This window comes from Carassius gibelio, chromosome B9 (genome assembly GCF_023724105.1).
Source record: "Carassius gibelio isolate Cgi1373 ecotype wild population from Czech Republic chromosome B9, carGib1.2-hapl.c, whole genome shotgun sequence".
NCBI lineage: Eukaryota > Metazoa > Chordata > Actinopteri > Cypriniformes > Cyprinidae > Carassius > Carassius gibelio.
The window spans coordinates 3,907,459-3,979,547 of NC_068404.1; positions in this window are offsets into that span (position 1 = coordinate 3,907,459).

Genomic DNA, 72,089 nt, shown 5'->3' on the forward strand with positions numbered 1-72,089 from the left:
GTGACAAAATCCAAGGAGATGTGAGACCATAGATGTCTCTGGAGAGGCAATGGGTGCAGGAAACCATGAGGGTTGGTTCTTTGTTCCTTGTGCTGGGCAAACACTGGACAGGCAGAGACTAAGGCCCGAACGTCTCTCTGTAACTTGGGCCATGAAAACTTCCTCTGAACCAGCTTGCAGGAACATACAATTAAGGATGAAGATAAACTCTACAGGGCCATTACCTGGACCAGGCTGTTGCTGTTGGGCTCTCATGACAGCTGTCTCAATATCCCCCTGGATGGGGGTGTAAGGGAAACAGGTCAATTTAGTTCAAAGGGAATCATTTAAGATTTTAAATGGAATTTGAACAGAATCACTGTTTCGCGGCTGATCACTGGGACGCCCTGCGATTCGCTGAACGAGCCGTTTAACATCAAATCTGTGCTGGATATTAATATCCAAAGTATAGGGAAAACACTATCAATTAGCACAGTAACATGATCGCCAGTTTAAGACATTAACTTGTAAGCACAAAACACAAGATACTTCTCTTTTCAATATGAATAAGGCTTTATTAGATAAATCTAACACATATAAACTAATCTAACACATAAACGCACGCACTCACACATTCACACAAGTTGCAGGTTCGAAAGTTAGGGACAGATGAAAAGTTAGGAAAAGATGAGTTTAAGAGAATGGAAATATGGAATCCCAATACGTTAAATTGCATAGACATGAACAGCCATCAATCACTTAATTAACCCCCACATTGAGTTCCTCAATGAGGTTAAAATTATATTCGATACACCAGTACAAATGTCTGAAGGTACATTGCCTGTGTGAAGGTGTCCCTTTGTTGTCGTTGACAGGGGGTTTACAATGTCGCTGATTGGTTGGAAGTTCAGTAGTCACTGAAGTGACGTCTTGGGAAGCCCGTGGTTGGGTGTTGGCTGAAGATGGAGAGTTGTGTGGCTGGTTGAAGTTGAACTCGGTTACAAAACTTACAGAACACGAAACTCTCAAATGGAAAAGAAAAGAAGTAAAGTTTGACGAGACTAGGTGGTGTTTCTTCTCATCAGTAGTAGCGAGCTGATTTGCACTCAAACAGATGGTAAGCATGCAGATCCAGGCCCATTCAACATAAAACACACTCACAAATATATAAAATGTAGAAAAATAAAGAAAGAAAAAGGTGGTCGCTAAGTTCGCATCCTTCGAATGACAGGTGCGTCAGAGCGCGCGTCATGAGCCATGAAGAGAGAGCGCTAGAATTCAAGTTAACAATATTTCACTTTTTTTATGGATCGTCTCCTTCTGTATGTGACACAGTATGCTACAAAACCATGAATTTTTTTTTACTACCAAGACACAGTTCCTGACCGTGAGTTACTCCATAACGGACACAAACAATTATGTCACTGAAGAATTGAAACATAAACAAAGGAATTATCATCCATATTACAACGTTACTGCTTCGTTGGACTAAACATGCTTCATGAGATGTTATTCAGTGGACCCTTACCTTTCTAACTAAACCAGGATTTATGACAAATCTGGTATGTACTGCATTTTCATTCTTCATGTTTTGATGTGTACTGCTTACACAAATTTAGCAAATAGTTTTTTTATAAGCTTTCCATTGAAAAACAGTTATATGTTGTCGATGCTTGAGGCTTAGATCTTTATTATGATATATAGTTTGTCAAGATTAAATTTGTCCTGTTTCATTTAATCTATTCAAAAATATTGACAAGTGCAAACAAGGGGAGTTGAGGACGCCGGCATTGGGGTGCAGGTTAATAGGTTAAACTGCATCTGGCTTGAGATTTTTAGAACCTGGGCGATAAGAGAGAATACTCTTTAACGGGTTAAAAAATAGGGCCCAATGGGCTTGTCGTGAGTTTAACCTCTTGGTATCCCAAATGTAGGTGAGCTTTGGATGGTCTGTCCAAATGAGGAACGGGTTTTTGGCGCCCTCAAGCCAGTGCCTCCACTCCTTCAACACTATCTTAATGGCCAACAACTCTCGGTTCCCAGTGTCATAATTTCTCTTGGTTGGGGTAAGAAGGTGAGAGAAAAATGCACATGGATGAAGCTTGTAATCACTCTTGCACTTTTGTGACAAATCTGCTCCTACCCCCACATCTGAGACACCCACCTTTTTGTGAGTGAGGAGAGAGGCTCTGCAACAAAACTAAAATCTCTTATGAATCTCTTGTATAAATTAGATAACCCCAGAAAGCGCTGTACCTGCTTGACTGAAGTGGGTCGGGGCCAGTCCAAGACTGCTCGGATCTTGCCAGGATCCATCTGGAGGCTGTCCTTGGACACATAGAACCTGAGAAATTAGACAGCTCTTCTCCTGCTTAACAGAGCTTGCGCTTCAACAGCTGGACCAGGACCTGTCTGACATGCTGAATGTGCTTTTGGAGGTTGCAGCAGAATATCGGAATATCATCCAAGTAAACAAACACAAATATATTAAGCATCTCTCTTAAAACAGCATTAACCAGGCCGAATGGCATTACATGGTTCCTCGTAGTGGCCTGTTGGCCTATTAAATGCAGTCTTCCATTTGTTCCCCTCCCAAACATGACAAAATGGTATCCATTTTGAAGGTTAGTTTGGTAAGGAAGATGGCCCCCTGCAGGATTTCAAAAGCTGTGGTCATAAGTGGAAGGGGTAATGATTCTTGATTGTGATGTCATTTAAGCTTCGTTAATCAATACAAGGTCTGAGACTACCATCCTTCTTTTCAACAAAGAGGAGACTGGCTCCTGCCAGTGATGTGGAAGGATGGATGAATCCATTATCCAGAGCTTACTCCAGATAGTTGTCCATAGCTAATCTCTCAGGGCCAGAGATTGTCTGAAAATGATTCTTGGAAAGGCTTCAGCTCAGGGGAATGGTAGAAAACATTATTTGAGAGTTGTCAGTGTGCCTCTAGTCCAGCTAATATTGGGGTTATGAACAGTCAACCATGGGAAACCAATCAAAACTGAATCAAATCCTGGTGGTTCCCCACATTTAGGTGAAGAGGTGTAGTGCACTGACTGACCTGACCCAATCCTAGTGGACTGTGTCAACTGCAGTAATGTTAGGGCGTTCTTGGAGAGTCACAGGGTGAATTGCAAGACATTGGGTCATCTTAAAAGTCCATTGAACTCCCTGCGGCCCCTGAGTATATAAAGGTGCATACTTGATGGTGTTGCTGGCCCATGGTGATTGTGGCCTGGATCGTCAAGCCTGAGGTCACCGAACAGGGCATTGTTCCTATTCTCACCCAGGTCCTCCTACTCCAGGACGAGACTTGGCTTTTTCCGAAAGCTCAGGACAGTTGGCATGACCTGGCTTGCCACAGTAGAGGCAGCATCTCTCTCTCATCCTCCTATTACATTTGGCATGGGATATCCGAGTTCCCCCCAACTGCATGGGTTCATCACAAGGGGAGGAGGAGGAGGTCATTTAACAGGACTGGTGGCTTCAAGTAAGCTGGTCTCCTGCTGCCACTCTTGCTGGCATTCTCTGAGACTATGGTCAACCCAGATATCTACATCAATGAGGGACTCGAGATCAGGGGCAGGATCTCGGATGCTAACTCATCTTTGAGCTCTGATGACAAAGCATGGTAGAAAGTCACTCGTAGGGCTCTTTGATCCCATTTACTCTCAGTAGCCAGAGGACAAATCTTTTTGGCGAACTCAGCTGCACTCCCGGTACTTTGAGAGAGATTCAACAGGCGACGATCGACATCACCCCCACTGGCTGGATGTTGGGACACTTTCTTAATCTCCATGATGAACTGTTGACTGTTTGTGGTAAATGGAGACTTCTGGTCCCACAAAGCTGAGGCCCATTGAGAACCTTACCGGTGAGGAGAGTAATGATGTAGGCCACCTTACTGCACTCAGTGGAAAAACTACTGGGTTGTAGTTGAAAGGCCAGAGTACACTGGGTAATACATCCTCTGCATCTCTCTGGTCTCAGAAGGAAGTGTCACCATGGATCTAGGTTTAGGATCAAGAGACTGTTGGGGTTTTTGGGGTGAAGAGGCCTGGGATTGAAGGCTCTAATTATTCTTTTTTTATACATTAATAAAAGTCTGTTTGTTTCCCCCAGAGAGGAATCCTATTTCTGTTTGTTCACCAGCATTAATACATTAAAAGATTAGCTGCAAAACTGTTTAGAAAAGTATTACTTAAAGTTGATAAAAATGTCTGGTGAAATGTGAAAGTTTGACGAAATCATTAGAATTAAGCTAGAAAAGCCGCACGGACCATTTATTGGATGGGACCAGTGAAAGAAGCTGCTCGAGCGACTCGCGAGCTGAGCTGACACACATTAGTCATGCAACAGACAACAGACGAAACAAAAGCGTGCAGTCGTGAGGCAATCCACTCTTATTTATACCAGTGCCCCAAATTTACATAACTTTTTTTTATGGTTTATTCACATTGAATATTGTTATGCATCTATCAAAATACCCTATAATTACAGCAATTTCTCTTATGAAGCTAGATTGATTGACATGTTTTTTTTTTTTTTTTTTTTAAGTGTGTAGTACTAAATGTGTTTATAGACAATGGACTTTTTCGTGAAGGAAAAATTGCAACAATAGAATTTCTGCCATTTCAAGGTAAGCCAACTATTTAAATTAATGTTACATAAGTTTTCAATTTTACGAAGACCTATGACTTCCAAAAATTATGAAAAAAAGACAAATGAGGTTAAATAAGTGTATTGTTGCATTCCGTCCAACAAACCTTCCTTTCATTTACAGTGAACGTTTGTTTCTCCCTACAAGTCCAAATCAGTCAAAGGGTAAAGGGTGGTAAAATTTACTCACATTAGCTGCAAATATTGCCACAATTTCTGGAGGGAGTGAAAACTGGTTTAGTCTGTCTCTTAGTGCAAATGATAGTAGATCCCCACTAAGACTGTAAAAATTTAATCTGTAAGCTCAGTTTTTTTTTTTTTTTTTTTTTTTTTTTACTTGTGCTTTCTCTGTACTTGTCATTTAAATGCCTTTATGCAGTTATTGTCTTTATTGTCCATCTGCACCATACTACACAAATGGAAAAATGGTGTGCACATCATACACAGAAATGAAGCGGTCCTCATTGACATTCTTCCTGAAAGTAAAAGCAACACTTAAAATTACAGTGCCCTGTGTAATCAAGTCACCTTTATTTATTTTGTATAAGACACACGTTGTACAATACAAATCCTTCCAAGAAGATATTTTGAAAAAATGATGACAGATTTTTAGTTTATGAGTGAATTATCACTTTTAACCAATTGAAATTCGCTATAGCTTTTAACTCATTTAAATTCACTAATTTGTAAAGTGATCGTATCAATGAAATATCATCACAATGCATGTTAACTGAACTTTTTTTTATTATTATTTTAAGGTTGGCACTAATTAGTGCTGTACTTGAATCATGAGACAAGCCAGAATCCACATGTCCTGGTGCTTGGTGACAAGGAGAACTCCTCCCAAGTTGTTATTATTTTAAACGCGGGGAGGCGATGGAAGAGAAGACGATACTACAAGCAGTCAATCTGTGTTTCAAACTTTTCTTTGTATATGACATCTACTACTAAAGGCCTCTGCTCATATTTGAGAGTTTTTGTAACACACAGGCTTTAATAGTTTCTTCTGCATACTGTCTCCTCCTTAAAAACTTTGTATTTTGTAATCAGTAAAAAAAAAAACATTTTTATTTTATTGATCATCAGTAGGTCCAGCAGCTGGTATATTTGTTATTATAATTACTTGATTTTATGATTATTTTTTGTTTTATTATTATATGTTAGGTTCATTTTATTTGAAAGTCGTAATATTTGCCAAGCATGATAACCCATCTTCGGAATTGGTGCTCTGCATTTAACCCATCCAAGTGCACACACACAGCAGTGAGAAGAGAACACACACCCGGAGCACTGAGCAGACATATCCAGCGCCCAGGGAGCAACTGGGGGTTCAGTGCCTTGCTCAAGTGCTCTTCAGCCATGAGTATTGAGGGTGGAAGAGAGCGCTGTTCATTCACTCCCTCCACCTACAACTCCTGCCAGCACAGAGACTCAAACCGGGACTGAGACTCAACTCTCTAATTGGCCACAGCTGTGAACTGTATTTGCACGTTTGTGTGTTTTGATATGAATATGAATTGACACATTTGTACATCTTGAAAATGTCAGTTGTATTTTTACACATTCTTGTACATTTAAATAAAATATTTTAAAATATATTTGTAAATGTGTTATTTGCATATTAAAATAAAATCTGTAATTTACAACAAAGTAGTTTCAAAATACGTTGTATTAAGTCATTTTTAATAAAAATACTGATATTAATTAATATAAATAATCAACTCAACTGTTGGGTTTTTTTCAACTCAACTTTTAACCCAACAGGATTTTAACCCATTGTGTTGTGTTGAAATAACCCATAGATGGGAAGGTGCTATACCAACCCATATTTGGGTTACAGGTTGGGTTATTTTTAACCCAACAATTTTTAGTGTGCATGTGTGAAAGCTGTTCTGTGATATGTGCAATTCATTGCTGTATCTTCCATGCATGTAAGCCCTAATTAGCCAGTAACTGAAAACTGATGGTAAAAGGATGCAGAATGCATCGATTGAGTTAAGAGCTTGTGCCAGCGGGAAGCATTTGGGGCCCCACGCATTTGCATGGTTTTTGTCACAGTTACTACCTACTTTTTCTGACCTCACCAATCATTATGCCCACAGTGTGCTTTAGTGTGAGGGCAAAATTGCTCCAGAACTGGGAGTCAGACCTACCAGAGTCTCCTTTAGTCATTCAGTGAAATTTTTGTATTTTACTAGAAATTTCTCAAAACATTACCTGACACACACTGAAGCTGATGGCTTTGTGCTGTATATGATAGAGAGATACAACAGCTCAGTAATATTTTGTCATACTTTTTTTTTTTTTCTCTGAGAATAATCTTTTCTGTTTTTGTTTTCTGTCATCTATATTTGAGAGTTGTGTGTATGGGTTAGTGTTTGACAGTCCACTAGATGTCAGTCTCGTATAGAAATCATGTGAGAGTCGGCCTACAAAATTGGAGTTGGCACAAGAAACACCAAAATCTACACAATTCTGGACTTTGTATAGTCATGTATTATATTGCTAGCTGTTATCCAACGATAGTATTGTATTATTATAGATAGAGTGAGATTGTTATAAATACAGTTATTACATTGTGAGTTGCTACAAAAGACTTTCAAGGCATTTAGTACATAAATCGTTACCTTATCTTGAACATGCAATGTGATTTTGAAATTATGCATCTGTGAATTATTATTTACCAGTCCATGGTTCAAGTACTTAGTTCATATCAGCTGGAATGAAAAATATAAAAGTGTAAATCTCCTTCCGTCCACCGGATGGCAGTCTGTTCATATGTTTATTTACCAAAATTAACGTTCAGAAATTGCTTTTACTGTTTCTTACGCCCGTAGAGAAAGAGGGATGGTCAGATATACCGTATGGCCAAAAATGTTATACATTAAATAAATTAATAATAGTAATACAAGAGTTTTTTCATATATATTCTGATCTCACTGAAGCACACAAGGTCGTTCCTATTTTAGATAGCCTACTGTACAAGCTTAGAAAGAAAGAAATAAGTTTTAGTTTATTTTTTATTTTTTTTATAATAGCGTTTATTTATGAGCTTTTAAATAGCAGTAAGGAGCTACTAACTAATAGAGTCTGTAGTATATAATCTGAACATTGCAGCAGCAAAAACAGCAACAACAAAAACAACAACAAAAAGAGGAAACATATCTACAGTTACGTAAAAAAAAAAAAAATAAACAACAAAAAATAGCACAACATAATTGCAAATAATAGCATAGTTAAGTAATTTACGTATTTAAATAAATTTATGTTGCCCTTCCCTTTTCCCCCATTGCATTGTTCAAGGTGCTACAAGCTGTTTATTTGTGTATCAAACAGATTCTCTTTTGTTTCTTCTTCTTTTTTTATTTTATTTATTTTTTCACTGCAGGTAAATGAACTGACCAGTGATCAGGCATTTTTTACTGAATTCCATGTGATGTGTTAGGTGTGTGTATGAGATGAGAATGCGGGTGTGTGTGACCGTGTGTGTGCATGTGCATGTGCGCCCTGAGCATCTCTGTACCCCTGCTGGCCCCCTCTCTCAACACTCACCTAATTCTGTCACACAGATTTGACACTGTGTCATTCTCTCTGTGCGTCCAAATGACATGAATATAATGTGCAATGCTGTGCACTAGCCTTTTCCCCCTTTATTATCTCTCTCTTTCAGTTCTGCACATGTACTTAAGAGGATGGATATGTCTCTGTGATATAAATAAATGTAAAAGTAAATAATTATGAAATTATATAACATATTTATGCATTAATAAAAGTGCCAACATTTGATGTAACATTGTTCATGCAATATCAAGTTTCAGTTAAGCATTTTGGAATCCAATAAACTTACTAAGAGATGAGTGAACAGTTGTTTTGGATTAAGAAGTTGATCAGTGTAATCGTGACTAAACTCTCAGTAAACAGCCGTATGATTTTACACCAGCTCTGACAAATACTCTCTGTGATTTGGTGTTTCAGATTTCATCAGTGGCTTGCCAAAATAATCTCTTCCAAACAGTTCTGTTCTGCCAATGATTTAACATTTAATACCTACATGTGTCACATCACATGAAAAATATATTTTTTTCTTGTTCTTTTTTTTCATTCTAAAATTACTGTTTATATAAAAACTAGTTTTATCTCAATCAATATATATATATATATATATATATATATATATATATATATATATATATATATATATATATATTATTAATAATAATAAAGCTACACATTTGGGGCTGCAGTCACAACGACAAGAACCACAAAATAGTCATTGTTGTTCTAAATTTCATTGTTGTTATTATCATTATTTTATAGTTTTCTCAATTAAATATCAATAAAACAAAACGTAATGCACAATTCAAATTGTGACACTTAATTTAACCCTTCTAGACTTGAAGTGCTAGCATTACGGGTAACAAATTTATTGATTTTCTTATTATTTGACAGTGGCCATCTCTATATGTCAGCACATAACTGCCTGCTGTTATGCATTGACAGTTAAATTACTCCAAAACAGATTTACAGTAATGATTTGTTAATATCTTTCCAATAAATGGAGACGTGTATCTGTTCTGTGAGTGACTGATTAATGAAGTAAAGAAAAAAGAAAGAAAAGCCAATCTGTCTCAAATCCTCAAGTCTTATTTTCTTTATTCCACCACTACATTTATGATTGGCTTTGTGTTTTAAGGTGATATAAGTATTTTATTTCTTTCTTATTTTTATTTTTATTAAATACCACAGCTAAAATTACAGATATCGCAGAAAGTGAACGGGAACTGCTTGCACTATTTTTGCATCTCAATCATTGTTTGTGCATGTTCAGGTTTTCTGACGTTGGGAAGGCTGATATGTCTTTAGAGGGAATTACCAAACACTTAAAAGCACTTACAGCATCTTTATTTCAGTCACACTTTTATACTTTAGTATACTTTATAGAAATTTTCCTTTACAAAAGTAAAGTGAACTAACAAAATGTTTCAAACGAAACCCTATGTTTATACATTACATATGAATTCATTTGGTCGGACTACTTTCTACACTCAGATATTTAGTTTGGAATCAATGGCTTTTACTTACTGAAGTGTTGATGTTGACTGACTGGGTGTGGAATGCATATGACTTGTATCCAGAAATGTGTTATTCACAGGTGCTCTATGTTATCTGTAATGTGTAATCCGGAGTAGAATGCAGCTAAAGCCTGTCCCACTGTGAGAGGAGAGACGTTTTTAGACAGGCCAATTTGAGCAGTCAAATCTCGCCCACTTTCAGAATATTTTCACAGCTGCTGCTGCTTTAATTTGAGTTCGCTGTTTACTGTATTGGCTCTTAGTGAATGCTGTAATTAATGTCATGTGATAATGTGATTAATCTGTGATTAATCTAATTAATTCTGTAATATATTAATTCCACATATCTACAATGTCACCTATATACTGTATGAAGGCTAATGAATGAAGTAAAGTGTGTGGCAAGATAAAAGCTTTTGGAAATTATTAATATCAATGTAAACTATTTATTGACCATTGGTAAAAAAATAATAATAATAACAATAATAATAATAATAATTTATATTTTCCCCACTGCTGCTTTGTAAACTTGTTCTATTTGCTGTAATGACTTCTGAAAAATAAATAAATAAACTAGTTATAAGTACAGTAGTACAAATAACATTTTCATAGACATGATTTTTTAAATCACATTTTCTTTGCTACTTGTAATATAAAAAAAATAAATAAAAAAAAAATAACCACTTGTCTTTAAATCTTACTAAATCCCTGGCTAGAATGTCATTTTATTTGTTGAGATTGGGTTGGATCCTTTACAATAGAATATAACTCAAGAGACAAACACCGTGAGGCCTTTAGTACATCCAACCCACTGAAGAATATGTGTGTGTCTGTAGACTATGGGGTTTGATGGGTGTGTGCTGTTCAGTTTACTGGAGCAAACAGGGATGTGAATGTCATCGTGTTCTTTGTTGTTTAATTTATCTTGTGTTCAAAGCCAGAGGAGGTGGCCCAGTGTTGGGTGCCACTTTTGATGTGACTATAGCAAGTCCATCTCCTGTTGGGCACTGTCTGCTGAAGAGCTCTCGCTCTCTCATTTTCTCTCTTCGGCTTTTCTTCTCATTCTTTGAGACCTGTCTGAAGGTTCTCTTGGACTTCCATGGGCCTCATGACATACACTTCAGGTCAATATATATGAACACAGATCCATAACATTCATGATCTTTAATTAAGTAATTATTTTTCCTAGTTTTTTAGACACTAAGGTCTTGTCCATATCACAATTTAACAGGCTGCATTTATGTGTTTATTTATGCATGTGTGTTAGGGATTATGTACATAACATGTAGATCAGTGTGAACTATCACGGATAGTTCGCCCATCTTTTTATTTTATTTTTTTTATGAAAGTTGTGGAAAAATTACATCCGTTGCTCACTGACTCTGAAACCACATACTGACAAATCATGGGTCAAAGTAGGAGATGCTAGGAAGTTTCCGATAGCACAAGACAGCAGAGAAATGCTCTCGTCAGCACAGTGGAGTATAGATTTTATAACTTTGTGGTTTATTATTTTGAGTCGAATGGGACACGGTAACACACAGCCCTCTCACTATATATTGTTTTACACATCTATCACTTTTGCTGATCAGAAATATTAATGCAATGAGTTTGAGCACTAACCGCGCTCACACGCACTGATCTATAACTGAACCGCGCTCTGGCCCACCTTTTCCAACCGAGTCAAGGACTGCTGAACGGATTGATCACACTAGTCAAACGAACCAGGCTTTGGGGGTTGAGATTGCCTGGTGAGATCATACCCTAATTATTCTCCCACATCCCACACACACAAGTCTCTTCCCACACATCAAATGTTGTCACGTGCCGCACTCTGCAGCAATGGGTCCCACGATCGTACGGGTCTCTACTCTAAAGATGCCTGTTATAATGTTATAACAGCTCTAATCGAAGCTCTGCACCCCTTTACCTAAATTCATTACTTCAAACTTATGTGCCCTCTAAAAGCTTGCGTTCTGCAAGTGAACGTTGCTTGATGGTGCCATCCCAAAGAAGCACAAAGTCACTTTTACGGACTTTTAAATTAAATGTTCCCTCCTGGTGGAATGACCTCCCCAACTCAATCCGAGCAGCTGAGTCCTTAGCCATCTTCAAGAATCGGCTTAAAACACATCTCTTCGATATTTATTTGACCCTCTAACTTTAGCACTCACTATTTCAATTTTATTCTTAAAAATAAATAAATAAATAAATAAAACAACCTTTCTAATCTTTTTGTATTCTATTTTCTTTTTATTTATTATACAATTATTAAAAAAAAAACACTTCTAAGACTAGCTTGCTCTATCTTTTTTCTATTCTATCTGTTTTCTTTTTATTTATTATAATATTTAAAAGCCCTTGCTACGTTTACTGTGTTAACCTAACTGAGACTTGTTATAGCACTTATATATCATTGCTCTTTTTGTTGTTTTTGATTGCTTCCATTGTCCTCATTTGTAAGTAGCTTTGAATAAAAGCTTATATAAATATATATATGGTATTTATGGTATTTATGGTTTGCATTCTGTGAGGTATTTTAATAATTATGTTTCCAGGCCATTTACTTTTATGTACTGCCTAAAAGTGAAAACATTAAGAAGAATACGAGAAGACTGTAACACAATTAAATAGCATGCATAGTGATAATTTGTTCTTGAGGAGAAAATTTAGAGCTCAGTGAAATTCTTGAATCAGAATAGAACAAAAACAAAAGTTTGAACAAAAGCACTTGATCTGTATTACAGTTGCCAGAATCTGGCTGCGACTAAATCTGGCAGTAGAGGGCAACATTTTCTCTCTTTCTTCCTTCACTACCTGCTTTGTAGTCTAGATGAAGAAAGAAATCATAATCTTCAAATACACCCAAATTCCTCCAGAAAGTCTGTTGATCCTCAAACTACTCATTTTCCTCAGATGGCTTTCCTCAACAGCAGTGTGATCTATCGAGTAGCTGCCGTTTATGTGCCTCGGCCACCCGGCCTTTCTGCAGAACCTGGAAAGATGGAGACACTTATTAAAAGTTAAACTTCTTCCAGGAGGAACTGACATGTCAGTCACCAAAGATATTTTTTGTTGTGCTTTGACTCTGAGTGTGTGTGTGTGTGTGTGTTTCTCTGCCTGTTGGGGGCTGTTATCATGCTCAGATTCAGCTCGGTTCCCCTGTTTGTTTAAGACTTAAGAGTCACCCACACAAAGAGCGAGCATATCTGAATATCTGCTTCTATTTAAGTGAATGGATTGTTAACACCAAACACCAAAACCATGACTGGATATTGCCACTGATCTCGGCTCATATCCTCAGGAGTATATTAAAAATGCTTTAAGAATATTGACTGTAACACAGTTTATTGGAATGCATATTTTTCTATCTTTTGCATGCTCATCTTAATCTGATGAGGTAAATATTATTCCATTTCCTAATTTTAGAAGTAATAAGATACATTTAAGGTGTTTTTTTTTTTTGTTCTGTTTTTCCCACTTTTATTTCTGTTTCTAATAAAAAGAATAATAAAAAATATATATATGCTCAAAGTTTATAAGAATGCTCATTGGGTTTCAGTGCACAAATACATTGCAAACACACACAAACCATCATGAGCATTATGATTAAGAGCAATCTGAGTGTCTCTGCCGTGTGGAGTGTGTGTGGCATGTGTGGGGTTGGATTACACAGGCAGCTGTGAAAGCTGGTCTCCGTGTTCACCCGGAGCGTCTGCCGTGGCGCTTCCTGCCTCCGAGTCCCACAAGAACAGTTGACTGAAAGTGACGGTCAGATCGGTGGACTCGCCCCGGCTCTCTGTGGGGAAGCAGCCAGGCTCAGAGGGGTGTCAGCAGACACAGAGTGGGAAGAGCTTTGGTGAAAATAGATTGTGAAGTGTTTGCCGAGGACCCCATCCCTTTCTGTGTCTCTTCTAGTTAGCATTGAAACCGCAGGAGGCTGACACAGACTAATTGAAAATCTAAATAGATAGATAGATAGATAAGATAGATAAGATAGATAGATAGATAGATAGATAGATAGATAGATAGATAGATAGATAGATAGATAGATAGATAGATAGATAGATAGATTAGCATACATGAACAATCAACATGTCATCAATTTTGACTGTTTTTTAATCATCTATTTGTGTATCATAATTGTATTTGTCTATGCATTGAGGCAAAACAAATGCAATGTGTAGCTCAACGTATTGTTTAAACATCTGCGAAAAGGCAGCATGGAAAATTCAACATTATGCCGTGTTTTCACTGACTTATCCCAGAATAAATTCAGAATTATCCATGAATTAGGTTTGGTTCTTTAATCTGACTGGACAGATAGTGTTCCACGAGTGCTAATAAAGCAATAAGCTGCAAGAAGTCATGGTTTATAGGGATTTTAGAACAACTAAGGGGCATTGTTAGGTACAACACAGAGTGGAATAAATCATTGATTAGCTAAAGAATGTTTAATGAACGATTGTATAACTACATATTATAGTATAACACTATGCTTCACTGTGTGCATCACTCCGATTTCCTGTGTTCATATCATCCCATACCAGAGTATATTAGCAGTGTTCATTCATTCATTCATTAATTCATTCATTCCTTCCTTCATTAGTTTGTCTATTTATTTAAATTCTGGAATTCGTGGAACAAATAAAAAATGTTTTGCATAAGGAGGGAAAATTGTTGCAGCTTTAGTCCACTTACATACTATTTCAATCTGTGGTGCATGAAGACATGCAAAGTTGAATATTTCTTTTTCAGTTAGAAAATTAATTTCTCTATACAGTACTGCTGATCCCTATACATGGAGTACATAGTCAATATAAGACACCAACTACAAAGCGGCACCAATTTTTTTTTTTGTGAGGAGGACTTGCCCCCATTCCCTCCCTTACCCCAATAACAGCCATTTCTTACAACCACCGTACAGTGTTTACTTCAACAAGGCTGTGTTTCAATTAGAAAAGGGAGTTTTAGTTTTTAGCAATGCTATGCTATGCCTGTACAGTATGTGTAAACAGGAGCAGTTGTACAGTATGTCTCTGTTCTCAGTTATTTTGGTTAAAAGCTGCTGAATTTATTTGATGCCATGTTGGGCTTCTAATGGGACAAATCTTTGTGTGTGCACCCATGGAAAACTGACAGAGGTGAAAGAGAAAGTAGAAGAGGGCAAGAGAGAGAGAGAGAGAGAGAGAGTTAGCTGCAGAGCACTCATATCCACAACTCCATCAGTAATGTCATAACAGAACAGAGCGCATAAATCTTGTGGCTCCCCTGGTGCTGGTATTGAACTCCTGTATTCTTGTTGTTGTGTGAAGCATGTGTGTGTCATGGGATCTCTCCTGGAGGTTCAGTGTTTTATGTCTCAGATTAGTTTGAACTGAGGGCTGCAGTCTCAGATAGACCTGACTGCTCGACTGAGTTTTTGAAGCAAGTGGCTCAAGTGACTTTGATAGACTCTATGATACATTTGTTTAAAGGAAATGGATGAATGTTATTCTTCAGACCCTTAATGTCACTAGAGTATGACTACTAATTATTGAGAACTGGTTCTAAGGAAGAACAAGTTGCACTTTCTAAAAACATTGATTAACATTGTGAATCTGAATTGATTACAGATTGATTTTGATGTTTAACATCATTCAGTTCTGTTGAACAGTTCTTCAATGTTTTGATGCGAGTGGCTCTATAATAAAGTACTAGGACTTCCTAATCACACATTCTTATTGTATGCAATTATATTATGAATACCCCATATGTAAAATGTGAAAAGAAAAGAAAAGAAAAGAAAAGAAAAGAAAAAATAGTTGAATGGATTACAGACAGTTATTGTTAAGCTTTAAGTAAAATAATAATAATAATAATAATAATAATAATAATAATAATAATAATAATAATAATAATAATAATAATAATAATAATAATATATTCAGGTTATATATATATACAGGTCTACTTAAAAAATAAGTTAAAATAACACTAAAATAACAACTAAAATGCTTTTAATTTTAATTAAAAATAAAAAAAATGCATATGCTTAATAAAATAGTTGTTAGATTGTAATTGTTTATAAAATAACTAAAATACAGAATATGTAGCACAGCACACACAGACTCACACACACTTGTCTGGGAACACTTTTGAGTGGTGATGGATGCAAATTACTTAATCATTATTTAACCCGATTCACTGTTGGAAAGAATTCATTTGGTAAAATGGATCAGACTTCCCAGCCCTAATAGGATGAAACTTCTTGTCTTTGGCTGCATTAAACTGCCTCAGCAGTTTGGTGGTCCGACTGCACAGACATCTGCATTCTTGGCATATAGTTATCTGCTCTGAGCAGCAGGCCCTATGAGACTAAATATATCACACAGTCTATTCACTAACACTCAAACACACACACACACACACACACACACACATACACTCCACAAGAGCGCTATTCAATCTGTTTAAACTCTTAAAGTTTTGGATAAATCCCGGAAACGGTCTCCTTCTTTTGAAATTTTTCTTCTTCTTCTTCTTCTTCTTCTTCTTCTTCTTCTTCTTCTTCTTCTTCTTCTTCTTCTTCTTCTTATTATTATTGTTATTAGTAGTAGTAGTAGTAGTAGTAGTATATCTAGCTGTTTGTGGAACTCTGTGGTCTTTTTATTCATATTGCTGTTGCTGCCTTCCCTCTTGAAAATAAACACTATTTTCCTGTTTAACAGTGTCAAGTGTTATGTAAAGTACTACATAAATAAAGGCGACTTGCATTGCCTTGCCTTGTCTTGATTTGCCTTGACTTGACTATTGTCATCTGTGGTTAATATCTATTGCACAAGGCTTACAAAAAAAAATAAAAATAAAATAAAATAAAAATATCTCTGAAATGTTCTCTTGGGAAGCAGCAGTGGTTCTTTTATGGCATTGCTTCAAAACAGCCTATTTAGGAATTTAATTTTTAAGAGTGTTATACGAGAAGAGAATGCCACTCATCTTTGCTTTGTGGCTGTAACACTGGGCACCACATGGATCATTGCTTTAATGTAATGTTTAAGTGTGGGTAGGGAACAGTGAGTTTGATCACTTGACTCTTGTCTGACTGTCATGGGCTTGAACAGAGTGAAAACACCTGAACGATCTTCCCCTGAGATTACTTGTACTGCTGTACACCAGTGCTAGAGACTGTCAGGTCCAATCTCTAGTTAAACTGCGGAGAGGAAACACTAACCCATTTACTGTGTCAATCCCAGTCACTCTAATGTGACACTTACACAGAGATGAATTGATTTTCCTTCATCATCATGCAGTGTGTGTGTGCATGCATGCTTGGGCGTAAACCCTGTGTGTATGCCATTAGCTCAAAGCAGTTAAGGCCTTGCCTTGGTCAGACATGCTAAAACATTCAATAGGTTTTTGGATTATTACTTCTGAGTTTTAGCTAAAATAATGCAAATGCCTATGATAAAAGTTAATTGTTCTACTTTTATCTCATCCACTGTCACAAGCCCAGTGTCCTTTCACATCGTTACACAAATTACAATAACCACCTGAATCTTGAAACTTTGGAAATTTACTAAATGTGGCTCAGATTACTCTTTTAAGAATGTCAGCAAAGAATGCATTCAGAATATGGTTAGCAATTTATTTTAGGACCAATTCTCACTAGTTGCTAATTAGCATATTAGCTTATTATTAGTACTTATAAAGCACATTTTAATGCCTTAATCAGCTCAACCATGTTTTAAGTCCTACCCCTAATATACAGCTATCAACAACGGTCTTACTAACTTGTAATAAGCAGCAAATTAGCAGTTCATAGCAGTCTATCTTTTTACTGAACTAACCTAATTGTTTCTATTGCAAAAACAAAACAAAAAAATTGTATGTGATCCCCTTCAGTCAGTATATGCTATTTCTGTTTTTTTTTGCTGACAGTGGTCCACTATATCAAGTCTGTGTATGTGTATATAATAGTGTATTATAGAATGTTTGCAATGGTATGTTTGTAAAGGTATTAAATTTTGACATCTACAAATTATCTATATATCCTATATATATATATATATATATATATATATATATATATATATATATATATATATATATATATATATATATATATATATATATATATATACACAGTTTGTTGTTATTTATTTTTCTGTAGTTTAAAAACTGTTGAATGATATGCATAGAAATTACTTGTACATTTATGCATGTTGTGTTAGGAATTTAATGTGTTAGGGTATTGTTCAAATCGAACCATTATGAGCAAACACGACTTTATTATTTGTCACATCCAGAGCTCTATTCAGTGTACTCTTCATTTCCTTAATAATTAGCAGCCTGCTTCATTTTATTATTATGATATCAGTAGATATTAGAGGAGTCAGTGTTTAGACATGTGGCACTCATGCCTACGTTTCTTCTTCTTTTCATGGTGTCTGATCCCAGCACAGTGAGTACAGCATGTGTCATTTTAGTGTTTATTAAAAGAAGAGAAAGGCCCTGGAATTACAGAGATCTTTTAAATGAAAGTAAAGCTGAAAGCTGAAAGTTGAAAGTTGAAAGCTGAACTTTCTTTCTTTCTTTCTTTCTTTCTTTCTTTCTTTCTTTCTTTCTTTCTTTCTTTCTTTCTTTCTTTCACTTTTTTTTGTTCTTTCTCTTTGTGAGGGGCTAACCCTGCATTTAAAGCAGAATGACAGTCAAAAGCCCATTGAATGACTCAAGAGAAGCATCAGCCAGTGAGAGATAATGTGAGAGCTCACTAATGGGCACCCGACAGCACGCAGGCTCATTTTTCACATTGTGTCATATGTAAGGTTGGATTACAAGTAATGGCGGCCGCCAGCCCAGATCTCCCATGCCATTATAGCTCTGGAATGTCTGCATTTATTTGTGTTGACTGGTCCAGTCAGCGAGTTGACAGTCTCACAGGCCTCAGATCAGTCAAGGCAATGATGTTACTGTGGGTTTGACAGGTCCCACGTACTTCTCTATTCTCCCTGGCACGTTAGTCTGCAGAGCTAACGCGGCGTCATATCAAACGCAGCCATCTGACACGATTACAGATCTAGCACCTTGCGGATGTGGCCCAGTCTGTCTTTTGTAATCGCCTGACAGACATAAGCTGGGAAATAAGAGGGTTTTGGGGGTTTCATGAATTAGAAATTAGTGTCAGTCAAAGCTAAGTGGCTGCTTTTTGTGGCAGTGTGGGGTGTTGTAGACTCAGACAGCTTAAAACGTAAAGACACATTTATGAGAAGAAATAATGTTTTAATTTTGTCCCAAGGAGGCATATTAATATTACAGATTCACTCTCTCAGACAGACATTACATATGAGGAGAGACGCTACATGCTCTTGGTCTGGTTGGTTATGGATTAGTCTCATTTAATCATATGTTCCTGCTTTATACTCATCATAATTCAGAATTGTTTTGGATGGTTTACTGTGGAACTGGAGTTTAACAAGTTCCCAATTTAAAGTCCCTCAGTCTTGGATATAGTAAACAGTAAATCTATATGCTATTTACAACAAATAAACCTTAAAACCTCATATAACTAAATACTATAATTTTGATATAAAGTGATGATTTAAAACTGGTGTGATATCAAAACTAACCCTGTTTAATTTATTAAATGCATGCTTACAATGAAGGTTTTTTTTTTTTTTTTTTTCTTTTTCTTTTTCGGTTGAAAATAATAAGCATAATTTGCCAATGTTGTATATGTGCGTGTGCATGTTTAAAAGTGTGTGTGTGGTGGGACTTTAAAAGCAGGAGGTAGGATAGGGAAACACACACATTTCCTTATTAGGTGTTAAAGTCAAAGCCGACATCCAGGACCCCTTGGGAGGCAGAGCTCCTTAGATTAAGACATATATTGGATCCATGATAGAGGGCAGAAAGTTCATTTTTGAAAATAAAACAGAATATTATTCATATTCCTTTTAAAATTCAGATTGCCAGCTGACCTCTGTCTTGACAGCAGTGTATTACATTTGCAGAGCTGCACGATCCCCTCCAGCAGGCATGCTCTCTCTCTCTCTCTCTCTCTCTATCTATCTCTCTCTCTCTCTCTCTCTCTCTCTCTCTCTCTCTCTCTCTCTCTCTCTCTCTCTCTCTCTCTCTCTCTCCTATCCTTTCTATTTGTAATAATAAATAATTGATTTTATAATCAAGTTATTTAAATAAGATACATAATTCCAAAAGTTTGTGTTTCCCATCGTTTTATAACAGACTGTATGAATACTTTTCCAGTCTCTTTTACATTTTTATACATTTCACAAGTAAATACACTCTTAAGATAAACACGTCCCACTCGCCGTGTTCCGGAGTCTTCTCTTGTTTCTATGAAAATTTGTGCTGTTCAGTTCCCTATGGTGCATACTATATAGATGATTTTCATATATATTAAAACGGCTGCCCTCTGTGGCATGTGGAGTTGAGCGAACGTATGAGGCCTTGGCTTTACCAGAACTTATGTTTCTCTTACGTCTTATTGCACTTCTGGTTTTTCAAACCCTTGACACATCCACACACACACACGCACGCACACACACACACACACACACACACCAATAACCTCACTTTTTCCTGACTTTTACCTTACTTATACAGCATTTCAATAACTTAGTAACACAAGCTAAGCAATGGGCTGAAATCATAAAAAACAAACAAAAAAAACACATCAAACATGTTAATGAAGGAGAAATGATTGACAGGTTCCTCTGTTTAATTAACTGTCACCGTCCGACCTGCTTGGCGCTCTTTTTTGTTGTTGTCCTTTTTCTCTATTAAATCTATTAGTCATTTTCATAAATTACATATTGTTTGAAAGGCTAGAAAAATTCATCCTGTTATTTTCTGTCACAGTGTCTGGTCTGTGTAACCCTGGGTGTCCAGATCCAGCGGTGTGGGATTTCGTATCCATTCCCCAGACACAATAGAGGAGCGGATGGGAAGACTTTCGAAACTAACCACCCTCCGTCAAAAGGGGAGTGAGTTGTGTGGTTTGGCTCAAATCTTTTGGACGATGGCAGTAGGACTGGGGTATAATAATGAGGCACTGAAAGACCTATTTAACCCCTGCCTAGATGACCCTGTGCCTGAGTGGGAGATGAAGGGGCTGGAGATCCTGGACTTTTGGGGTTTCGCCAGGTACCTACACCATTGTTCTCAATGGGATACCCCAGCCACACCTGTCTCTCCAGATATGATGGCCAACCCTAGGCTTGTGTCTCCACAAAGGATGGCCGTCAGGCCAGAGCCACTGCCCAAGATGGCCACCGGTCCAGCACCACTACACCAGGTGGCCGCCAGCACAATGCCACTGCACTAGATGGCAGCCATGGCAGACTTCCCAGAGTCGAGTCAGGTCCTCGTTGACCCTCCAGAGTCAGGTCAAGTCACCATTAACACCCATGAGTCAAGCAAAACCATAGTTAGACCTCATGAATTAAGTCAAGTCACTCTTTGATCTTCATGGGCAAAGTCAAGTCACTCTTGATCTTCATGGGCAAAGTCAAGTCACTCTTGATCTTCATGGGCAAAGTCAAGTCACCAAGGATCTTCATGAGCAAAGTCAAGTCACCAAGGATCTTCATGAGCAAAGTCAAGTCACCAATGATCTTCATGAGCAAAGTCAAGTCACCAGTGATCTTCATGAGCAAAGTCAAGTCACCAATAATCTTCATAAGTCAAATCAAGTCACCAATGATCTTCATGAGTCAAGTCAAGACGCAGTGGATCTTCCTGAACAAGGTCAGGTTACCATTAACCTTCATGAGTCAAGTCAAGCCACAGTTGATCTTCCTGAAAAAAGTCAAGCCGGAGTTGATATTCCTGAACCCAGTCAAATCACCACGTATCTACCAGAGCCTCGTTACATCTCAGCTGAACTTCCAGAGCCTTGTCACATCTCAGCTGAACATCCAGAGCCTCGTCATGTCTCAGCCGATCTTCCAGAGTGCTCGTCCTATCCTGTTATTTCCATGGAGGCCATCCATTTAATCACCGCCTGCCCTGTCATGACCGTGGAGGCTATCTACCATCTCACCACGGCCACGGAGGCCACCCTTAACCTGTTCATGTTCTCTATTTCAGCCTTACTTGACCAGACTTGCTCTCCTGTGCCATCGTTCCCACTGTAGTGGTCCTCTGCTCCATCCTGGGGGGCTTCTGTCTCGACCGCACGGCTGTGGTGGTCCTCTGCACCGCCCTGGTGGGCTTCTGTATCCTCCACACGGCTGTGGTGGTCATCTGCTCCACCTTGTGGGGCTTTTGTCTTGTCTGCTCGGCTGTGGTGGTCCTCTGCACCGCCCTGGTGGGCTTCTGTCTCGAACCGCATGGCTGTGGTGGTCCTGGTGTGCTTCGGTCCCATCTGCTCTACTGGGGTGGGCCTGTGCTGCCCAGTGGGCTCCAGTCCCTCCTGCTTCCACCCTGGATTCCTGCTCTGTCGGCACTGCCCTGGGTCCCTGAACTCTCCAAAACGCCCTGGTCTCTTTGTTTTTTTTTTTTTTTTCACTTCCTGTTCTGTACCCCTCTATGGACCTGGCCCTCCATCCCTCTCCCTGATCCTCCACCAGTCCACCTCCCTCCTGGTCTCCTTGTTTTGTTGTTGTTGCTGTTTTTCCACTTCCTGTCCCTGTTCCCTTCAATGGACCCGGCCCTACATCCCTCCCCTGATCCTCCACCAGTCTACCTCCCTCCTGGTCTCCTTGTTCTTTGTTTTGTTTTTGTGTATCCCTGGATGTCCACTAGTGGTCTCACTTCCCCATAGTCACCCCATGGCAGGCACTACATTTCCCACAAGCCTTTGTCCAATTCATCACTGTTAATTGCACCCCTGTTAATTGCACTACTTTCATAATTTTCACCTGTCCATATATACCCGGTCTGTTTCTATCTGTTTCATGGAGTCCTTGGTTTATGTCACCCTGCTTCCCCGTGCTCCCTAGTGTTTTGCGTGTTTTTCTTGTTTTTGGACTGCTTTTGTTATTATTGACCTCTTGCCTGTCTGGACTACGATTTTTGGATTCTCCCTATTAAACACTGCTATTGGATCTCTCTGTCTCTGTGTATGTTCGTGACATTTTGAAATTGGAGACAGCATTACCATGGAAATGTTACTTTAAAATCATCTTTTCACCCTTAGCGGGTGGTGTCAAGTGTCATATTACAAAATGCATCTTGGTCTTTTAGAATCAAAGCTTTTTAACATTATAAAAAAAAAAAAAAAAAAAAAAAAAAAGGTCTGAGTCTCGGGATCATTCTGTGATATTGGCAGAGAAATCGAAACATTTCTGACATAAAAATGCATTTGAAAAAATGCAGTTGTATTTGGATGGCACCCAGTGACTGTTAGTGGTATAACGCTCTAAATACAAACAGTAACCTCACTTTTTACTTTGTATTTTTTTTCATGTCAACTTCAAATTTGGAACATAACTTATTTAGACATAAGGCTTTAATTTTATTGAAATTTTAGAGTAAAACCTGTTATGTAAAATATTTCTTATTTATACAATTTAATTAAATTAGTGCAGGGTATTTTTACAGTTAATTTTAACTTCTATAACTTTTTTAATACTTAAAAAAAATATTGATTGCAAAAATATTGCAACAATCTGCAGATTTCTTCTTTAAAAAGAGACCTACCTTAGGTCTGTATTCCAAAGTGTTCAGGAATTACAACTATTTATGTTTGGATAGTATAGATATAACTCATGGTTGGAAACTGTGTCTTGGTAGTAAAAAAAACGTCATGGTTTTTGCAGCATACAGTGTCACAAACAGAATGAGGCGATCCACCGGAAATGAATGAAAGAAAGATAGAAACAGTTTAGTTTTGCTGCTCCCTTGTGACGCGCACTGACGCACCTGTCAGCTGATGGAGGCGGAACTTATAGCGATCGCCTTTTTATTTGTTTCTTTTATTTTTCGACAGTTTTTATATATGTGAGAGTGTGTTTTATGTTGAATGTGAATGTATCTGCATGATTACCATCTGTTTGAATGCAAATCACCCAAAATCAGCTCGCTATTACTGTATGATCACGGCTATCGAAGTGAGCGCGTCTATATGAATAGAGAGAGTAAATTATTGCATTTGTGTTATTACCATCTGTATAAGTGGCCATCAGTACATCAGCACTTATTTGCATCATAATTCATTGTAAATGCTGCACTTCTAGCAATCTCATGATTTATATCAAATTTAAAAATATTTAAAGCTGCAGTAGGGAACTTTTGACGCTCTAGCGGTTAATAAACAGAACTGCTTGCGTCTTGCGGAAGAACATCGTAGCCGGAACTACTTCTCTCTGTTTATGTCTATGAAGAATCACAAAGGTACTGGGTTACTCCGCCGCGGTACCCCCGAAGCAATCTAAAATAGTCCGAATATAAACACTTATTATAGATGCACCCTAGTGATTAAGGACAAGCCAAAAACACGGTTTGGAAAATGGATTTATGGTGTACTCGCTTATTATATACATTTTTCTACATTTTGAACACAAACAAAGTTACGGACCGCAGCTCTGATTGGTTATTTTTTACCGGGAGCGATGGAGTTTCTGCAAATGGCAATAGGACCACTGGGAGGAGCCAGAGGAGCTTGATTTTTTCACAGATTATCTGTCTCATATTCTACTATCAGGACATAATGACAGGTTTAATAAATATGTAAAAAATATTTTTTTTTTTTACAAAAGTTCCCTACAGCACCTTTAAGTGTGGTAAAAAAAAAATCAAGGCACTTCAGTGTCTACAAATTTTAATATTTTTTGTGCAAAAAGTAAAGCCCAAAGGGTCTTCTTTCCAAAGACACCAAAATTATGTTTGTAACACACTGAAGTAGGAAACTGTTAAGTTAGGTGGAGCACTTTCAGCTGTGAGTCCCATAATGGGGGGTGCTGGCTAGCAGGTTAGATGAATAAATACAGTAATACCCAAGCTTTTCTCTATAAATGTAAAGAATACTGCTGAGAATTGGACAGTGTGTAGGCTTACATTTGCCACAATTGTGAGCAAAACACATACGTGCACATTTAAATTGATTAAACTATATAGTCAAGTCAAGTCACCTTTATTTTATATAGCGCTTTAAACAAAAAAGATTGTGTCAAAGCAAGTGAACAATATTAATTGGGAAAACAGTTTCAATAATGCAAAATGACAGTTAAAGTCAGTTAATCATTGAATTCAGTGATGTCATTCATCTCAGTTCAGTTTAAAGAGTATCTATGCAATAATTTTGCAATAATTTGCAATCAAATCAACGATATCGCTGTAAATGAAGTGTCCCCAACTAAGGAAGCCAGAGGTGATAGTGGCAAGGAACCAAAACTCCAGAATGGAGAAAAAACATTGGGAGAAACAAGGATCAGTTGGGGGGCCAGTTCTCCTCTGGCCAGACGAAACACCCCCTGCTTCCGCCTGTTAACCCCCACTGTCATACTGTAACCCTTATTTAGTGGAGAACAAACAAAGAATCCCATACAGCAGAATTCAATACAAAGACCCTGTCCATTCAATTTAACACACACAAAAAAAAACAAAAAACAATATAGTCCACACACTATGTTTCAAGTCTTCAGAAGTCATGTGATAGGTATGTGTAAAAAAAATATATATATATCAGCAGTTGTCCTCTCCACTCTCTGCTCATGTATGTTGGACGGTCGCTGTGATTTTGCCAAGTAAGACATGTTCCTGGATCAACATAACTGTCCAAAAATATAGACTAAACCCAATTCCAACCCCTAAACCTAACCCTACCCATAATTTATTCCTAAAATCACTGTAAAATAATAATTGATTAACAAGGGTGTAGAAAGCACCTAACCCTGACTGTAAGATTAAAACTGATATTTCCTCAAAAGTTATCCTTCAATTCTGATTGGTTTATTGGTATGTTGATCCAGGAACATGTTGTACTTGGATAAATCACGGTCACCTATATTGGATATTAGTGACATTAAACATCATTACATGTGTTTCTATATGTCTAGATGTTATTGACATTGACATCAACAAATTTGAGATGTGGAGGAGGCCTAGACATTCTGTAAATAACTTGTGTTCTATTCCTCATACATTGCATGACTTCTGGACTGTTTTTATGGTGCTTTGTGACTTCTTAATAGAGCTCGACAGTTATTGATCGCTGGATGCTTTCATTTTATAGAAGAGAGTATTTCCAGAAACAAAATGTTTTACTTTTGTTTTCCACAAAATAAACAAAGTCATACAGAGTTTGAAAGACATGAGGGTGAATATTAAAATAAATAAAAAAAAATTGATGGGAAAATTCTGGCAAATACTGCCAGAAAAGCATAGAAACGCCCAAGAAACGCTTCTTCAGAAAATGGCATTGAACATATTTTTATGTGTATCTGATGCTTAGCTCAAGGTATTTAGCATCACGTTGAAGTGTCAGGTGATGTTATCCCATGCAATAGACTAATTAAAGAAAGAAGAAGACAAATGCAGGCACACAATGTAATTCTTTTGGAATATTTTCTCAGTGGTAAGACATGCGCACACACACAAACACAGTAATAATCCTTTTCTCTGTCCTTCCCAGCAAATCTGCGGCCCTTAATTGGTCTGTGCTTCTCCAACATGTTTGTAATGGAGTACGCTGCCCATGGCTCTCTGTGTGTCGGCTGGCAGTGCCCAATTTACAGAAGTGGGATGGTGTGATAAGCGGCGGAGAAGCATCGGTGTGCAGGCGAGGGCCATGAATCACAGCATGCCAGCCTTGAGCCGGGTATAATTGAGTCCAACATCTCCCAGCTCTTTCACCATAATTAATGATAATCTGTAACAGAGGAATCTCAGATTCCAGTTCACAGAGCTATTTAATTAGGCTCCTGTAATGAAAGTACAGCCACTACACAGAAGAATATGGCTGCCGCACTGTGCTATGATTAATGGATTGCGCTGAAGAACACAAAAAGTGCTGCACGCTTAACTCCACCAGATAACCCCCCCCCCCCCCTTTCTCTCTCTCTCTGACTCCACACAGCCATTTACCAAAACATTAATTCACCCAAAGCTCTCTTCATTTCACTCTCTTTCCTTTTTAGTTTATATAGAATCAATCTTTGAGAAACCAGTGTTAGAGATGGGTTGGTTTTCCGGTTTTTTTTTTTTTTTCTATCGCTATTGTCATTTACTGCTAAAGGTACACTGTAGCTGACTTCCTCCAAACAAGAGTAATCATGTTGCACTTTATGTGAATAATGTTCATGATGGTTACTTTTTGTAGAGTGCAAAAATTGCCACACCCTAATAGGTGTCATTGAAAGATGGATAAATTTATAAATTTGTCCCAAACTTAAATTTCCAACCCAATATTGCACCGATTTATTTTTATTAATATATAACAAGCAAATGTTTAATAGTAGCTAACAGTGTTTCAAAATTGCAGATTAATATAAAACAAAACTCTAAATTTTTGCAACATTATCTGGATTATCTGAACATTTTACTGATCATCTGCTGCATTAATTAGGTAAGCCAGAACCGGGAACACTTCCCATAACACCTGATGTACTTGCTACATCATTAGAAGAATGGCATCTACGCTAATAATAGTCTGTTTATCTCTTATTCTGAGGTCACCGTAGCTACCAGATCCAGTATGTATCCAGACCAGATGGTGGATCAGCACCTAGAAAGGACCTGAATCACAGAGGAGACCAGGACAAATAGAGCTCCAGATACAGATCCCCTGTTAAGACCTTGTCTCAGATGACCAACGGGACAAGACCACACTGGAATTGAACTGCTGGTTTCGTCTGGTCGGAGGAGAACTGACCGCCCGACTGAGCCTGGTTTCTCCCAATGATTTTTCTCCATTCTGTCAACGAGTTTCGGTTCCTTGTCGCTGTCGCCTCTGGCTTGCTTAGTTGGGGACACTTCATTTACAGCGATATCATTGACTTGATTGCAAATAATTGCACAGATAATATTTAAACTGAACAGAGATGACATCACTGAATTCCATGATGAACTGCCTTTAACTGTCATTTCGCATTATTGACACTGTTTTCCTAATTAATGTTGTTCAGTTGCTTTGACGCAATCTTTTTTGTTTAAAGTGGTATATAAATAAAGGTGACTTGACTTGACTTGACTGAAGATAGGGAGGAAAAAATAATATGAGGCCAAGCCATATTTTATTATTATGCTGATAAATAGGCAATCATCCAAAAAGACTGGTCTCAGTAGTCACTGAATAGTCAATTGAGGAAGGTTGTTCCTGGTGAGATAACACAGATCAAGCACTCTTAATCAGTTCTCTAATACAGCCTGTGAAACTCAGTCACCCCATCATTAGTCTAATTACATGGCTCAGAGGACCATCCAATGGGCTCGTCAGTGCAAAAGACAACAGACATCTAATGATCTTTATCCCAAAATTGGACTTGTTGATATGTAGCTTGACACTAGTGAACAATATCATGCACAATTAGGCAGACTAATTACTTGACCAAAGACATATAGGCATTGTTCAACAAAAGCATAGTATATATTTTAGTCTTTTATTTAAAATACTGTTAGATATACTGTAAACTCTTAACAACCAATACATTTGTTCTCACAACACATTTTTTTTTTTTTTTTTTTAGCAATGCAACTTCAGTTCGCAACAAATTCACTCATACAGCTGAACAAATCTGTAGACAGTAACACTGCCACATCTAGAAGAAAATAATGTTTTTGCCCTAATATCATTGAGTCCTACAACTTTATAAGAGAGAGGAAAGTGCATGTTGCATTACAGAATGCCTCACAGGCATAAATGTGTTTGTATTTCAGAAGCGTGTCAGGTTTTGTGTTCCACGGTGAGTCTATTTCACACGGCTGCTTTCAGTCTTTGAGTTCTAAAGGGCTGCTGCAGAGCCGACTTTCAAGCACTCTTTGGAAATGCACGAATGATGGATTTGGGGCTGTGTCACAACCAAATAAGCTGTTGAGCTGTAGTAAATGAGTTTTTGTTTTCTGTAAAGTAGATGACATCGTACAGTATAAGTCCAGACTGTATTAAAGGCTCGTCATGCTGATGTTAAGGCAATACACATGCCGTGTGTGATTACCGCAGCCCGCAATTTGCTCTTCGGGGACCAAATGACAAATGTCCCTGCAGAGGAACAGAAGTTGCATGTCCTCGCCAAAATTCCTTTATATATATATATATATATATATATATATATATATATATATATATATATATATATATATAAATCTACAATATAAAGTGCAATCTCGCAACGTGTCGGAGCATTGTAAGGTACGAAACGGCACTGACTTTTGCTGCTTTGACAGGCTTAAAATTCTCCTCCAAAGTGAGGCGAAAATGGGAAGCACAGCGGAGCAAAGCAAGATCTATGCAAACATGCCGCGTTTCCGCAAGCCCCATAAATCTATGACAAAACTCCCGTTAAATGAGGGCAAATAAAGAGAGAGTATTCATGTGAAAGAAAAGCCTGTCGCGGGGCCCTCAGTGAGCAGAAATCTTGTTTAGTTCTTTAATTCTCCACTTTCTGACCTGAATCTGGCTGTCGCTGCACATGAAAGAAATTACAGCGGCCTCCGTCAGCTTGCCTGCCGTCCTCTTGCTCGGCAGCATTTGTCATTGCCAAAACAGGAGAGTTTAATTAAGTGTTGTGGGCAGTCTAGTGAGAAACACACTTTAAATTAAACCACTGATGCCGCCATTGGTTCTTTTACCTTCCCAGCAATCAGCGGGGGGTTTAACAGCATAAATTCAGTCACCCCTCTCTTTTCTCCTCCCTCCCTTGAGAACGGGTTAGAGAGAGACTCGTTGCACCTATTGCGATTCATAAACGGCACGTCCCCCCCCCCCACACCCCCAAAACCATTACCCCTTTCTCCTCCCATCCCCTCTCCTAACAGAGCCTTCCATGATACCACACTTACGAACGCGATAATTAATATTCCTCCCTCTGCTAAACATTTTGTTTACTGGGTGCGAGTTCCAGGCTGCTGTCATTAGGGTTCAGGCACTACGCTCTGTTGTCTGTGAGACAGAATAGATTTACATGGCAAATTATTTTCTGAAGCATTGCGTAACTGTTGGTGCAAAGGAATGAATTGATTTAATACCTCAATAATTACAGATTGTTTCAAGTTGGTAAGCGTTTTGATTCCTGTGAAGCATTTCTGTTTTCTTTTGGAGAATGCAATTTAAGACATCAGTGCAGTTCTATAAAATTCATTTTGAGGTGTTACATGCACTGAATATGTGATGTGTAAATGAAGCTGAATGGATTGTGTAATAAGGACATGAGGTTTCTTCAGAATACTGATTTTCATTTATTATTATTTTTATTATTCAAAATAAAAGTTCTTCATTTTATATAACTTTTGGATTATTTACAGGCTCTTCAGATCAGTTTATAGGTTTATTTGTTTTCTGTAAAGCAAATATTTATATATTATATAAGCAAATATAAAGCAAAAATGCCATGCATTTTACTACTGTATTGGTTGTTTATTGGTGCATATAAAGCACATATTTATGCTTTATTCTACATGAAAATGTTCTCGATACCTTAAACTTGACAACTACCTATTAATAAACATTAATTAGAATTTCAATAATTGCAGTAAAACATTTAAGTTATAAATAAATAAATAAATAAATATTGTTGACAACTTATATCAAACCAACCCATATTAAAATAGGTGCACAATAATGCGTTCACAATGGAAGTCATGAAAGGCATTCCACAAGGTTTAAAAACTGTTACATGTGCAGCTCATATGCTTTGTTAAATCATATTGCATTATTAATCTGTATGCATGTTATTTGAGGTGTCTAAATGATCCTTTTATCAGTGGGACTGCTGATCTAAGCAGGTGAAGTGTATCTGTACATTACAGATAATGATTACTAAAGTTTTTTTGTATGTGGATTTGTATCAAAATTCCATTCTAGCATATAATTTGAAAGTTGCCGACTGCTATCTGAAAACATACAGTATTAACAGAATCTCATATATTACTCTGCCTTTCTCTTTGCAGTTTTACATTCAGTAACCTGAATTTGAGTACTTCCACAGAAGATACTGGACTTAAGTGCTGAATTTCATGTGAAAACACCCTGCAAGCTTTGAGCGGAACGGTGCGTGTTGAGAAGTATCATGTAGCCCTGCCCCCATCTGAACAGGAGCAATTAGAGCGGCACACTCACTCGCGTCTCACAGCTGAGAACAAGTGCCTCTAACCTTTTCCTCTCACTTCTGAGCGACAAAATCCCCTGTATACATCCATGGTGAAGAAACAGGGACCTGTCAAAGCCACTGCCGTACTTTCATAAGGACCAATGGCACAAACACAAAGTCCAATCAAGCTTAACTCACCTGAACCTTAACCAAAGTAAGAAGAACATTCTCTCCCTTCATCAGGTGACATTTCCTCCTGCCAGCGTCTTCTCTCCCCTGCCTGCTGGGAACATCAGAGATCGGACAGCTGCGGTGGAGAGCAGGACTATTAACGAGAGCGCGGGCCGTAAACTGCATGTAGTGACTGTGTAAGCCAAGCTGCTGCTAAGATTGCTATGTAAGCTAAGAGCTGTGTTATCTTCTCCTACAATGGTGAATAGTCTTGTTCACAGTCTATCACTCTTTCCTCTGTTCTTGTGGTTTGACTATTCTGACAACAGTTCAAAACCTGTGAGAAGAACTATTTATATACACTACTGTCGGTGATAAATCGTATAGTTAATGCCACTTGGTCTGCAGGTACAGCTCTGACTTGTCAGGGTTTGTAACTTTCAGGTTTGTGGTTGATCCCCGGAACACAGTGTCATATAATAAAAGCCACCTCTTCGGTGTAAATATATTTTTGACTGAATGACTTTGTCTGAATTGTAACAAATGAATGGTGGTTCATTGTTATCTCTATTTCTATCTCCACAGCATTGGCCTGGTTAGCCTTGCTCAGTGAAACCTTACTGGCCTAAAATGTGTATAAAAATGGTCCACAAACTGTACATTTGAATCTTGAATCTTAGCATCGCACATATCCAGCTTCATATCTATGGGTTTGCATAGATGGTAGGTTTGTTAGCTAGCTCACGGAGTAATGAAGACATACTTGAGAGGCGAGGAGCTCCGGTTAAAATCCTGTGTATCCACGGTTTGACAAAATCTGCATATAAGGAAGGTCAAATAGGACGGTTGCATCAACAAATGCGTTTTTAAAGAAGTTTAGCATTTGTTAACACTATTGGGTAGATTTAGGGTTGGGTTTTGTGTAGGGCAAATTTTCAACATGATAGAGCATAAACTTTTAGCGTCAGTCCCCGGATATTTGAATTCTGAACTGCCGCAATGCATACCCGAAGCAACGTAATAAAAACTATAGCAATACGTACCTATATCAACATAATAAAAACGTGCCAGGGTTCACGTATTTATCTTTAAAACTGTGGCGAAACATGCAGTAAGGTATGTAAAAACGGTGTTGCAGAAAAGTACCCAGAGGTACGTATTTTTAAGACAAGGTTGGAAAAATAACATCCTTCATTTTTTTTTTTTTTTTTTTTGAAGTCAAATCACCTTTATTTATATAATGCTTTTAACAATAAAGATTGTGTCAAAACAGCATTACAGCATTAAATAGGAAAATACTATCTCCACAGTGTGTTGAATAATAATACAAATCTGCTGATTGACATCTTTATTACTGTTAAACTAGACTAATTCAGAACTTATGATGTGAACATTCATCCACTATTATGTCATGCAAGGAAGAGCTTGAGTAAAAGTATTCACTCCATTGATGTTTGGACAATAAACATAATTGATTCAATCTATTTTTCAATGTGGCTAAACGTGAGTAAATGTGTGTGTTTTACCACGTTAAGAGGAGCACAGCACTTCCAGACACCAATATGCTCTGACCCAGTGAGAGACTGCAGGAAAACCTTCAGATCACTAAACATTTGAGCTGCTCCCTCTGGCCCTCTAATATCACATGATAGATGATCACTTCTACAGCACTAGTTAAAGCACACTATTAACTTTGTATTTAAAAAATGGTAATGTAATTGATTCACCAATTGATTTATTGATGTTAATTCAAGTGTTTCACAAATTAATCACATTATAGAAATTAATTTACTATATTTTATGAGGTGTTGTGTGATTAACTAATGATATGAATTAATCAAGCTTAATAAGAATTCAAGCAGTATTGTTTGGCCAATTTGTCACTTGGTTAAAAGCAGGGTGAATACAGGGTTTGATTTACGAGGTTCAGGACTACTGTACGGCTGCACGGAGAAAAATTTGCCTCTCTGTGACACCACTCTTATCACAAAACATATGGACAAATGAAAGTTTGAGCATATTACACAACATCATGTAATTTCTGTCATGAAGAACATGCCTCATATGATCTTGCATGCATTACCTCTAGATATGTGTTGAGTTCACACTTTTTCCGTTTGCTGTGAAAGCACAGTTTTACAGTGATGCAATATGGATTGATGGATGGATGGATGGATGGATGGATGGATGGATGGATGGATGGAGAGAAAGATAGATAGATAGATCTTAAACACCACAAATAAAAATGATACATTTTCTAGTCCCATTAGTATGACAGTATCTGCCAAGAACATAGGAGTACATGAAGTAAAAGTATTTAAAATCAATTAATCAGTCAATTTAACTATGTTCCAATGCTCACAGTTTTTATGTTGGAAGATGAGAATAGATTTGTCCTCTTGGTGGTCAGTGGCCGAAGAGTAATTATTTTTAGCCCCCAGAGAGCTTGTTAAGAAGTTCATTAGTCCAGGTCTGATGTCTTTTAAACTATTGATCGTGGAGTCAATGTAAAAATATCAACTCCTGCAGTTTGTCCACAGCAATTGCAACATAAATTATTTAAAAAGGCCACATTGGCCCTGGCCATGAAGCCATCAATCAGAAGATATGACCATCACAAAAAGAGCCTGTGCTTCACAGAGCTTCTCCTCCACTGAGAACAATTCCATCATGCAGGTGATGGACAGGAAGAGAGACTGACCCGGTGTCACCTGTATTGTGGCTGCCGTCTTTGAACGTCAGCTCTTCCAACGGATAGACTGGGCAAATGAATTCTCCGCTTACTGCTGGCCTCCCTCTGAGCGCGCACTTCAATTTGTCTAACACTAAAAGATTGACAGAATGGTGAAAAAATTCAAAAGAAAACAGATGAATTTTTTATGGAATGCTTGGATTGAGTTGCAAGAGGCGCCATTTTTATTCATAAATGGAATTGAGGGATTCATGCCCCATAAAGTGACCCCCGGAATCAATTCTATCAAATGAACTAACTCCCGTTGTGTTCCTGTGGGCCAGGGGAGTAATGCCAATGCATTGATAAACACTTTTTCAGGGCTTTTTATTCATAGCCCCTGTGCACTGCAGTGTTATGGTCCATTGTCACTGTTTGCATGTTTATGTCACTCAATAAATTAGATCTTCTAAATACATCAATTACTTCACCTAAAGACCAGTGAGATTAAATGGAGGGTAAATTCTGATTTTTGATTAAAATTAAATCATTTTTGAACAAGTCTCCTGCTTCTCAGCTGCGTCTCCTGTAATCTCTTGCAATCAAATGGCAAAAATCCATGAGCAAATTATCTGAGCTATTCTATCCACATTAACTGTATAGATGTATAACCATGATGGGGAACAATCCAGTTTTCATCTGGAATAGGAACTTCTGTTGAGTGAGGCTTCACTTGAAATATGAAATGAAATAAAGCAATTCCAAGAGAGTCTTAATTACTGGCGTTTAAGCTTTCATAATTTAATTCCTCATGGCTATCAAGCTTAGCGTGTGCATTGAGCATTGCGTTAATTGACAAAAGCATCCTCCTCTGTGTGTAAGACATCCTCTTCCCCCAAGGCATTGTAGCCACTCTTGACTTCTCACTCTGCCACGCTCCAACACCTAGATCCTCATTTACACCCCATTAATCTGCACTAGTCAGGCATATCGTGTTCCCACTGTAGAACTCAACCTTAAAAGGAACCTTTCACTGAGTGCACATGTACCTTAAACCACCTTATTAAAACCAGAGACACCTCAATGATGGCACATTGAAATCTTCTCTCTGAAGCCCCTTATAGCATCTACAGCATAAGTGAGAGTCTTTGAGTTCCATACGCCACTTTGATTAATAATTGATTAAATGACTCCTTGGAGCTTCAAAGGCAGGAGGGAAGAGGCGTCTCTCTCTCTCCTGCGGATGAAACTGCAGCCCATCGCTGCTTTGTTGTTTTAAATGCTCTCTGAGATGTGTGCAGTTGGAGAGACGGGAGGGTACTGACTGTCTGCTCATCAAGAGCTACTATTAAACCTCAAGGTCCCCCCACAATGGGATAAGAAGAGACACCTCTGGGTGGTACTTCCTGTAAGAGAGGCACCTCCTGCTTCGATGGGTTAAGCTTTGTTAAAGGATTGTGTTATTTTATTTAAAGGCTTCACTAGTGACTTTCAGCCGCATAATAATATTAGGGTAACACTTTACTACAGGGACCAATTCTCACTTTTAACTAGTTGCTTATTATCATGCATATTACTAGCATATTGGCTGTTTATTAGTACTTATAAAGCACACATTCTGCATGACCATATTCTACATCCCTAACACTACCCAATACCTAGACTTAACAACTACCTTATTAACTATTAATAAGCAGCAAATTAGGAGATTATTGAGGCAAAAGTCATATTTAATTGTTTGTTAATTGCAAGAATTGGACCTTTAAATAAACTGTGACCAATATGAGATGATAGCTTTTTGATTATTCTATAATAAAACATTAATACAGGGCTTAAATTTAAAGCACATACTTTGGTCATGTTTTGACAATTGAATTGTATGGTAGCCCACTATGACACAGTTTTTGGTCACACTTAAGTTTAGGGACCAATTTGCACTTTTAAATTTGCATTTTTCTTCTATAATCTCCTAATTGCTGTGCCTTGATAGTAAGTAAGGTAGTTAAGTTTAGGTGTTTGGTTATGTAAAGGGCTGTAGAATATGGTCATACAGAGTAAGACATTAATATGCTTTATACAGTCAATACTAATAAACAGCCAATATGCTAGTAATATTGCTTGCTAGTATGAAACTAGGTAATCATAAGAATTGATCCCTAACATAAAGTGTTACCCAGTATTTTAATATGAAAGAGAAGTTTTGGATTCTAACAAAGGAAACCTTTATAGAATTTTCCTCAAAAACTTGGCTCAAGCAACACCAAGTTTTAATCTCAAGGAACACGTAGGCTGGCAAATACAGCCTGTTTAAGAATTTATAATAATGCACTATAAGTTGTTTTGGGTAAAATACCTGGCCGCTGCATACATGTAATACTGAAGAGAGAGGGAAATTCTTGAGAAGATATAAATAGATATGTTGTTTAAAAGTTAAAATGCTAAAATATCTACATTAAATAATAATAATAATAATAATAATAATAATAATAATAATAATAATAATAATAATAATAAATATATGAATACAGCTTTTGCCTTTGTGTTTTGTCGTTTGTTGTTGTATGCTGAACTGTGATCATGAAGCAGGGGTGACTGCATGCTGAGGTGTGGTAGTATTAGACTTCCCTCCTGTCTAATGCTTCCTGTCAGCCCCCCGTGTCCCAGCCCGGCAGATCTTAGTGTGTTGTGTTGGTGGCTATGACCGGTCCTGGACAGTGGGTAGAGAGGAGCACTATTCACATTAACTCAGTCTGATGGCTTCCTGGGACTCTAACCATTTCACATCCAACCCAGTCTAACAAGGACAGCAGCAGACATGCCAACTGTGCTACTCAAAATAAATGATCCTGCAATTTAGTCAGTAATTCTTGTTTATAGCTACACAAAATAGATATAGCAATGTTAGTTTGTTGTAATGTTTGGAATAACATTTTACAAAGCTTAATCAATTAGTGTTATTTTTTTATTTTATTTTTTTACAGAAAGTATGACACATTTTTTTTTTGTTGACAAGCTTTTTTGCCATGAAAAGACGAAGACGAGACAACAATAAGGTCAATAAACGAAAACTATGACTATGTCAAGATTCAGTTCAGTACAGTTCAAGTTTATTTGATACGATCGTTGCAAAGCAGCTTTACAGAAAATGAAGTCTCTACAATATATCTAGTAGTAGCTTAGTCAAATTTCATTGAAGTAAAAACTAATATATATATATATATATATATATATATATATATATATATATATATATATATATATATATATATATATATATATATATATATATATATACTAAAAGCCTATATTTATTTCATCAAAAAAGGAGACAAAATGTTATTGCAGAATGCTCTACGTGCCTTTACTACACACGCTTCATGTGTGCGGTTGCCAGATACCAAGAGTTTAAATCCCCAAAACAGAGTTTTGTTGTTACAAGGATAAATTTTCAAATATTGCTTATTTTAAGCAATCTGGACACCGTTCACATGCGGTCACTCCTCAGAAGTGCATGTTTAGAGCCTGGTTCAAAAAGTTTTGCCCTCCATGACTGCTGCGAAGGGGGTGATCCGTTTAAATCAAATTAAGAAATTAAATTCTGCATAATTAAGGTCATGACCACTTTAGTGACAGGTGGATTTCCATTCTGCTCCAGAGTGTGAAACTCCCTAGAGTGTAAAACTTTGAAAGATGGCTTTAAGAGGTCATATGATGTTGCTAAAAGAACATTATTTTGTGTATTTGGTTTAATTAAATGTGTCTATGTGATTTAAGGTTCAAGAAACACATTATTTTCAACATACTGTACATTATTGTTTCTCCTCTATGTGCTGCTTTTCTGAAACATGTTGATTTTTACAAAGCTCATCAGCATACATGCCAACCTTCCCGATTTTTTCCGGGAGACTCCCGAATTTTAAAGCCCCTCTCGAAAATCTCCCGGGCCGACCTTTCTCCCAAATTTCTCCCGATTTCCACCCGGACAACAAAATTGCTACACCATCCGTCACTGGGCGCCGTTTCAGATGCATTTAGGGACTTGGCAACAGCCTCTGGCGTTATATTGCACATGCGCGAATTTAAATGCTACTTTGTGACGTTCTTTGCCGGAGTCGCTTCAACGTGAAAGATTAGGTAAACAAATGTTATGGCATATTACACTGTAATTTGCATCAGTTTATGATTGTCTGATCAAAAATGATCTCATTGGGAATCCCGAGAACATCTATATAGGTAATAAAAAAATATTTTAGCTAAATATTGATATTTGATCATAGCTAAAAAAAAAACAAACAAACAAAAATGATAGCTTGAATGCACTGCAAGTCGCTTTAGATAAAAGTGTCTGCTAAATGCATAAAAAAAAAAATATCCTCCATGTAATCAAGGTTAAAAGGCAAGTATTGCTTACATGGTAAATCTAGGTTTTTAGACTTATTTACATCATACAATATTAAAAACTCCTTTTCTGACAAAATATTGTCATTTAATGCCAAAAGCAATCATTCTCTTGCTTTTTTAAATTACTTTTTTTTTGTATCTCAATAAGTGAATTAATGCCGCGTTGCGCTGTCCTGTTTACCGCTGCTTAGTGATTTTTTTACGTTCTTGGCTACGGCAGTGTGACAGCAAACTGTGTAGCCGTTCCATTCACAGCTGATGCTTAAAGTCCCTAATTAATAAAGGTTACACCTCGAAGTCAAGCGCGGCAAATTCAGAACAGAAAAAGAAGAAGAAGGGGAAGAGGAAGAAAGAAGAGGCATGGCGAATAAAAAAAATATATGCCTGCAAATTCCTAACTAAATGGACTGGGTTGGGTTGTGATGGGTTGTTGTTACTGTACAAAATATTTATTTATAAACTATTTACAGATAAATTAATTATATTCATTAAACCCCCCCTAATATCTCCCTAATTCTGAGGTCTCAAGGTTGGCAAGTATGCTCATTGGTCTGAAAAAAAAGGTGTGCTCAGATTGGCCAGCTATCTATTGCCTTGTGATTGGCCAAATACTTGTGCATGTGACAGAAATGTTATTCCCCTTACCAGTGTTGCCAAGTCTTTAAAACTGTTGCCACGGGTTGTGTTTCAAGTCTAGGTTTTGAAGCGACTTCAATAACATGATATTTAGCCCCTGGTATGCAAATTTTAGCAGGGAATCCCCACCAAAAACAAATTGTATTTAACCCCCAGAACACGATTTGGCTAGTGTTTTTTTTTTTTTTTTTTTGGCTAGTTTTGAGTAGCTATTGGATGGGTTTTCTTGTGAACCCTGCTCCTTACCATACTGTGATGCCATGTCCTGGAGCGACGAGACAAAAACATAAAAAAACATATGGATGAGGCATTTGTTGCATTCAGTGGGAAAATAATTACAGATTGTAATGACTTATTTTGTCTTTTTATGCATTGCGTTGCATCGTGCAGCGATGTAATTTCATGGAACTATTAGGAATTTCACTGTTATATAACTGTTATAATTTAATATTCTTAATTTGTTTAACCAGATTTCATAATGTAGATAGAAAGAGTGCATGCGTCTTTGGTACTAATTTATATAATAAAAAGCCTCTACTGAATAAGTACACTAGATGAGGTTTTAATAAACTTTGATTTGTGCTTACTGGTAAAAGTGCAATACTTGAAATGTTAAAGTAACTTTCTCAAATGACAACAATCATTACGACTATAATTTTGAGTAAAAATTATGTGCTACCAACATGGCTGCCAAAATGAATACTGCTGTACAGTTAATTAATAATTATCTTATTGCTAAAATGTCAAGTTAAATGTTCTAATTTAACGATGCCCTAATTCTGGCTTAGTCTAAACCCTGTCTGTGAAACCAGGCCTTAGTTGACTAAAACTTGACTAACACTAAATAGAATAAGGTTGACTGAATATGATAACCATTGACAAGGACTAAGACTGAGACTAAAACTAAAACTGAAAACAGCTGATAAAAAAACTGAAAATATCAACAGCATTGTTGGAACACAAAGGACTGCCTGTGTTCTAACTATAGTCGCACGCCTTCGCCCACTCGCCTGCCTACTGTGATTGGCCATAGTTTGCTGTGAGCGACAGCTGGAGAGTGAGAGTAGATCTCTCTATAGCGTCTCCTGGTATGATATCTCCTCAAGCACCATGTTTTCAGCTTAAACCCCTGCCTGGATGATCCATCCCCGGTGTTTCCTCTGGACTAACCCCTGACACAGTGAGTATGTGGAAGGTCATGATGAGAGATAAAATCTAGCGCTTCTACCAAATTAAGTGCTATGGCAGAAGGATTTCACTATCAGTCTATAACCCCACATCCACCAGTCCTTCCAAAAAAAATAAAATAAAAATAAAATAAAAAAATAAAAAAATTCTAGACTAGCCCACTAACAACACAAAATGATTACTGGTCAATTACATCCCTTCCCCACCTCCACCGGTTTAGGATGTAATCTTCCTCATAGACATCCTAAATGTGTAGTTATCTTCCTGTCCATATTCACACTGCTGTCTCTAACCTGCCTGCTTTTCCTATCTGCAAATAGAGGGCTGACGTCCTATCTTCACACCCACTGAGAAACGATTATGTATTAAATAAGCGACGACGATGACTTTTGTGCTGTGTGAAGGACTCTAGCTGCTACATTCTGACTGTCTGCTGCATATGTGACATTGAATAAGCTCCTCATCGAATATCTTCCGACCATTCTTGAGACACCATTACACATTTGAATAAGGTGTTAGAATCCAGGCAAGAAGACAGAAAACTTCCCCAATACCTAACAAAGTCGCATTTAAGTGGAGGACATTTGGGATCAGGAGAGATTTTAATGAATACATTATTTTGGTATAATATCTTGCAATAAAGTATATGAATATATACAGATACAAAATAAGTATATTTTCCCCTTCATTTGTTTGTTGCTTTTAATAGAGTGCTCTCAATATTATTGTTATCTGTTTACATTTTAGTGAACTGATCGCAAATTCATATGAATTAGTATAATCTCATTTTGACATTTTCTTAAGATATGTCTTCATGCTTACTGTTTTTTTATAAAAACAAAAAACAAAAAACAAACAAAAAAATGTTTTCATATGTTTCACATTGTGTCAATTCAATTGGTACTAAATCAACACCTAGAAAAGAATTCAGAGAGATTATCATATATACAGTAATTAGAAATAAATTCACATGTAAACATTCAGTGTGGCTGATGGCATTAAATGTTTCTTTTGAGCGTGGACACTGTTTCAGTTCTGAAGGCCAGTCTCTTGGGTTCTGATGTTACTGACACGTGACACATTCTGACAGTCTCCGACAGCCCTCTGGTGTCCCAGACAAGAGCTGGATGCTCATAATCTCCTAAACGCATGTAGCACAGAGGAGGTGTCAGTGATCTGCTCGGACAGGATTTCTGTGGCTGTGAGATATTCTGTGGTTATGCCTGTGGTTATAATGACAGACCATTGCGACTTTTGCTGTATCTTAGGGATGAGTGTCAACTGTGTCCAAACCAGTCTCTTCAGAAATGCCCTTTCAGATATATGTTTTCATATTGACAGAATATTCCACCACAGATCTGTGTTTCTTCTGTACAACATTAAAATGGACCATATTTTATGTGCAACCTTGTTATTGCATGTCTTTCCCAATTATAAAAGAAAGAAAGAAAGAAAGAAAGAAAGAAGAGGGTCCCACTTTATATTGTGTCCCTAATACTTGTGCGATTACATAGTAACTAAATGTGTATTTAGTATGTAACCACAGTGTAAGTACACATTGGTACATAGTATCTAAAACTCTAATGTATGTGTACTGTAACTACACATATGTAACAACCCACTGAATGGTATACATAAGTACAAATGTAAGAGAGGACACTGGTAACAACACTTTTTGGTACTGAAAGTGTTACACTTTATATAATATTTATCATGTAATTACTCCGATGTAACACAACAGTGGTCAGTAAGTTAGGCTTAACATATAAACTGTGGTTGGTGTCCAGAATGTTACACTTTATATTGTGGCCAGTTCCTGAGGAGTTACCAGGTAAGTACACTACAGTGGTGCACCAAATTGAGATCCAACTCCTCCAACTTTACATATCCCTGAACCTATCCATCTCCAGCCCCTGGATCAAATGATTAAAATTACTCGTATATTGTTGTTACAAAATGTAGTTATATAATTCATGTTATACAAGTATTTAATGAAGTGAAAAAAGTGTTGTTACCAATGTACTATTACACATTTTTACTTATACCATTCTGATTGTTGTTATATGTGTGTAGTTACAAAAATATTATAGCTGAAGATACTATAGTATGCATTAATGTGTACTTACACTGTGGTTAAATGATACATACACTTCTAGTTACTATGTAAGTACACAGGTATTAGAGACAATATAAAGTGGGACCAAAGTAAATAATCAAATCAAAATAATATTGTAAAAATCCGCTATCAAAGTTATTGCATTAATATGTTTTGAAATACGATTGTGTCCCAATCATCTACAGTACCACCTACTTTTTTTTTCTAGCAAAAATTGCTTTACTGGTAATTGTTTTTTTTTTTTTAATATTGGTTTAATTTTGTTATTTTTTGTAATACAATTTGGTTTCAAATTAAATCATACACTCACACACACACAAATAAAATAAAATAATGAATATACATAGCATTAACATAATAACAGTTAATAGAATATTCAGCTTGAACTCTTGAAAATGTTGATTGCAAAGCACCTCTTTTCACAAAACAAAAATAAATAAATAAATAAATAAATAGGAGGAGTTTCAAGCCCTATTTTAAACCCTACTATTCAAAATAGCCATTAAGTATAAACTTCAAATATTTCAATAGTAAGGGTTATCAGAGAAAGACCTGTGGGGCTGAAGGATGGTCACTTGTTTTGAGTGACTCTCACACAGTCTGAAGGTCACTAGGTTCCATTTCTGAATTGAGAGTATGAACCTCACGCAATTCATTATTAATGCCTAAATATTACTGAATAACTGTCATGATTATGCAAAAAGAGAGGAGGTCAGGACAGGGGAACAATAGGTGAAAATGAAATCTCTCTCTTTTCTCTCTCTCTTTCTCTAAACAGCAGTGATTCGTATGCCTCTAAATCTAGCGGTAAGCGAGACCCCCTGCAATCCACAAGAGTTAATCCTCTATGACTGTTAAAATTTCCATGATATGCTGGCTGAATCCAGAATTAGGGTGGAATGAACCATGCACTTCATCCAAGTGATTGTTTTCTCCTTTTTAGTGGAATTCCACCGTGAATTTTACGGACCTTTTGTCGGAATACAAACTAGCCATAAACAAAAGCAAACAACATTTTAAGCTTTTATCTCTCAGCTAATGCATCTATGAAGGGGACAATTTTTTTTTTTTTATATTATTATTATATATTTGTTTCATTTATATATTTATTTTCTTGAGGATATTTCAGATGAGACATAAGGAGACAGTAAATGTTAATAAAGGATAGGGGCTTTGTTCAATGTTATGCTTTTTCAATCTTTTATTCAACCTTTAAACAAAACCTTGAAGAGTTTCAAATCCTTAAGAGACGTGTGTGCATGCGTGTGTGTGTTACACTTTAACAGTGAATTAAAATCAAGTCTCTGGCATATATATAGAGGAGGAAGATTCATCTGTGGTTCATCTCTGAATAAACTCGCAGGCAAACATTGGCAATCCTTCCCCATGGCCCTGTTTCATATTAGACAAACTCTAACAGAAACCTGCATTTGCTATAAAGAGAGGGAGAGAGGAGGAGATGTTCATTAAACTGACGCAAATATTCAGGGGTGTGATTATGCATAAACACGGATATGAATGATAAATAGAAGATATGATTCTGTTTGAATATAAAAAGAGAAAAGGGGAGAGCAAAATAATAAATAAAAGCTGACAATGTATAGAAATATACAGCAGGCATTTTTTTTTTCAACAACACACACAAAAAAAGAATGATTCAAAGCATACAGTTTTCAATTGTATTTATTTTATACCTGCAATTAAATAAAAAAATAAAATAATAATAATAAAAATAATAATAATAATAATAATAATAATAATGAAAAAAATAGAACATATATATGTATGTATGAAGGTACACTGGATTACAGTCTAAATTAAGCTACTTTTAGGCGATAGGTTATTGTTTAACAAATTGATGCTAATATTATTTTGATCTTTGATCTTTTTTTTTTTTTTTTTTTTTTTTTTACAAACTGTAACAGTGTTGTGCATGCCAAATTTAATTATATTATTTGCCTGTCATTCAACCAATGCAGATGAATACTGTGTTGTATTATTTAAACTGTTTGCTACAGCTCAGAAGAAAACCGTTTTAGGGATACATAATTATGTTTTTCATGCACTCTCTCACACACAAGCTGGGATCTGTGCTGTTAATGCTTGAAGAAAGCAATGAGACAACAAGGTGTACCCATATTTGTTGGGAATGCTTCCAGTTTGCAATATAATGCATTCAGGCTGATGGAACGACTCTCAAAGATTATCTGATTCTGTTCTCTGTGGGGTCATGATAAGAGCCCACATGGACATGCAGCATGTTTTAATTCATATGGAACGATCGCTGATATCTGTCTCTGAGGGCTAGAGCTCTGGCTTATAGTATATTAATGATTTCCATTAAGAGCTCTTCATGCGCTTTTATAGCAGTATGAGTGTTCAGATCTCATCGATATTGTTGTTCCATTATCTGAGAATGGAATGTTTACCAGCTAATTACTATGGCTGTGATTGGCTGGATCACAGATGCTTTGTCAGTTGTGACAGACTTCTCACTCCACTGTCTGGCTGCCCAGTCATGAGCTGGTATTTCTGTTGGCCTGCAGATGCTGAAATATACAGTCTCTCTCTCTCTCTGCCTCACCACCTCTCTTATGTTATGGTTTCTCAAATGTCTCTGCGTGTGTCTGGGACGTCAAAAGTCTTAATGTAGAGCTGGTGGGAAATGTCAAAGAAAGGAGGGGAATTTTAGTGTAGTGTCCATTTTCATTTCAGAATATTTTCACATGCGCTATTGCCAACCACTCTTATTTTCATTAAACCAAACATTTCAATGGATTTTTGCATTGTTAGCAATTAGCTGGGAAACACAATCAGGCATATTGCACAAGCTTGAAAAATTTGATTCAGCAGTTTCAAAACAACACTAAGGTGAGCAAAAAATGGCTATTAATTTTTGTGTGATTTTTGACACTGATCGTTAAAGGGGTCATATGATGCAATTTCTCTTTGGAGTGTTACAAGCTGTTCGTGAATAGATAAGTTCCCCAAAGTTGACCAGACTAAAGTCTCAAACCCAAAGAGATATTCTTTATAAAAGTTAAGACTCGTCCACGTCCTCCTACAACTCCTTGTGTAAATATGCCCCGACATGTCTATGTCACGATAATGGAGGATTTTTGCTTGTTTGTTGTTTCTCCGATCACTAATGCAAACATTATTATATGTTTACGCGGCACGATGCAACACACTGCGGAAAAATGCATTATAAGACATAATAATCTGTAATTATGTCCCCACTGGATGAAGCAAATGCCTAATTTATAATGGGTTTTAATATTTTTTGTCTTGTCACACTGGTGACCGGGACACTGCATGGTAAGGGGCGTAACATTTCTGTCACACTCTTGAGGCATTCGGCCAATCACAACGCACTGGATACCTGGTCAATCAGAGCACAGCTAGCTTTTCAGACCGATGAGCTTTGTTAAATTCAATGCATTACAGAAAGGCAGGGCACAAAGGAGAAACATTAATGTACAGTATGTGGAAAATAATGTTTTTTTGTTGTTGTTGTTGTTGTTATTGTTTTTTTTGTTTTTTTTGTTTACCTTAAACCACATAAACACATTTAATTACACTAAATACACAACATAATGTTCTTTTTAGCAAAATCATATGACCCCCTCTAAAAATCTTTAGCTGTCATTCCACACTTCACGCATAACCATGAGCCGCATCCTTTCTGCTAGCATTAGAAATTGGAAGTGATGCACGCAGTAGTGTCCTGCCACCACTCGGCCCCGCTCTGCCTCGCAGGCAGGTTAGAGGCGCCCCATCTTTAAATGCTTCAGCTGCTCTGAACAGCCTCTAAAACATTCACAAATTCTGCTGTCTGCTTTCCACTCCATCGCCCCTGTTCCCTGTCACAGCATTGGTGTGCAGGCCCAGCTAACCCCAGGCTAACGGCTGTCTCCACTGATCCAAGCCTCCTCCTGCTGGGGGACCCTGGACCTGCTACACAAACACACCACTGAAAAAAAATTATATATATATATATATATATATATATATATATATATATATATATATATATATATATATATATATATATATATATATATATAATCTGAATATATATAATCTGAAAACCATAAAAGAATGTCCATGTATATTTTCAACTTTTAAAGAGAGTGCCTTTATTTCATGAAGAAATGTTTTCAGGTAAAAGTCATGTCACTAAAAAATAAGAAACACTATTCTGAAATGAATAGTGAAAAGCTTATTTCTTGTATTTATCAGTGAAGTTGGTTGTGGGTATAGCTGTCTTTAGAAACCTCTCACCACCTCTAGCTGATGTTTGCTCATCTTTTGTAACAATGGAGCCTCAGTCGATGCCAGCGAGCAATTGAATTACCACACATGAAAGCCCCTGAAAGTGTCATTTAAATACCAAACCCCAGTTTAAGTAATCGCCCATAAAGAGATATTTAAGTGGAGTTTTAAGCAGCTCTCTAATGGCTGCTGCCGCCTTTTAGCGAGCCGCTGCCTCCCTCAGACTGGTGATTATGAGGCAGAGGTGAGGAGGTCTCACGTGTAGGTCAGTTTGCAGGTTCTACTCTCAGCTGCCAATCTCTGCTTTAGTGCCAGAGCAGTTGAGTCTCGCTCCTTGTCTTGTAAGCTGTCATCCTTCAGGTGGTCTGTGGGAAATTATGTTCACTAAACACTCATTCCGAACCTCTTATCCTCAATTTAATGCCTCATCCTAGATTTGAAACTCCCACACTTTGTCCAAGACCAATGTTAGGTATGCAGGTATGTGTGTGTGTGTGTGTGTGTGTGTGTGTGTGTGTGTGTGTGTGTGTGTGTGTGTGTGAGTGTCAAGCTTTGTCAGGGAATAAGGCATTATAATGAACACAGGTGAAAATCACTTAAACATCTACAGAACATATTTGACTCAAAAAAAAAACTGATTTTATTATAAAAAAAAAAAAATATATTAATATATCATGTAAGTAATTTTTATTTATTTTATGTTTTAGAACATATGTGGGTGAAATATGGCAGGTTCACCCACACTGTCTGAGCAGAGTATATTCACTGTTGTTGCACTTTCAGTAAAGGATGAAAAAGATGTTGTTTCTCTCACAAAGAATAATGTTATTATTTTTGGTTAGAGGATAAAGGACGCTGTGGTCTCTGGTTTAGCAGCAGAAACTTGCCTCTCCAGGCAGTGTTTAATGAAAACATTGACATGGACATTTTGGGTCCCTTTTACATTACACAGACACACTCATGCATGGCGCTGGTTGGATGTGGTATTATGTGAGAGGTCAGAGGTCGCAGAGGAGGGATGTGTTGTTAATTTCACAGGGTTAGGGAACTGTGGACTCACATGGAATACAGATCACTTAACACAGACCTGCCACGACGCGCCAACTCTCTCTTTTGACCCCTCCCCCATCTCCTTGTTTGTTAAGCACATATTTTAGGCCAGTGAACCAGAGTACATGTAAAAGTAAGCACGGTGTCTGTGGGGAAAAGGGGTCTGGCACAGTATCAAGAGAAGTGACATTAGTTCCGTAGCTGTGAGTGTGTGTGCTCCTACTGGAGTGTGATTAGTTCTATTTCACAATGACAGCATTGTCAGCGTTAGCCACTTCTCGACTCTAATAGGCAGTGTGTGTGTATGTGTGTGTGGACTCTTATCTCATGGATTGTGTAGATCTTAGTCTTTCAAATTATGCATTTAAGAAAACAGATAGAAAAATGCATAATGTGATTCACAGAATACAGTTAAAATGATTTACATCCCAAACAAGCCTCTCCTAATTGGTGCATTTTGATGATTAGTTTGCTAATTGCTTCTCTCTTTTAATGTGCTAACGTTTGTTGATCTGTGATTACATTTTAAAATCTCTCACGCTGTTACTTGATGCATGAAAATCCAAAAGCTTTTTGGCTCCCCAGATAAAGAAATGACAGTCATGCAGCTTCCCAACTGTTAGTGAAGGAAAACCTTTTAGTCTCGCTGGGCTAAATATCTCGCTCATCTGTTCAAAAAGTAAAATTCGCCTCTTTATAGGATTGTGCCCAAGCCCTTCATTTTTCAGATAAAGTAAATCAGGCTGCATACTTTCACTGTTTAAGCTTCAAAAGGGCTATCCACTGAAATCGTAGATGCCGTCTACCTTTTTAGATTAAACTGTGAGGAGATATAGAAATCATACAAAAGAATACAATGCTCGGCCTCCCGTACTGCAGAGGAGGAATTATCACACTCTTTGGCAAGTGCTGCCGCTTTGCACAAATATTTCAGTCATGGCTTTGAATGAAATCTTGCAGTCATTCATTTGAAATTCAACTGAAGGTTTCAGTCAATATTTGCTCTAGAAATATGCAAGTCCCTATGTGAGACTGCGATACAAAAATCTCTGAGATTGGAAACAGGGTGAGGGACCTCTCAGCTGCCATATTTTACATTTTGGTTTTATTCATTCCTTTTGGCTTATATGTAGTCACCTCACCCATGGCTTATTTTTTTTTATTTATTTTTTTTACTCTTCACAATAGGCTTGTTGTGTATTCTTCCTCTCAGTTTTAATAAGCTGAACCAAATCAGCTCTCTTTTTTTCTACAGGCAGCTTCATCTCAGCAAATAAACGGTGACTTTATTCCCGTGAAATCCTCAGATGACACAGAGCTTTCTTTTGCATAAAGCATGAAGAAAGGCCCTAATATGGTTGGCATTCATCTCTTTAAGTGGACATTTGCATGACTCCTGGAAAGAAAGCAAAAAAAAAAAAAAAAATGAAAAAGAAAAAGAAAAAGAAAAGAAAGAGCCAAGGAAATGAGCGTAAGGAGTGACCAGTCTCCTGTGGAGACACTAGAGGTTTGGGATGACATACAACAGATGTGACAGTGCTGGGGGGAGGGGTGGCTGATGCACGCGGGGGTGTGGGGTGTGGTGGGGTGTGCTAGCCTGGTTTGAGAGGTGGGGTGTGTGTATGGGGGGGTTGGGGTTAGGCCGAGGAGGGTGGTGGGATGGGCCTAGCTGCATCTTTGGTCCAATTATGGCACGTGGATTGCTGTCAAGCCGACTGCACCCAAAGTATAGACACTATTGATCTAATGTCAGACAGACCGGCCAGCTGCCAGAAACCTCCAGTACCACTGAACCTTCAGCTGAACCCCCTACCCATGCCCCCTGCCCTCTTAAACGGCTGCTGAAATCAGGTTAAGGCTGGCAGGTAGGGGTGTACTAAGGAGGTCAGCATGGTTCTCTGCTAAATGCTCCTCAGACTGCTGGACGAGGCTGACTTGAGAGTGATACAGGCCATACTACTGTCTGTATGTGTCCAATAGTGAGAAGAGCAGTGATTATGTGTGTGTGTTTGTGTGTTTATGGGCACTTCTTCCCCTGTGCGTGCAGAAAAGTGGTTGATTTGAGATGATGAAAAGGCCATTGCAATTAGTCTGCACGGTTAGCTGTGCTAGGGTGGCGCCTCAGTGTTTGAGCGTGTGGCAGCTGCCGATAACTTCAGCTTCCAGAAAACAGACAATTAGACCCGAGTGGATCGAGCCGGCATCCGTCAGCTGTAAAGACCTTTGGAACAGCCACAGCAAAACGTCCCAGCAGTTCAATAGGCAATGATAAACACAGCTCCACTGTTTAACATCAGTTGATCAAGACACATTTACACACAGCACATACTACATTCACTTTTTTGGGTAATTATTATCATCTTACTTTGCACACACACACACACACAGATTATATGCATTTATTACACACAGACTGTTATATTTCAAATGTTTATTTCTTGAAATGTTGATGATTATAACAGACAATTAAGAAAAGTCCCAAATTCAGTATCCTATGAAAATTTGAATATTACTTAAGACAAACACAAAGAAAGGATTTTTAGAAATCTTGGCCAATTGAAAAGTATGAACATGAAAAGTATGAGCATGTACAGCACTCAATACTTTGTTGGGGCTCCTTTTGCCTGAATTACTGCAGCATTGCGGCGTGGCAAGGAGTCGATCAGTCTGCGGCACTGCTCAGGTGTTATGAGAGCCCGGGTTGCTCTGACAGTGGCCTTCAGCTCTTCTGCATTGTTGGGTCTGGCATATCGCATCTTCCTCTACACAATACCCCATGGATTTTCTATAGGGTTAAGGTCAGGTGAGTTTGCTGGCCAATTAAGAACAGGGATACCATGGTCCTTAAACAAGGTACTGTTAGCTTTGGCACTGTGTGCAGGTACCAAGTCCTGTTGGAAAGTGAAATCTGCATCTCCATAAAGTTGGTCAGCAGCGGGAAGCATGAAGTGCTTTAAAACTTCCTGGTATACGGCTGTGTTGACCTTGGACCTCAGAAAACACAGTGGACTAACACCAGCAGATGACATGCCACCCCAAACCATCAGTGACTGTGGATACTTTACACTGGACTTCAAGGAACGTGGATTGTGTGCCTCTTCTCTCTTCCTCCAGACTCTGGGACCCTGATTTCCAAAGGAATTGCAAAATTGACTTTAATCAGAGAACATAACTTTGGACCACTTCTGACGCTGTCTGTTTTTCAAGAGTGGCTTGAAACAAGGAATGCGACAGCTGAAACCCATGTCTTGTATACGTCTGTGTGTAGTGGTTCTTGAAGCACTGACTCCAGCTGCAGTCCACTCTTTGTGAATCTCCCCCACATTTTTGAACGGGTATTTTTTCACAATCCTCTCCAGGGTGCGGTTGTCCCTATTGCTTGTGCAGTTTTTCTACCACATATTTTCCTTCCCTTCGCCTCTCTATTAATGTGCTTGAACACAGAGCTCTGTGAACAGCCAGCCTCTTTTGCAATAACCTTTTGTGTCTTGCCCTCCTTGTGCAAGGTGTCAATGGTCGTCTTTTGGACAACTGTCAAGACAGAAGTCTTCCCCATGATTGTGTAGCCTACAGAACTAGACTAAGAGACAATTTAAAGGCTTTGCAGGTGGTTTGAGTTAATTGGCCGATTAGAGTGTGACACCAGGTGTCTTCAATATTGAACACAAATCTTCATATTTGTGATTTTCCTTAATTGTCAGTTATAATTACTGAAATAAATACACTTTTTGATGATACTCTAATTATATGACCAGCACCTATATTCCCACTAGCCTTGTCCCTTCATCACAGTAATTGCACTCCTGCTAATTGCACCAGGTGCCTTCACTTATTAGTCATTAGCCTCCCTATATTTACCGGTCTTTTCCTGTTGTCTGCATTCCGAATGCCTGTTACTCTTCGGAGCCGCCGTCTCACCATTGCGGATGGAGAGGGGAGAGGAAACGCATGTCTGCCGAGTTAGTTGCTGCACAAGATGGCCACCAGCCCAGCACCGCAGCACAAGAAGGCCGGCAGCCCATCGCCGCTGCACAGAATTGCCGCCAGCCCAGCGCCACTGCCCAGGATGGCCACTGGCCCAGCACCACTGCACAAAATGGCCACAGGTCCAGCACCGCGGCCCAAGATGGCCACCGGTCCAGAGTCATGGCACATGATGGCTGCTTGTCCAGCGCCTCTGCACAGAATGACAGCCACAGTCGTCAGACAGAGTCAAAACCTTCCAGAGTCGAGTCAGGTTCCCGTGGACCCTCCAGAGTTGAGCCAGGTTCCCGTTGACCCTCCAGAGTCGAGTCAGGTTCCGGTTGACCCTCCAGAGTCGAGTCAGGTTCCCGTTGACCCTCCAGAGTCAAGTCAAATGCTCCTGGACCCTCCAGAGTCAGGGCTAGTCACCGTTGACCTTCCAGAGTCAGGGCTAGTCACCGTTGACACTCCGGAGTCAAGTCAAGTCACCAGGGAAATTCATGGACAAGGGCAAGTCACCAATGATATTCATTGGCAAAATCCAGTCGCCAGTATTCTTCATGAACAAAGTCAAGTCACCATTGATCTTTATGGGCAAGGTCAAGTCACCAGTGTTCTTCATGGACAAGGTCAAATCACTGACTATCTTCATGGGCAAAGGCAAGTCACCACTGATCTTCATGAACAAAGGCAAGTCACCATTGATCTTCATGAACAATTCAATTCAATTCAATTCAAGTTTATTTGTATAGCGCTTTTTACAAAACAAATCGTTACAAAGCAACTTTACAGAAAATTATGTTTCTACAATATTTAGTAGTAGCTAGTAGTTTGTGCACATTTGACAGGATTTTAGAAAAAATAAAAATAATAATAATAATAGTACAAGACGTAGTCAGCTAGACGATAAACTATCAATATTATTAATTAAGTTATTATATGATTCAGTCACACATTCAGCAATAATTGTTAGTTATGTTTGTTGATTCAGGTTTAGCATCATCTGAGGTCCTCTGAGGGTCAGCATCATCTCTTCTCAGGTGTTCTGGATCCAGACTGGAGCTTGTGTAAATCCTAGTTACCACGGGATGTAAATCCCGTGGCGAAACATAGAAACAAAATACAGACATCATTAGCATAGCTGCTGATCCAACAAAGTAAAATTAGTTTAACCCAAGCTAATGAATAAAAATGCACCTTTGATCAGATGCAACTACACTCACAATTAAAAAGATACATTATTCGAATGCTTGGCGAAAGAGATGTGTTTTTAATCTAGATTTAAACAGAGAGAGTGTGTGCAACAAATGCAAGTCACCAATGATCTTCATGAACAAATGCAAGTCACCTATGATCTTCATGAGCAGAGTCAAGTCAGCATTGATCTTCTGGAATCCAGTCTAAACATCATGGAATTACCAGAGTCTCTCCATGTCTCTGCTGATAGTAGAGCCTCTCCTCGTCTCTGCTGAATTACCAGAGTCTCTCCACGTCTCTGTGGAACTACCAGAGCCTCCCCACGTCTCTGCTGAACTACTAGAACCTCTCCTCATCTAGGCTGAACTACCAGAGTCTCTCCTCACCTCTGTGGAACTTCCTGAGCCTAGACACTTCTCAGTCGAACTCTCTGAGTGCTCGACTGATCCTGTCGTGGCCACAGAGGCTACCCTTAATTTGTTCATGTTCTCTGTTTCAGACTTGCCTAACCAGACTTGCTCTCCTATTTATTCGATCCCACTGTGGTGGTCTTCTGCGCCGCCCTGGTGGGCTTCTGTCTTGACCGCATGGATGTGGTGGTCTTCTGTGCCGCCTTGGTGGGCTTCTGTCTCGACCACACGGATGTGGTGGTCTTCTGCTAAGCCCTGGTGGGCTTCTGTCTCGACCGCATGGATGTGGTGATCTTCTGCGCCGCCCTGGTTGGCTTCTGTCTCGACCACACGAATATGGTGGTCTTCTGTTCCGCCCTGGGGGGCTTCTGTCTCAACCGCAGGGATGTGGTGGTCTTCTGCTCCGCCCTGGTGGGCTTCACATTATGCCCTTCCTGGACTTGTGTGTTGTTGTTGTTTTGTTTTTGTTTCTCTTCTGTCTGTTTCCATCTATGGACCTGGCCTTCCGTCTCTCCCCCTGATCCTCTGCTGGTCCACCTCCCTCCTGGGTTCCTTGTATTTGTCTTTCTTTCTGTTTCCCTCTAAAGACCTGGCCCTCCATTCCTCCCCATGATCCTCCACCGGTCCACCTCCCTCCTGGGATACTTGTTTTTGTGTTTGCACTTCTTGTCTCTGTTTTCCCATTTTACCTGGCCCTCCATCCCTCTCCCTGGCCCTCCGCCGCTCCACCTCCCTCCTGGTCTCTTTGTTTCTTTGGTCTCTTTTTGGGTTCGGGTGGAGCATCTGGTAGCTGCTCCATGGAAGAGGGGGCAATGTCACGCTGTCTGGTCTCTGTTTCCCTGGGTGTCCACTAATGGGCTCACTTCCCCTTAGGCACTACAATTCCCACTAGCCTTGTCCCTTAATCACAGTAATTGCACTCCTGCTAATTGCACCAGGTGCCTTCACTTATTAGTCATTAGCCTCCCTATAGTTACCAGTCTTTTCCTGTTGTCTGCATGGAGTCCTTCCTTCCGTTTCCTGCTGTACCCAGTCTTCTCGTCTCCCGAGTCCTCGCATTCCGAGTGCCTGTTACTCTTTCCATTCCTGTTGTCTTCTTATCCCTTCCTTGTTTGTTCAATTGGATTGTTTCTGGTTTTGACCCTGGCTTGTTTGGATTACGATTTGTATTGCCCCTAAATAAAGACATACTGCAACTGGATCTCTCTCTCCTTGTGTTTCACTGGATACCCGGACGTCACAATATAAACATAAAAATTTGAAGCAGAGTGTATTTTAAAGAGGTCAAGGTATCTTTATTAAACAATATTCACAAACAGTCTTATTTCTTTAATATGACTTACTTCAAAGTGAAGAATGATGTTTAAATAAAAGGCATGATGCACTGCATGCATCAGGAATTCAATCGATTGTGAAAAGTGGTCTTTAAACAATAGGTGTTTGGAGGGGAGGTTGAATCAGGCAAAAAGGAATATAGTGCAATTTGTCAATTACTTTATTAAAGTAATGTATCTCATTAAATGTGATTAATTTTTGATTACAAATGCTAGAAATGTGGCTTTCTAAGGATATATTGCTATAAAATAGCACAACTAGGTTTCTAACTGATGACAGAGAATTGACAGAGTATCAATCAATTCTTCCAGTGTTATAGATTATTTAGCAGTAAGAAATTACTCGTCATCAAGTTTTTATGTCAACTATGCATTCTGCTAGATTTTCAAATCTGTATGTTTTGCCAGGCCGCAAAGAAATATAGAGCTGAGTATCATCAGCATAACAGTGAAAGCTAACACCGTATTTCTAATGATATCTCCCAAGGGTAACATGTAAAGCCTGAAGAGTAATGGCTTTACTGAGTACTGAGCCTTGAGGTACTTCATACTGCATTTGTGATCAATATGATACCTCTTCATTCACTGCTACAAATTTATTGTGGTCATATAAGTATGATTTAAACCATGCTAATACACTTCCATTAATGCCAACAAAGTTTTCTATGCAAACGAAAGCTGTTGTCAACAGTGTTCCTGAACACAGAGCTAAAAGCAACTAAAAGCACAACTCAAAAGCATGCAAATCCTCACTGTTAGGATACTACCTTTTCTAATGTCTTGAGCAGAAAACTAGTTATTTTTTTATTTTATTTTTTTTATTTTTTTTTTGGTGAGAGGCTTAATAAAAGCCAGTTAGAAGGCTTGGGGACATATCCTAGTGACAATGATGAATTAATAATAGTCAGAAGAGGATCTTTGAATTAGAATATTTTCTCAGAATACAACATAGATGACGTATCAAATGTTTAAACTGAGAAAATTTATTATTTTAAGGGAAAAGTACGTTGATTTTAAATTTCATGGCATCAACACATCTCAAAAAAGTTGGGACAAGGCCATGTTTACCACTGTGTGGCATCCCCTCTTCTTTTTATAACAGTCTGCAAACGTCTGGGGACTGAGGAGACAAGTTGCTCAAGTTAAGGAATAGGAATGTTGTCCCAACAGGCTTCTAGTTGATCAACACTCTTAGGTCTTCTTTGTCCCATCATCCTCTTTATTGAAGCACCACATTTTTTTATATTGGTCAAAGATCTGGACTGCAGGTTGGCCATTTCAGTATTGAATTGATGCAGTATGTGGTCTTGCATTGTCATGTTGGGAAATGCAAGGTCTTCCCTGAAAGAGACAACGTCTGGATGGGAGCACATGTTGTTCTAGAACTTTAGTGATGTGTCGTTCGTGAACGAATCGTTCTTTTTGAATGAATCTTTTAGGTGAACGAATCGTTCTCGTTCACGTAATCCACTGACTCATATTTCTCGTTCAGTGAAGTTCCTCCCTCCACAGCAGCGCGGCGCTATAAGCAGCGCATGCGCAGCTCAGTGCACCAGGTAACAACTGTTTCATCCTGTCAAAGAATTACTCAACCTCGAGCCAATAGCCTTCGAGTATGAGATGTGACAGAGTATTTGATTTGTTGAATGTAGTGAACGAAAACGCCCTTCAATGAACGAGTTTCATATGAGTCTGAACTAGATCTAGAGATCTTATCGTTCGTGAACGAAATTACTGAACTGGTACCCATGTCGTTCGTGAATGAGTTGAATGAGCTGATACATAGCGTTCGTGAATGAAATGACTGAACTGGCACACATGTCGTTCGTGCACGAGTTGAATGATACATCTCGTTCGTGAATGAAATGACTGACCTGATGGTCAGGGTATATTCTGGCAAACAGTTTACCAATCACGTTTCTCAATCGGCAAAGCACATGTCGTTCGTGCATTAGTTGAATGATTTAGAAAATCTCGTTCGTGAATGAAATGACTGAACTGGCACACATGTCATTCGTGAACGAGCTGAATGAACGGATACATGTTGTTCGTGAATGAAATGAACTGGTACATAGCTTATCTCGTTCGTGAACGAAATGAATGAGAGTAAACCGGGTCAGTCTGCCATTTAGCATGTCAATCTCGCAAAAATGCAAAGCGCAGTTATAGGTACTGTATTGTGCACATGCGCTTGTTTTGATATTTAGCAACTCCACGTTTAATCCACGATTGATGAATGTGAATATATAATAAACAAACTGTCTGACCAAACAATTAAAATGCTATTTAGGCAAGAAAACCTTGTGCTTTGTTCATTTGAACAACTTAATTAGACTTTATATATTGAATGCGATTATACACACATTTTAATAAAGCCAGATCAGTTTTTGTAACAAGTGAATACGTTCGTTGACTTAAGACATAACAACACAATACACTTTTTGCTATCTGCTGGCTTATTTTGTGTAATACGAAGAAATGGTCACTGAACGAATCAGTGAACGATTCTGAACGAATCATTTTGGTGAACGAACTGAAAATGAACGAATCACTAGAAAGAATCATAATTTCCACCACTATAGAACTTGGAAATAGCTTTCAGCATTGATGGTGCCTTTCCAGATGTGTAAGCTGCCCATGCCACACGCACTCATGCAACCCCATACCATCAGAGATACAGGCTTCTGAACTGAACACTGACAACAACTTGGGTTGTCCTTGTCCTCTTTAGTCCCAGTTTTCCAAAAATAACTTCAATTTTGATCCGTTTGACCACAGAACAGTTTTCCACTTTGCCACAGTCCATTTTAAATGAGCCTTGGCCCAGAGAAAATGCCTGCGCTTCTGGATCATGTTTAGATATGGCTTCGTTTTTTTATTTATAGAGTTTTAGGCGGCAACGGCAAATGACACGGTGGATTGTGTTCACCGACAATGTTTTCTGGAAGTATTCCTGAGCCCATGTTATGATTTCCATTACAGTAGCTTTCCTGTATGTGATGCGGTGCCATCTAAGGGCCCGAAGAACGGGCATTCAGTATGCTTTTCCGGCCTTGACCCTTACGCACACAGATTGTTCCAGATTTTCTGAAACTTTGGAAGATATGATGCACCATAGATGATGATAACTCCAAACTCTTTGCAATTTTTCATTGAGAAACTCCTTTCTGATATTGCTCCACTATTTTTCACCGCAGCTTTGGGGGAACTGGTGATCCTCTGCCCATCTTGACCTTTGAGAGACACTGTCACTCTGAGAGGCCCTTTTTATACCCAATCATGTTGCCAGTTGACATAATAAGTTGCAAATTGGTCCTCCAGCTTTTCCTTATATGTACATTTAACTTTTCCCACCTCTTATTGCTACCTGCCCCAACTTTGTAATGTGTAGCTCTCATGAAATCCAAAATAAGCCAATATTTGGCATGACATTTCAAAATGCCTCACATTCAACATTTGATATGTTATCTATGTTCTATTGTGAATAAAATATAAGTTTATGAGATTTGTAAATTATTTCATTAACTTTTTATTCACAATTTGTACAGTGTCCCAACTTTTTTGGAATCAGGTTTGTAGATGATTTAACAAGGTTATACATTTCTTCCTTTCCTATAGTAGAGAATGAGTGTAATTATTCATCAGGCAATCTATAGCGCGGTATCTGATGTGATACTATAGCTGACGGCTGCATGGTTACAATTTTACCTCTAATGGTGTAGATCCAGTTCAAGCTCATTGATTCAAGTCATTACTTTTGTGCTGTTGGGAAATGCCAACACTTGTTGATGCTTTATTTTTTGTTAATTTAGCCACAGTATTAAAAAAAATACCTGGGTTTATGTTTGTTTTCTTCTAAAAGAGACAAAAATTTATCATTTCTAGCAGGTTTTACTGCTGTTCTGTAGGATAGGCTGCATTCATGCCGTGCAATACAAAATACCTATAGCTTTGTTTTCTTCCAGCTGCACTCCATTTTCCCTGCTGCTCTCTTTAGGGTGTGAGTGTGCTCATTATACCACAGTGTCTGAATGTTTTCCTTAATTTTCCTTAGGTGTAAAGGAGCAACTGTATTTAAAATGCTAGAAAAGAGAGAGTCCATAAAAAAAATTAATATTAAACCACAGCCACCATAAATTCAATTATAGCACCTCTTTTCACTTTGAGATAATTCTAAGGTTAAATTTTAAAACATAAAAAGAAACTGTTTAACAGATACTGTTTTTAAATCAAATCTTTGCAAAGCTGCAACAGGAATCACTGGCACCCAACAATGACTTAAAAACAACAGTTCTTTAAAAATAAAGCATGTTCAAAACCACACGTGTGCTAAGTGTCGCTGTTGGACAGTGTTTTCTCTACTTCCTGTTGGCCTGCTGGCCTTGCTGTAGCTAATCGTAGCTCTCTGTAGCTGTTTTTTTTTTATATCTAAAATCTTTATCTTCCTGTCACTCTCTGTTTTTTAAAGTGATAAAATACAACTTAATTCACACCATATTTCTGATATTATCAATCAATCTTTTCAGATTAATTTTGATCGTTCACTTTTATCTTATATCCGTGAGTGCAGTACACCTGCATTGTGTTAGCACTCGTTAGCTTGTCATCAGCGTTTTCATTGGAACCTAGCGCTGTTTTCTTTTCTCCTCTCCTCTCTCTCGCTCCTGTGGTAAGAATATTTCATCAAGCATGGTGAGTAATGGCTTCTCCTGCTATTGTTATTTGCACCTCTTGTCACATGTATAGTTTATCTATCTCTGTCGCAGATGAGGGATTCACATGTGATAAATGCAGGGAAATAGTTAGGCTGAAAGAGAATATTGTGAGGATTTCCAGTCAGGATTTAGACGATATCATTGTACTGAGACTGCTCTCCTTAGAGTTACAAATGACCTGCTCTTATCATCTGATCGTGATTGTATCTCTCTATTAGTTTTATTGGATCTTAGTGCTGTGTTTGACACAATTGACCACAACATTCTTTTGCTTAGACTTGAACACTTTGTTGGCATTAATTGAAGTGCATTAGCATGGTTTAAATCATACTTATTTGACCGCCATCAGTTCGTAGCAGTTAATGAAGATGTATCATATAGTGCACAGTGCGATCACAAATGCAGTATGGAGTACCTCAAGGCTCAGTACTAGGGCTGCTACTCTTTACGCTTTATATGTTACCCTTGGGAGATATCATCAGGAAACATGGTGTTAGCTTTCGCTGTTATGCTGATGATACTCAGCTCTATATTTCTTTGTGGCCCGGTGAAACACACCAATTAAAAAAACTAATGGAATGCATAGTCGATATAAAAATCTGGATTGGAGTAGTTTCTTACTGCTAAATTCTGAAAAAACAGAGGTGTTAATTATAGGACCTAAAAACTCTGCTTGTAATAACCTAGAACACTGTCTAAGACTTGATGGCTGCTCTGTCAATTCTTCGTCATCAGTTAGGAACCTAGGTGTGCTATTTGATCCCAATCTTTCCTTAGAAAGACATGTTTCAAGCATTTGTAAAACTGCATTTTTCCATCTCAAAAATATATCTAAATCACGGCCTTGTCACAGTGTCTGGGTTGTGTTCCCTGGGTGTCCACTAGAGCTGCGTCCGAAATCGAATACTGCGTACTGGGTACTACATTTGAATTTGAACGTACTACTCGACCGTTAGAAAAGTACGTTCTATATAGTATGAATGTGGGTAGTATGAATGGAATTCGGACGTACTACATCCGCCATGTTGACATTGTCACGTGACATACGTCGTCACAACAGCGCGTAAATTTAAAGAGCCCAATCTACTGAGCGAACATCGGTGATGTTTTTCGTTTTTCTTACCGCTTTCGTCTGCGTTTTTATGTCGTTTGAATTAACAATTCAAAGCAGGCGTCGGTCAGCTGTTCGCAGATCATGCCTTCGTTGACAGCTTGTAAATCCTTTACTAAAATAAATTTAGCTTTTAATTTTCTACCTCAGAATAACAGCAGCTACAGCTGTGAACAGAATGACAGACTGGTTTTATGTAAGGATATAAAGTAATTTATTGTAATAAATAAATACAAATAAAATTACACAAAACGAACATATACATATATACATATATATAAAACTTGAATGAATGCTTAGACAAATACACACACACACACATATATACACATAAATACACACATCACAATATATACATAAATACATACATAATATATACATTATAGACAATATACACACATATATAAATATATATAGTTAGATATATCAGCAAAAAAATTTGTAACCTATTGAAATTTTATTCTAAAAAACAAAAACTACATATTTACAGACTGTGAACAGCATCATACAGGCTGCTGTAACTGGCCTTTGACATCCAAGAGCTGCATAACATTGTGCACAGAATGAGCAGGTCTGTCATGGGGATTTTGAGGAGGCTGATTGCCTTCTCCACCACAGATGACCTGGAGGCAGTGGAAGCAGCTTTTCTTCTGGTAGCTGGAACAATAGATTGCTGTCACATACAAACTGAACCTCCAGCAAGTGAAGCCCAATGTTATTTCAACAGGAAGTGGTTTCATTCTGTTCAGCTGCAGGTCACCACCATGGTAAGTACCTTGATATCTTTGTTGAGTATCCCGGGTCTGTGTATGATGCCAGGGTGCTGAAGAACTCTGGAGGCCTATCCACCTGCAGGAAAACACATCCTGGGAGATGGTGTGTGTGTCCTTGTGTGAGTGTTCATCTGCCTCATCACAGCAGACAGAGAGTCTGAACACAATCCTGCACAGCTTTGATTCAACACCAATGATGCTCGTGCACAGAACATTGTTGAGAGAGCATTCTGGATGATGAAGACCAGCTGTGCTCCATCTTCTTCTTCAAGGCCCTTGAAGTGAGTTCCTCCTTTGTGCAGATGTTGTTGCATGCTGTGCAGTGCTCTACAACCTCCGTCTTCTGAATGAGGACATTGCTGATCCAGAAGTTGTGGAGGATCATGACGATGATACACTGGAACCCCAAAACACAGAAGTCAGCACAGAAGAGCATGTGCGGGACAAACGGACCACAGCTGTGTCACAGCAGACGACCGTGTGCAGCTCTTCAAAAACAGATTACCTGTAGGACAGTCGAACAGGTTAAGACTCTGCAAATCACTTCATGTTCTCATAGTGCTATTGTTTAAGCTTGTGTAAGTTGTGAAGGTCATTTTAAGACTGTCAAATCAAGATATACATATATTAGTTATTTAAGAAATATAAATACTATAAAATCACATAAATATGTATAAATACACATGTAAGTATTTAAATTTAAACGTGTGTGTATTTATATATACACATAAATATATTACACTCACAACTGGGAATTCATATTACAGTTGAAAATGAAAATTTTACAATTTGAAAATCTAGAAACATACCACATAACATATCATACCAACATATTTACAAGTTTAATTTTAAAATATGTATTACTTTATCCCTGGGTTATATTTTTGAATTCCACTTTTTTTCACTCATTTTTGATTCCCAAATTTAAAGTCCTCATCTACAGTTACTGAAATTAAGCTGCTGAAGTTTATTTTCCTGACATTATTATAGAAACGTCTTAAGAAATTCCCTTTTGCTGTTGCTTTAAGCTCTATTATACTACTTTATGAAAATGTTAATGTGGTTTTGTCTGAAGCTTTGTGCTCTTATCCATGTAGAAATGAAAAATAAATAAATAAATACATAAAGAGAATAATTTGTATGGGTATTTCTCTAAAGTGTGGCACCCATTCTCAAGAAAACATTCTTCAGATGTAAAAAAACTGAAAACTGCTACAAAATCAGTGCACACAACTGCTTCAAAAGTTATTTGCTATTAAGTACTTTGCAACTGACAAAATAGCAACTGGAAATACCTGGAAATTCATATTATAATATAAAAAAACAGCATAAATCAGTGATGATCCTAACATAAATACATGTAAAGAGTGTGTGTAGTTAAGATTAATTTTAATTTAGATACTTACTGAATTATGCTTTCCAGTGAATAGGGTTTCATCAGTGGATGAGAACAAGATTGTGTTCATCAGTCTCTGTAACATCAGAACAGGATTTACACATTACACATTACTGATGATTTATGCCTTGTAAGTTAACCAACATTTTTTTTAATCAAAATATCAACACTAGTAAAATGTAAATTAACTCGTTTCAATTACTTAAAATTTTGTAATTTTATATCATTAAATTACTTAACGAGCCGTCTGTAGAAAGCAGCCTTAACAAGCTGAGGCACAGCCTCTGATCGATAATGATTATTAAACTTATTTTTAAACTCAATTTACAAAATAGTCTCATCAGTTTACAATGTGTAAAGCTTTAACAAATCAGTCGTTTACTTGGATTATGTTAAACAAGTACACTTTAACCACAATGAACAGCGTTTATCCATAAGGTACTTACACTTCAAAACAGAGGCGTCACGATCCTCCGATTTTCCGTTATTTTCGAATATGAGTATGACGAGCCCTCTCCCGGTGCCTCATGGGATAGAGAAGTGTCCATCCTATGCATACTACGGAATTCAGCCGGAAGTAGTAGGCCATCCGGGTACATCTCGCCTACTGTTTTTCGAATACTGAGAATTCGGACATACTACTTGCTTCGCATACTGTTTTTCGCCTACTATATAGTATGGAAGTATGCGATTTCGGACGCGGCTTAGGTGTCCTCCGTTCCCACCGTGTCTGTCATCTTATCACTTCCTGTTCCCTTATTTGGTCACCTTCCTCCTTGTTTTAGTTAACTGATTGTTCCCCCACCTGTCTCCTGTTTCCCCATTATCCTTCTGTGTATAAATACACATCCCTTTTGGATTGCCCCTCAATAAAACCTCTTGCCTGCATTTGGATCTCTCCCGTGTTTCTTGTATCACCGTACGTGACAGAGTCAGGTTCCAGTGGACCCTCCAGAGTCGAGTCAGGTGCCAGTGGACCCTCCAGAGTCAGGGCCAGTCACCGATGAACCTCCAGAGCCAGGGCCAGTCACAGATGACCCTCCAGAGCCAGGGCCAGTCACCGATGACCCTCCAGAGTCAAGTCAAGTCAATGGGTGGTCTGCTGCTCCGCCCTCGGGGACTCCGGCCTCAACCACAGGGGCGTGCTTGTCTTGTGCTCCGCCCTGTTGGACTCCGGCATAGACCACAGGGGCGTGGTGGTCATCTGCTCCGCCCGGGGGGACTCCGACGTCGACCACGGGGATGTGGTGGTCATTCGCTCCGCCCTGGGGGACTCTGGCGGCGACCACAAGGACGTGGTGGTCTTCTGCTCCATCCTGGGGGGCTTCTGCTCTGACAACACAGATATGGTGGTCTTCTGCTCTGCCCTGGGGGGCCTTTATGTTACTGTTTGTTTTTTGGTTTGTGTCTTCACTCCTGTCTCTGTTCCCCTCTGTTAGTCTGGCCCTCCGTCCCTCCCCCTGAGCCTCCACCTGTCCTCCTCCCTCCTGGTCTCCCTGTTTTGTGTTTACATTCTGGTGCCTGTTCCCCATTTTTTTTCTTTTCTGGCCCTCCGTCCCTCCCCCTGAGCCTCCGCCTGTCCGCCTCCCTCCTGGTCTCTGTGTTGTCTATCGTGGAGCGTCTGGAAGCCGCTCCGTAGAGGGGAGGTTCTGTCACAGTGTCTGGGTTGTGTTCCCTGGGTGTCCACTAGGTGTCCTCCGTTCCCACCATGTCTGTCATCTTATCACTTCCTGTTCCCTTATTTGGTCACCTTCCTCCTTGTTTTAGTTAATTGATTGTTCCCCCACCTGTCTCCTGTTTCCCCATTATCCTTCTGTGTATAAATACCCGGTCTGTTTGAGTCTTTGTCACGGAGTCCTTGTCGTATGTATGATACATACCAGAGTCTGCTTTTCCCGTGTGTTCTTGTTTTGTTTTTATGTTATTGGATTTTCTGGTTTTGACCCTGCCTGGACTGTTTACCCCTTTTGGATTGCCCCTCAATAAAACCTCTTACCTGCATTTGGATCTCTCACGTGTTTCTTGTATCACCGTACGTGACAGGCCTATGCTCTCAATGTCAAATGCAGGAATGTTAATCCATGCATTTATGACATCAAGGTTAGATTTTTGTAATGATTTATTGGGTGGTTGTTCTGCACCAGTGCTTAATTTGTAAATTACGATGTCACGGAACAAAGTGGGGTAAAGGATCCGGCATTGGACTGCAGGAGGGAAAGGCAACGGAGCACTCTCGCAATCACATTGCTGGACCAGTTTAAGTGATTTTAAGAGCGTTCACCAGTTGCATTTAGTCTGTAAGGTCATGGATAACATGGAAATGCCATGCGATTATAAAACAACATTTCCAGGAATACAACGTTTTGAAAAAAGTTGTGGAATTTTATTTTTCAAATCTCTGTGTAATAGATTAAATTTAATCGTGTCCTAAATTTCTGTGGGGGGCTATGTGTAGCTATATCGCATGGTTCTCGTAGCTTTCAATTTTATAATGAGGAAAATTCCTTCATTTATTTTGCATAGCTTAGGTTTGAATAATAAAATAAATAAATACAAACTATTAGATTAAATCCATCATTCGAAACCATCCTTTGAATCCATGAACTCTCTCTGAGCGAGTGCGCTTCTCATCAGCACTTCTCGTCTGTACTAAAGCGACCTGCTGCACTCTGCGATACAAGACTTTCACTCGCATTTCAGGTCAGCTGACAGAACTGTCACTTGACTAATCGGGAAATTGTTGTATTGTCACAAAAATGTATAATTTGTATACCTTTTAAGTATTTAAAGCCATTTGGTACTCGCACGCTCCACAGGCTGTAGGCTACAGTAGGCTATGAGCCCTCACAGTCACATCCAAAGCTTGTGCGTATTTTTTTTCATAGTTTTTTTTTTAGTTTAAGCATCCAAATACAAACAATATGATGTCTGATGGGTTTTGACAAATAAAACACTTTCATGGAAAAAGAAAGAAAAGGCGGAAAAATCAGTAATAATTAAGAAACACTGCGTCATCAGTGTAGGTGTTGTATCAGACACGTGCAATTAATATTTGGCTATATGAAAACAAGCTCAAATGGAGTTAACAAGACTGCACAACTATTATAAATTGTGAATCTAAATAATTGAGAATCATGAAAAAAATTATAATAAAATAAAAACATGTATCTATTATCTGTTTCATGTATCTGTTATAACATTCATGTAGTTTTGTTTGCTTGGCTGTTTCCTTATAAAAGTCCAGAAATTTGTAAAGTTTTTAGTCAGGTGTCATTTTAAATTATATGACATCATTACATTGCCGTCTTGCCACCAGCCAATCGCTGCACTGCTGATCATGGTTTCGAGTATCAATACATATCCCCTTTTAAGCCAACACATGAATGCGCAATTATCTCCAATAACTCAATCCAGCGATACTAATCATACAAAACAGGTGTGTTCGAAGAACCCAATTAGCCAGATCATGATTAGCACGATGATATCATCTTGGATGTGTCATTTGATCTCGGATGTAATAAGCGACGTACCAAGAACGGGCCCCTGTTCTGCACGCTTAGTAAACAAACTACAGCTAGTCCAAAATGCAGAACCAGGAAGTATGACCATATTCAAGTCAAGTCAAGTAACCTTTATTTATATAGCTCAATAAACAAAATACATTGCATCAAAGCAACTGAACAACATTTATTAGGAAAACAGTGTGTCAATAATGCAAAATGATAGTTAAAGGCAGTTCATCACCGAATTCAGTGATGTCATCTCTGTTCAGTTAAATAGTGTCTGTGCATTTATTTGCAGTCAAGTCAACGATATCACTGTAGATGAAGTGACCCCAACTAAGCAAGCCAGAGGCAACAGCGGAAAGGAACCAAAACTCAGAATGGAGACAAAAAAAACGTGGTTCAATTCCAGGCTGCAGCAAAGTCAGATTGTGCAGAAGAATCATCAGTTTCCTGTGGTCTTGTCCTGGTGGTCCTCTGAGACAAGGTCTTTACAGGGGATCTGTATCTGGGGCTCTAGTTGTCCTGGTCTCCGCTGTCTTTCAGGGCAGTAGAGGTCCTTTGTAGGTGCTGATCCACCATCTGGTCTGGAAACGTACTGGATCCGGGTGACTGCAGTGACCCTCTGATCTGGATACAGACTGGATCTGGTGGCTACGGTGACCTCGGAATAAGACAGAAACAGACAGATATTAGCGTAGATGCCATTCTTCTAATGATGTAGCAAGTACCCAGGGTGTTATGGGAAATGTTCCCGGTTACAGTTTACCTAATTAATGCAGCCTAAAAATCCTTTAACGGATTTGGATATTAAAAGCATATTAGTATGTTATGTGTAAGCCAGGTTAAGGAGATGGGTCTCTAATCTAGATTTAAACTGCAAGAGTGTGTCTGCCTCCCGAACAATATTAGGTAGGTTATTCCAGAGTTTAGGTGACAAAAAGTAAAAGGACCTGCCGCCCGCAGTTGATTTTGATGTTCTAGTTATTATCAAATTGCCTGAGTTTTGAGAATGTAGCGGACATAGAGGATTATAATGTAAAAGGAGCTCATTCAAATACTGAGGTGCTAAACCATTCAGGGCTTTGTAAGTAATAAGCAATATCTTAAAATCTATACGATATCTGAGAGGGAGCCAGTTCAGTGTTGACAGGACCGGGCTAATATGGTCATACTTCCTGGTTCTAGTAAGAACTCTAGCTGCTGCATTTTGGACTAGCTGTAGTTTGTTTACTATGCGTGCAGAACAACCACCCAATAAAGCTTTACAATAATCTAACCTTGAGGTCATAAATGCATGGATTAACATTTCTGCATTTGACATTGAGAGCATAGGCCATAATTTAGATATATTTTTGAGATGGAAAAATGCAGTTTTACAAATGCTAGAAACGTGGCTTTCTAAGGAAAGATTGCGATCAAATAGCACACCTAGGTTCCTAACTGATGACGAAGAATTGACAGAGCAACCATCAAGTCTTAGACAGTGTTCTAGGTTATTACAAGCAGAGTTTTTAGGTCCTATAATCAACACCTCTGTCTTTTTCAGAATTTAGCTGTAACAAGTTACTCGTCATCCAGTTTTTTTTTTTTTATTGACTATGCATTCCATTCGATTTTCAAATTGGTGTGTTTAACCGGGCAGCGAAGAAATATAGAGCTGAGTATCATCAGCATAACAGTGAAAGCTAACACCATGTTTCCTGATGATCTCTCCCAAGGGTAACATATAAAGCGTGAAGAGTAGAGGCCCTAGTACTGAGCCTTGAGGTATTCCATACTGCACTTGTGATCGATATGATACATCTTCATTCACTGCTACGAACTAATGGCGGTCATATATGTACGATTTAAACCATGCTAATGCACTTCCATTAATGCCGACAAAGTGTTCAAGTCTAAGAAAGAGAATGTCGTGGTCAATTGTGTCAAACGCAGCACTAAAATTCAATAAAACTAATAGAGAGATACACCTACGATCAGATTATAAGAGCAGATCATTTGTAACTCTTAGCAAAGCAGTCTCAGTATTATATGGTCTAAATCCTGACTGGAAATCCTCACATATACCATTTTTCTCTAAGAAGGAATATAATTGTGAGGATACCATCTTTTCTAGTATCTTGGACAGAAAAGGGAGATTTGAGATTGGTCTATAATTAACAAGTTATTTGGGGTCAAGTTGTGGTTTTTTGATGAGAGGCTTAATAACAGCCAGTTTGAAGGTTTTGGGGACATATACTAATGACAAGGAGGAATTAATAATAGTCAGAAAAGGATCTATGACTTCTGGAAGCACCTCTTTTAGGAGCTTAGATGGTATGGGGTCTAACATACATGTTGTTGGTTTAGATGATTTAACACGTTTATACAATTCTTCCTCTCCTATAGTAGAGAATGAGTGGAACTGTTCCTCAGGGGGTCTATAGTGCACTGTCTGATGCGATATTATAGCTGACTGCTCAATGGTTGCAATTGTATCTCTAATAGTATCGATTTTAGAAGTAAAGTAGTTCATACAGTCATTACTGCTGTGGTGTTGGGAAATGTCAACACTTGTTGAGGCTTTATTTTTTGTTAATTTAGCCACTGTATTGAATAAATGCCTGGGGTTATCTTTGTTTTCTTTTAAAAGAGAAGAAAAGTAATCGGATCTAGCAGTTTTTACTGCTTTTCTGTAGGATAGGTTACTTTCCTGCCAAGCAATACAAAATACCTCTAGTTTTGTTTTCCTCCAGCTGCGTTCCATTATGCTCATTATACCATGATGTTAAACTGTTTTCCTTAACCTTCCTTTAGCGTGGAGGAGGAGGAACTGTATTTAAAGTTCTAGAAAAGAGAGAGTCCATAGTTTCTGTTACATCATCAAGTTGTTCTGAGGTTTTGGATATGCTAAGGAATTTGGATACATCAGGAAGATAACTTAAAAAAAACAGTCCTTTTTGGTAGAAGTGATGGTTCTTCCATACTTGTACCAAGAAGTAGAATTTACAATTTTGGAAATATGAAGTTTGCACAAAACTTTTGGTGATTTCACATCCGAGTTAGTGCTGGCTGCAGATAAAGTTTTAATTGTTGGTGATTTTAATATCCATGTTGATAATGAAAAAGATGCATTGGGATCAGCATTTATAGACATTATGAACTCTATTCGGGTAAGACAATACGTCTCAGGACCTAATCATTGTCGAAATCGTACTCTAGATTTAATACTGTCACATGGAACTGATGTTGATGGTATTGAAATTACGCAGCCAAGCAATGATATATCAGATCATTATTTATTTTTGTGCAATCTTAATATAGTTAAAACTATAAATTCTACTTCCATTTCATATTGCTTGGCGGGAAAGTAACCTATCCTACAGAAGAAAAAAATAAAATAAATAAATAAAACATTAAAACCTGCTAGATCTGATTACTTTCCATCTCTTTTAGAAGAAATCAAACATAACACCAGGTATTTATTCAATTCAGTGGATAAATTAATGAAAAACAAAGCATCAACAAGTGTCGACATTTCCCAACATCACAGCAGTAATGACTTTATAAACTACTTTATTTCTAAGATTGATACTATTAGAGATAAGACTGAGTCATAATTGAGTCATAAAACTCATTCTCTACTATAGGAGAGGAAGAATTGGATAAATTTGTTAAATCATCTAAACCAACAACATGTATGTTAGACCCCATTCCATCTAAGCTCCTAAAAGAGGTGCTTCCAGAATTCATAGATCCTATTCTGCTTAATAAGACCTCCGTTCATCTTCGGAACACTGTTTAAGATATTTTAGATTTAGTCCGAGAGCTCTCAGTCCCTCCATTGAAACTGTGTGTACGGTCTACTGTCCATGTCCAGAAAGGTAAGATAAACATCATCAATGTAGTCCATGTGACCTCAGAGGGTCAGTTAGAATTTGTTGAAGCATCGAAAATACATTCTGGTCCAAAAATAGAAAAACTACGACTTTATTCAGCATTGTCTTCTCTTCCAGGTCTTCTTGAACCAGTTCACCAAATCGAACTGAATCATTTGAAATGGTTCACGTATCTAATACGCATTAATCCACAAATTACTTTAGCTGTTTACTTTTTTAATGTGGTTTACACTCCCTCTCGAGTTAAAACAAACCAATATCCCGGAGTAATTAATTTACTCAAACAGTACACTGACTGAACTGCTATGAAGAGAGAACTGAAGATGAACACCGAGCCGAGACAATTAACGAACAAAAGATTGACTCGTTCACGAGAGCTGAGAGCTCTCGGACTAAATCTAAAATTTCTTAAACTGTGTTCCGAGGATAAACGGAGGTCTCACGGGTTTGGAACGCCATGAGGGTGAGTTATTAATGACATAATTTAGATTTTTGGGTGAACTAACCCTTTAAGCCATAATATTGTTTTACAATAAGAAAATTACACACTTCACCATTTAGTGAGTCTCAGTTTCACATAATTGTCCAAGAGAAACAGCTGAGATAAATACATATCTTTAATATATATATATATATATATATATATATATATATATATATATATATATATATATATATATATATATATATATTTATATATATATATATAGAGAGAGAGAGAGAGAGAGATGTATATTTTTATTTATTTATTTATTTATTTATTTATTTTTAGTGAGAACTTGCTTTGTCATTCTGCTATTCTTCTGGATTTAATATTCAGCTCTTAGATTAGTAGAGTGCAGCTTTTAAAATGAAACTCTTTGAATCATGCTCAGAGAGGAAGCTTTGATGTATTTCTAGAGAGTGCTGGCTCTGACTTCCTGACATGTGATTAAAAACCTCATTAAATAATCAATAAATCAGTTTAGTTTCTGAGTCTGGGAGGAGAGCGCAGGCAGACAGAGAAATGGATCATTGTGAGGATTTGTCAACTTTTGGAGGGGAAATCCAATTTTGGTCTGGGTCCCTCTGGAAGGTATTAGTATAGGCACTGAGTGTCCTATCTGTTAGTGATGGACTTTGTAAATTTGACTGCCTGTGTTTTCCAGCCCAATCTTTGGTGCAGTGCTGTGCTTAATTTATTGCCCCAATACTAACAGTAAAATTACCCAGATATACACAATTTGAGCAATACATGACATAAATCATAATCTTTAGTGCCGAGGCTACAGACTTTTGAGATGTACTAGTTCCTTTTTCACTGTTCATAATTAAATAATACACTAAATAATATATTAACCTAATATGTAATAAAAGGTCCACTGAAGGTGAGTTAAAGAACCCATGTATCTATATTGTCTTATGCCCACGTAGTTATCATACGGTAACTACTTATCATTTATGTGTAGTTTTGAAAAATTGTAGTTTTAGATTTAAGGACAAATTACACTTTTAAAGAGCCAACAGGAGTACAAGACAACCCTATTCCCTTAATTCCTACTTAATTTTTGAATAAAAAAAAAAAAAAAAAGGTAAACATTCAAATAAAAGCACAGCAGGTCGGATATGGACTGGTAATTCAGTGCAACAAGAGACACTTTGTTTTTTCTCCCTCTCTCTCTGTCTTTACCCCGCATCGTCTACCAATTTAATTGTGCCGAATATCTGCTAAATGAATTTACAATTTAGACTGAAGTACTTCATGCATTACAGCCAATCAAACAAACACTGTGGAGAAAAATCTTAATATAACATAATTAATAATGCAGATCTCAGAAAGGGGAAAAACTATATTTCTACCATTCTCTCTGCCTGCCACAAACTACCTGACAATTGTTCCTTAACGATTCCCAGTAAATTCCTTAAAATGGTCATTTGTCATCTTGTCACTTCATTTGTGACCTAAAATTCCTCACTAGAGGCATCATCAGATAAATTAATCACTACCCAGGATCCATTTCTCCATTTCTCCCTTGTGCGCGCTATTATGTGCTAGCTCTCTGCCAACGCTCTTCATTTACATATATTTAATGGCTTATTCGTGGCTGCTTGTGTCTGACGGTGTACAGCATGTCAGGTGAACTCTTCCCTCTTTTTCAGTTCAACGAGTATGAACATGCTTTTTTAGGATCTGCTATTTTTCTCTGAAAGTTTAAAATGCACTGTGTTTTTTGTGTGTGTGTGTACTTTTAGGAGTGGCAAATACAGTCTTGACTTGACTCGCGTTGGCTGGTATGACATTATCAAGGATGCTCTTTGATATGAAATGAATCCTTTAATAAAAACAGACACCGCCTCAAGTAGTTCTTTTAGCATGATTTTAATAATAGAGCACACTGCTGATTAAAATCAATGTTA